The following is a 72,089-nucleotide window of genomic DNA, read 5'->3' as shown; positions in this document are numbered from 1 at the left end:
CTGTGCCTCTGGATGTATGTGTGTGTGTGTGTGTGTACATCTTAACTCACACTTGCTAACTCACTAACACTTGATGAAACACATGACACACTCCCCCAAGCACAAACCTCCCATGGAATGGTTCCCATCAGAGTTAGTGTGTGAGTGTGTGTGTCTATGTATGTGTACATTTGCGAGTCTGTACATGCACATGTGTGTCTATGTGAGTGTGTGTGTGTGTGTTTTGTTAGCATGATAAATGGGAGTTGGAGTGTTTGTTTGACCCAGGCAGTCTGGCAGTGATGGTACAGGAGCCTCCACCCTCTCTCCCTTGATCGCTGATGGCAGATCCAGATGTGAAGGCAGACTATGAGGAGACAGAAAGGGCAGGGGGTCTGAGAGGGAGAGACGGAGAGAGAGATGGTGAGAGAGAGAGAGAGAGAGAGAGAGAGAGAGAGAGAGAGAGAGAGAGAGAAAGCTAATCTCAGCATTCAGGAAACCACACACACACACACACACACACACACACACACACACACACACACACACACACACACACACACACACACAGTTTGAGAAGCCAACAGCTGATTTCTTTATACCCCATATCTTGAGAATCTATATATATTTGTAAAACAACTCTTTCAAGGTCAAATGAGCTATTTATTCATATCACTATGGTGACCATTGACCTGTACATAACGCTAAATACAACTTCCTCCCAACACACACACACATTATTACTCTAATACTGTGTGGTATTCTCACTCGTTTGTCTATTGGGGTTGGGAACATGATGTAATGTCACACCGCAATGAGTTGTGGTAATCCCTATTTATTTTAGGATATGTCACCAGGCATTAAAGCGTCACGGCTAGCTAACATTACGTAGCAAATTACGTCATGCTAGCAATCTAGTTGTCTTTTTGAAATGACCATGATCATCGTCATTGTCAAAAAAAAGACAGAAAGAGGCATTTTATATCCCTCCATCCATCCATCCATTTTCGATACCGCTTATCCTAGCCTATCCCAGGGAACTCGGGGCACTTGGTTGGGGACACCCTGGACAGGGTACCAACCCATCGCAGGGCACAATCGCACCCCCATTCACACACTACGGACAATTTGGAAAGGCCAATCAGCCTACAACACACGTCTTTGGGCTGGGGGGAGGAAACCGTAGTACCCAGAGGAAAGCCCCAAAGCACTGGGAGAACATGCAAACTCAATGCGCACAGGGCGGAGGCGGGATTCGAACCTCCAACCCCGGAGGTACGAGGCAAACATGCGAGGCAAACATGCTAACTGTGAACTAATGTATTCATAAATCGTATGCAAGAGCATTTACACAAGACATTGTGTATTCATGAGGATACAGTTAATATGGAAAAAAACAAGTTTCTATCCTATGGCACCTCCTGAGTGTGTGAACATTTACGTATGAGGAGACTCGCTGATGTAAACTGATCGATCAGCTTGGAATACACCACGTATAACTGGTGAGTTATCACAAATTTTTGATATGCATTATTTATCAAACTCAGCCATTTTAGATTACTGACTTGAAAAAAAATCCATAAATTAAGACATACAAGGCTGGCCATTCAATTAAGACAAATGAAACGGCGTTCAATGAAAGGAGGAAGATTTAGCATGTGTTTGTGGTAGCTGATGCACTGCAATTATTGATAGATTAGCACATACCATGCTTAGAAGGCACTCTTTCGCCGTTTAGTCAGCATTTTGCCGTTTTCAGCTGTCTGTGAAATCTGCCTTTTATGGAGTTTTGTGGCCGTCGCTAAATGTAAATCAGCTGTGCGGTGAACGTGCTTGGTAATTTACAGGTGATTGGCATTTATCAACGTATGTATGTGGTGAAAACGTGAAACTTTTGAAAATCCGGTAGGAATTTTTTTTACTACAGTTGGACTTTTGAAAACATTTACAGAACTTTATTAAAAGATTGATAAAAAAAATGTAATGCAAAGTGCTATGTACAGTACTACTATCATCATGGATTGGTGCTCTTAAAGAGCTACTGTACTGATCCAGGAGCACTGGGAGCAATGCTGGAATACGCGCACACACACACACACACACACACACACACACACACACACACACACACACACACAAAATTGTAGTGTAATCAGGGGTAATTTAGAGCATCCAATCCACGTATCCAGAATGTATATGGTAGGAGGAAGCTTGAGAATTTGGAAGAACCCCAGACAGACACCAGGAAAACATATGAAACACCACGCAGACAGTTGCCCATAGTGTGAGTGTGTGAGTGTGTGTGAGATGCCCTGTAATAACCCGCCTACTTTACATTACCACCTTGAGCAGTGTATTCCTAAAACCGGCTCCATATCCATCATGGCACAGACCAGGATAAGGCTCTTATTGAGGTTTTAAATCAAATGACTTTCCTCCTGGCGACGAGCCGTGTCCACACAATGTCAAAATTGTCATGTGAGCTAAATATATGCCCCCCTCCAGTGCAGGAAACATGCTCTTCTCACCCCACTGGTGCTGACTTTCCTAAAGGTCAAGAGTCGCTGAGTAATTCTTACTATCTCTCTATCTTAATGCCTCATCCGTCATCGTAAGCCAGTCCTCCTTTCTGTCTCCGTCTCTCCCTCGCTTCAAAGGGATCAGGGGGAGGGAATACGGGGACATATGGCTGTTGTAATTGCCCGCCGTGAAACGGGCCTCTATACATGGATGAGCAGATACAAGTTGCAGTCTAGCGTGGCTTGAGGGGTAGCGGGGTTCAGCTGATAAAGAAAGAGAGAGTTGTTTAAACCAGAGTGAGAAAAACTTACTCAACCACGGCAAGTATGACAGACCTCTATATGAATGAAGCAGGCACGCTGGGTATGAATTGCTTGTGAAATCACCCACATTTGTTTTTTTTTTGTTGTTGTTGTTGTTGTTTTTTTTTTTTACAGCATTCATTAGAAAATCGATTGCATAATCAGCTCCAAAACTAGTTAAAACATGGGTCAGTTCTTGAATTTAAGGTGAGCCCAGGAGGTGTTGGTGTTAAAAATGTGTAGGTGAATTTTACTCTTCTCTCCAGAATGCACGAGTGTATCTTAGTCAGGTCTTTCCCCCAGTTTTGTCTTTCTTTCTCTCTACTTGAATTCAATGGCTGCCTTAAATTTCTCACCTGGATCCTTACTGAGGCAAGATTATTTGTCACTAGCCATTTTCCCATCAAAATATGAGATTTAACATAAGCAACAAATCTAATATTCCCAAATCTACAATTGATTCTCCATCCTGTGTGTCATTACCTGGATGATCAACGACTGTTTTTATGTTTTCTGATCGTTGTTCATGAGCCCCTTGTTTGTCCTGAGCAGTTAAACTACCCACTGTTCTTCAGGTCCTGCACATTCTTTACTTTTCCAGCATCTTCTACATATTTGACCCCTTTCCAAGAGCGACTACATGATGCTGAGATCCATCTTTTCACACTGAGGACAACTGATGGACTCGTATGCGACTATTACAAAAGGTGCAAACGTTCACTGATGCTCAAGAAGGTAACACTCAACAAACTCCTAACCAGTTCAGGTATTTCATGTGTTCCAGCTGAAGCCCACCTTGATTAGAAGCCCTTGATTAGTTGCATCAGGTGTGCTTGAGACAAAACCTGTTTTGCATATTTGTGCTGTTGTGAGGGATTCTATTCAGGGGGGTGAATAATTTTGAGACTGGAGAAGTCATTATAAGTTCAGTTGAATTTGTGGAAACCACTTGAAGCATTCGTTGTGTTGAACGTTTTCAATTGCTTTTGTTTGATTTGTTGATTGCAAACAGTGGAAAGTCTGTACATTTTGACAATAAACCTGATTTGCATTGGGGGTCGAATCATTTTGATTGCAACCGTATCTTATGTAGCTTCTGAAAGGACAATTTACACCGATTGAAAAGGTTGAATAATCTTATATTTGGTTCATTGTAATCTAAAAATAAGAAAAACTAGATACATTTGACACGGATATTTTCAGTTGTCTTTTATTGCGGCGTAGCTGGATCATTCAGGAGCGTTCAAATCCAGTCGATCTGGATAAAAACATTTGTATCTGATCTGAGCTCCTGAGTTTGTATAAATTTACATGTAAGGAGATTCATTAATGTAAACTCAATCGATCAGCTCAAAATTGTGTAATTTGTGTGAGCTTTATATTTTACGTGCAGATTTTATATACAGACTACGCTGTCAAGTTGAAATCACTCACTTATTTCAATTACATCCAAGTACTATAACGATAATGTTTTTGTGGAAGTCAGTCATTTCCTATTATTGACTTGAAAGAAAGCAATCCAAAAAAAAACCATCCAGTAAGTTGGTGGAAAAATGATAAAATGATGAAAATCAGCGTTACTCAAACTTTTGTCATTCTGGACGCAAGTTTTTGTTTGGTTTGACGTATGAAAATATTTACACAGAACTTTACGAAATGGTAAAATGAGGCCCGTAGTGCAGAACAGGTTATTGAGTCAGTTCTTGTGTTTGCTTTGTGTTAGATAATAGCTATAGATGACAGCTAAACAACTATAGCCATTAAGCAATGGAACATGGAAATGTATTTGGAAAAAAGTTAAATAAAAAATGAATATCTTCGTTTACATTTTTGTATTCCAAAGTTGTGAATTGGTTTTTTACATTTTCTTGTATGACTATTAATGTACTGACTAAAAAACTGCATTCTTTCTAAATTCCTACTCCTTCAACATCTCTCTCTCTCTTTCTCTGACTTCGGGTCATTCCTTGAGTTCAGGGAAAAGCTCAGCTTGTTTGTTCTGACACGCTATGCTTCTTTTTTTAGCCCCCAAATGAATGGACGAGAGAGCTTGAGCCAAATGAACGAGTTCCAGAGCAAGAAGCGGCTCATTAATATCATTACTCTTAATGAAGAATTCACTCTCGCTCAGCCAACGTGACTGAGCTCCAGAAATAAACCTTTTCAAGGTGGCTGAGCCAAAAATGAACTAGATAGCGCAGCTTCAGCCTTGGATCTGACCCTGGATGCTCTCAGGCCTTCCCCTAAACAATCCCAGTTAACCCAGAACATTTGGATGTGGTTCGCTGGTGAGGAGTGTGTAAGCATGGCCAGCGAAACGCGCTTCTCTTCTACTGTCTATGAGATTTGATAGTGCTTAACCTTTTACTGATAAACCAGTAAAACACTGCTACACAAATAAAATCAGCAGGGACACGTGACAAGCTGACAGTCAGGCCTGACCTTCGACCTGTAACCCAGTCATGTGATGTGCCCCCGAGGATGTTTCGTTGAGTGTTCGCCCATGTATGAAATGAGAGCTTGGTGTGGTGATGGAAAGGAGGAGGAGGAGGTTGTGAACTGTATAGGATTGTATAGCTGCATTTCACACACACACACACACACACACACACACACACACACACACACACACACACACATCCCTGAGGCAGCAGTTTTCCAGACAACTCCAGACTTTCGGATACAAAGCTCCCTCTATAGAGACAGCTGAGAACTGCACGCACACACACACACACACACACACACACACACACACACACACACGAAAACACAAATATATGTCAAAAGGTCAAAATAACAATTCCACAAAATAAGGATTCAGCTGGTTAATTCAGATATAGCAATAGCTGTGTAGCATTTAGGAAAAAAAAAAAGATGGCACAGTGGAAGGAACTGTGTACTGAGACGCAATAATTGCAGATAAGTAATTACACACGGGGCAAGCGAATACTGCGATTATACCCATGTTCAACACTGCGCACATGTGCACTCACAGTCGAATACGTTTAACTAATCTGCCGAGGGCTTGAATAGGCAGCCATGTGGTAGTGGGAGACTTTTTTTTTTCAAGCTCCCAGCAGGGCAATTGACTCCGAGCTAGCGGGGCTGATGAGGGAAAGTGTAGGCTAACGTGTTAAGATAAGAACATCTGCTCTGATAATGGCAGTCAGCGGGATGTGCTCGAAGAATCAGCTCCCATAGAAGTCAGACAAAATAGCACAGGATTCTAGATGTCTAGAATTCAAATTCTACATTCTCAGGTTCCTCCTCGTCCTCCTGATGAACATTATAACACTGACATGCTAGAATATAAAATCAGTATATTATAAGATAATATCATACCACAGCACTGTTGAATGCTCGATCGATTCTGATTGGTCAGAAGGTGTTGAGTAATTGTCCACAACAGCAGCTCTGACTGTAGTTCCAGCTGTAATTTAAATCACAGGTTTATATTAATGTGCTAATTTTAATATGGTATCGTTGCTATAGTAACAGCTCATTTACAGTGATTTGTATGGCAGATAATCTACATAATCTACAATGAATAAAAAAAAAAGTATTTTAAAACCGGGTTGCTATTTAACAATGAAAATACAGTGAAGGGAAATGAAAAATGTATGTATAAGCAGAGATTTATTTAACTTTTACGGAAGGAGTCTCCAGTGTGAGCGCTTTATAACAGTCAATTGGAGCAGTTTCCAACATAGGAAAGTCTTCAGAACAGAGGACTTTCTGGTTTCTGGTTTCTCGGTAACATGACAAGCTGCATTTATTTTGTCTTAATAACTTCAAGGACAACTGTAAACGAGTGGTGAAAGAATGACTGTTTAAAGATGCTATAAACTGTAAGCGCTAATAGGAACAACCTTGTCTTGAGGATGTTCCACAATATTAAATGTGAAATTAAACTTGTGATCTTGACCCTTTCTTCTCATCACCTGGAAACAACTCGCTGTTGCTAAGGGTGGCCCCACATGTACCACCTGAAAATCATTGAGATTATTGAGGATGGTACCACTTAAAAACCATGAAGATGGCTTTGGACTGCAATTGATAAGAACAGTTACGATTGCTACGATGGCTTAGGATTACAATTACTATGATAGATTTAGGACTGAAATTGTTACGAATAGATTTGCACTCAAGTTTCCATCAGTGAACAGTGGATAACTTCAACAAAACAGACTTCATGTGAAAACTGTAATGAATTTCCTGGTTAAACAGTTGCACTTTTTGACCATGTAGTATAAAGATTATTTATAATCACAGTATCCGCTGTTACCCGGATGAGGATGGTTTCCCTTTTGAGTCTGGTTCCTCTCAAGGTTTCTTCCTCGTATCGTCTTAGGGAGTTTTTCCTTTCCACCGTCTCCTCTGGCTTGCTCATAATGGATAAATTTTACATTTATATCCTGAATTGATATATTTCTATAAAGGTGCTTTGGGACAATGTCCACTTTGAATTGAAATGCTTAAAAACCATGCAGAGTCAGACAATAATAAGTTTTTAAAAATGTAATTGTTGCCAAATTGCTGTGGTATAAAATGAACAAGACACCTTAGGATTTGTTGTTGTAGGAAAATAATGAATTTTGGGTGCTAACAGAAATGACGGAATGGTGCGATGCAGCCTGACATGAAGCAGAGTTACTGTTAAAACTCAGAAGATGAGTATTTTCCAATACCTGCACATCCTGGAGTGTTTTCTTCCTCTTATACCACAGCAATTTGCCAATGATTACAATATATATCTCTGAATGAAAGAATGGCACGTTGTAGGTTTTATCAGTTTACAGTTACATTTAATGTCGTGGAAGATCCGCAATACAAGTTAGCTGTTAGCACGTTTGCCTTGCGCCTCTGAGGATGGAGGTTCAAATCCCGCAGACGGTTTTAGCAGATGCTTTTATCCAAAGCGACTTACAAATGAGGAAATACAAGCAAAGTGATATATCAAGCGGAGAACAATACAAGTAGTGCTACCATACAAGATTTATAATTAATAGAGTTCTAGAAGAAGCAAAGTGCGCAAAGTAGATGTGTAAGAGCTGGAGTAATGATTATTTAAAAAAAAAAAAAAATGTGGGGTTGACATTATAGGGGTTAGTTACTTGCTCATGGAAGACGTGGGTCTTTAACTGTTTTTTGAATATAGTGACAGATTCTGCGGTCCGGATTGAGGTTGGAAGTTCATTCCACCAATGAGCTAGTTTGAAGGTTCTGGATAGGGACCTTGAGCCACGCTGAGTAGGCACTACTAAGCGTTGGTTGTGAATCGAAGCCAGATTGTGTGAGGGAATGTAAGCCTTTAGGAGAGAGTTGAGGTAGGGCGGTGCTGTTACAGACGAGGTCTTGTACGTGAGCATCGAGGCCTTGAATTTGATTCGGGTGGCTACAGGAAGCCAGTGGAGGGATATGAAGAGGGGTGTGACATGGGTTCTCTTGGGCTAGTTGAAGACGAGGTGTGCTGCTGCATTCTGAATCATCTGAAGGGGTTTGATGGAGCTGGCTGGGAGGCCCGAGAGTAGTGCGTTGCAGTAGTCCAGTTTTGAGATGACAAGAGCCTGGACTAGTATCTGTGTAGCCTGTTCGGTGAGATAAGGTCTGATTTTCTTGATGCATGTTCTCTCCCTGCTTCAGGGGTTTCCTCCGGGCACTCTGGTTTCTTCCCCCTATCCAAAAGACATGTGTTGTAGGCTGATTGGCATTTCCAAATTGTTTGTAGTGTGTGAATGTGTGTGAATGTGCACTGTGATGGGCTGGGACCCCTCCTTGTGCCCTGAGTTCATTAGGATAAACTCTAGGATCTCCTGTGACCCTGTGTAGGATAAGCGGTAATGAAAATGGATGGATGGAACACATTTTGCTGAAATGATCAAAAACACAACAAAAACAACTGCCTTGACTGAAGTAGTACAGTTTAAACTTTTGAAATGAATACATTTCTCTATAAAGCAATATCTGTAAAACTATATTACATTAACTTCTATTTATTATTATCAACTTTATGGCATTTATGCCTTTCATTTATATTTAAGATTTAGTGTAGGTGGGGGAATGCCGGGGAGCGTTCCTGCTTAAACTGGTAATGCGGTAGTCGCTGAAGTAATATTTTGCAATTTGAATATTGAAAAAAAGATCCTCCAGATCATGTGCCTTTGGGGTGGAGATTTTTTATTTTCAGATATTTCATCTTTAAGACTTATAAGTGGTTTAAATACTGCTAACAGGCAGAAAATAAACATGCAGAATGAATGGCCTGAGTGACAGAACTGACCACTCAGATGAGTGATTAACACTCCGCTTACTTCATAACTGCAGAGTAATATCCCATTGAAGGTATTGTTCAAGGTGAAGTGCATGGAAATAGAGCTGTGGCACAGAGAAAAGCAAGGAGAATTCAAATTTAAGTCTTATATGATTTGGTTTGAAAAGATGTATTAATGAGCAAGTCTTTGACCAAAGATAACCCCTCAACTTCCAGATTTACATAGCTCACTGAACTGCATACACCCAATACACTGTAGTTACTGAATAATTCATAGTAGTTACTAAATAATATACTTTAAGATAAATAAGTGAATAATAATATGAGCTCTGAAGGAGTTCAACCGAGCCAGTGTTTGCAGCAGAATACATTTAATTAATAAACAATAATGTAACAAACCAAATGTTACATTTAGCCAAAATAAAGAAGCTGAATCTGAGACATGCAATAGACTACTGCGCTACAGAATGCTACCGAACCAGATATATAGAACACTAAACATTAGTTTTAGCCCAGATTGCCTCTTTACTAACTCCCAAGTCTCCTTTTAAAGAACCTGATGTACATGATTTCCTGAAAATGCCTTCAGAAGCATTTGGGCTGACATGCACCTGTTAGTCATCTATATATAAAAAAACAACAACACATTAGGAGGATTATAGCCAAGTTAATGAAAAAAAGGCGACGATATAAAGAGATGTACACACACACACACACACACACACACACACACACACACACACTCGTCGAGTGTAACAGTGCTGAGCCTCATTCGCCTCCTCCCTTTCCCCCCTGCTAGGGGACCCACAGCTGCGCAAGCCAGGTGCGTTCCACCCCAACACACACACACACGCACACACACACACACTTCCACCCACCAACGGCCCCAGCAGGAAATGCCTAATACCCGTTTTAGAATGATGCCACTGTGCCAGCGTGACAGGGTGCCCGTCCCCGTGGGGACCAAGGCCTGGAGACTGTCGCCACGGAGACTATCACCAGGAGGCCAACGCCTGGTGACAGCAAGTACAGACACAGATAAAGTAGGACATCATATCAGAGTCTTTTTTACTCAAATTTAAATTATAGAAGGCCCACTCAGAACGTCTTTTAACAAAGCTGCAACATATTTATTTACATTCAATACTTATAAACGGAACATCACAGGGGCGTGGCCAAATGCTTCAGCAGTGCCACCTCAACTTTGACCTAAATTCACGTCTTGGAGAGGTTTGCTACTTCTATGTGATTTATTCATTCATTTAGTCATTCATCTGCATTAACTGTTTTTTAATCATCGGGGTGACGGTGGGTCCAGAGCCTATTGCGGGCATGCTCGGTGTGAGGTGGGAATATTCCTTGGATGGGACGTCAGTGTGATTAATTAGGCATAAATCTAAATCTATATTTACTATATATCCAGATACTGGTAAAGTTGCTTTGTGACAATTGATAAAAGTGCTATATAAATAAAATAGAATAGAACTGAATTCATGCCGAATAATATCCAGGTTTTGATTATTTAAATAACTTTATTGTTGTAGGAATTTCAACCAAACCCCTTTCAGGAACATAAAGCAACTATGACTCTAATACAGTAATGTCATTATGTAGCTAATCATGTTGCCCCAAAATACAAATCAGATATTCTGCAAATGCAATTTTATGCAATTTTTATGCATACAAATGTTTGTGGACACCTGACCATTACTCTCATATTTGAGTGTGCTAGTTGAGTATCGAGTGAGGAGGCCTGGGGTGCATTCGGCGTTCCAGTTCATCGCAAAGGTGTTCAGTTGGGTTGAGGTCAGAAACCCGAGTTCTTCTACTCCAACTTTGGCAAACCATGTCTTTATGGAGTTCACTTTGTACACAGGGGCATCATCATGCTGGGACATGTTTGGGTTTCTCAGTTCCACTGAAGGGAATTATAATACTACAGCATACAAGGACATTCTAGACAATCATGTGGCAACTTTGTGGCAACAGTTTAGGGAAGAACCACATATGGGTGTGATGGTCAGGTGTCCACAAACTTATGGCCATATCTTGTAGGTGCTACCACCCCTTACTGTGCATTGTAGGTATCACACAAGCTTAAAATTAGTCTGTGGTATATATAGTTTAGGTTCATACTATCCACTTATGCAGAAAAAACCCTGCTGAACTACTACACATGCATGTAAATAAAAAAAAAAAAAAAACGACCACCAACATCCAACCAGTCATGACAAAGAGACATAAGAGGTGTCTTTGTCCATTTGGAAAGCTCACCTTCCTGCAACATTTTAGCCTAGGCTGTGTATCTATGAAAGGAACACTATGAAGGAAGAAGAGGTTTGCATTTGTTTAACTTTGAAGTTTCAAAACCAAAATCATTGACTACACCTTTAATAAAGAGTAACTCTTACTTAAAAAGTAAATTAGTGTACTGAAAAACATCCGTAGTCTGTAAATATATCATCGACATGGCACTAGTAAATAAGTATATAGAACCCTTTAAGCAAGTAATAAAATAGCTTTGGAGTAGATGCTACTTTACTAATTCATGTGTTGTATGTGTTTAGAGAACCTCACATATTACTGTCTAGTACAACCTTCCTACCTTCTTCACACCTTCTATGATGAATAGGCGCCGATAGTCTACATCAAAACCGACGGAGTCAGACTTTTCAAAAAAGTGGATCAACCTGAACAGAACACTAGTTTAATACAGGGTGTTATACACACGCATTCATTTACATTTACGGCATTTGACAGTCGCCCTTATCCAGAGCAACTTACAGAAGTGCTTTGACGTCTCTATCAATAAATACATCCTGATACTGGTTCATTAGGTCATGGACTTATATCATCAGCTGGATGATGGACAAAGGTGATGGACCTTGAATGCCATGATTCACACAACTATTCACAACTAGGGGAAACTTAGCAGAGCTAAACCCAATCTGAACATCACGATAAGGAGGAATCCAGAGAAAACCCATGAGGACACTGGGAGAACTTGCAGAACTTCTCGCAGACACAAACCTGACCTCAGGACTCAATCGGGGATCCTGGAACTGTGAGGTGGCAACACTAGCAATGGGGGCGTGTCTGTCTGTATGTATTTCTTTCTTTCCCTCCATCCATCCATAAATCCATCCACCTGTGTATTGTTGGTATTAATAGGCGCTTGGTTGCATGTAGAATTTGCTAGATGTAATATTGAGGTATAATTTAAACAACAGTCTTGGATTTGTTGTTGTATCGTTATGTTGGGATGAATATTTAGTGATCAGTGATTCCAATAAAATCTTGGCTGAGTTCCATACCAGATTGTGAGATACCATGTGTTGACCATGTTAGATTATATGATGAAGATCCTCTAAGGATAGACCTGTGATTCAATAAAATTTCTGCGTTCTGCTTATACCATCAATAAAAAAATGGGCTTTTTAAAATATAATAAAAAAGCATTCTTCAGTGCAAGCTTAAGGTAATAGGGCTTTTCTGGCTGTTAGCATGTTTCGTTTACATTTCACCATTGCCACTATGGTATCTATAGCTGACCCAAGAGCTCTGTGTAATCCTATGGCAATTTCATATCGGTGGATTTTAGACAAACGTCGTAGCATTTGGTCACACGCTGAGATTTTGATTACAAAATTTCAGACACTACCAGACTGTTGTCGTGAGCTCTTTTTGGTCGCAGCGGCACTAAACCGACCGCCGCGAGCACATCGCAGTCGAAGGATTCTATTACAACGTGCAATATTTGTCTGCAAAATGAGGCTGAAATTCATAGTGTTAACATACAAACATTAACATAGTAGGATCCGGCTTTCAGTTCAATGTATGATTAGGGAAATTCGATTCATCATGAGAACATGTTCGGAAAGTGTGTATGATGAGGGGGTGTACTCATTCTACGCATTTAGTTTCAAACAACAGAATTTCCACCAACTCTCTCTAATTCTCACCCACATCAGACATGATAGCTGGGCCAGTACATGTGTGTGTGTGCACATGTGTACAAATGTACATCAGCTATTTCTGTCAGTGGCTTACCACAGAACTCACACTCTTGCTCATTTCTCATAGACCCAGCAGCCCAGTATACATACACACATTACCAAAAATACACCAGATGCTGAGTCTTTCCAAGTTCTTATATAGGTCTATCGGTTTGCAGGTGTACATACACTCAGTCATAACATACAAGGAGTAAAGAGAGAAAAAGCTGCCAGAATCAATACTTCCTGTGGGTAGATATTATGATAACGTGAGAAATGAATGTAGGCGTCTGTTCATGTAAACTGGTTTGTAAATAAAATACAAATTGGGAAAATAAGAAATTAGGCAATTGGTCATCAAGCAGGCAACTGGCCAATCAGATCGAAGCGATCACCTGCAAAGTAAAGCCTTTTGGCCAAATGTCGTTATGGCGTAATGGAAACTTAAGCGAAGCCGACCACAACAGAGAACGCAGAGGTGTGTGTTTGTGTGTGTGATGTGCTCTTCAAACTTTGCCACGTGCGGTCACACACTCACCTCTAACTTTTCCATTTGCAAGATGTCAGACCAGCAGATCTCACCGGATGTTTTTTGAGGTCAGGGGGAAAAAATAGCTTGGTACTAAAGGTTCTCCTTTATCTGATTCGTGCGTATTTCTCCATCTCTGTGTGAGGGCAGTGGTGAGCTGTGCTTCTGCTATAAACAGTTCAGACATGCAGCATCTGTAGATCAGACATCAGAGCGAGAGAGAGACAGAGAGAAAGTCATTCTGAGTTTTTACGCTTATTGGCAGTTAGCAGTGTGGTTTCAGATGTGATACACTTTCTGAGTCATGTCACTGATAACCACTAGCAAATGAACACTTGATGAATGAATGAATGAATGGATGGGAATTTTGCTCAGCTTTGTATACATATTCATATAGCTAATGTAGTTAGTGTGTACTCGGAGCTTCAAGATAACTTTTCCCAGCATCAGTGCTCATAAGTACTTTTCTAAACAGGTTGATGTAATGTTGGCCTAGCTGCACTAGTAAAAGTAAGGTTAAGCATGTCAACTTGACAAAATATTATCCATGTACATGTTGGTGATTTTTCTGCAGGGCATATCTTCTGCGTTTGCTAAACTGGCTCCTTAGCCAACATGATCTTAGCAGGAAGACAGGAAGGCAAGGTTAGAAAACAACTGAAATAGAAATCGGCAAATTACTGTATATTTATGTATTCTTAAAGTAGAGATATCAACGTATATTATAGAGAGACAAACTGTGACTTTTTCATACTGTTTTGTTTATTTCCACAATTTAGCCACAGTGACATTCAAAAGGTTTTCCCAGAGTGCCATGGATATACATGGCAGATTTAGCCATATGAGTGTGCCTTATACATTATCATGAAAAAAAAAACAAAAAAACAAAAACTCCACTAAGTAAACAGCTGTGGCATGGTGGTTGGTGACAAAATGATTGAATGGACTGAATATTTTTGTAACTGCTGATCTCCTGGGATTTCCACGAACAACTCTTGACTGTAGAGCAGTGGTCACCAATCGTGTTCCTGGAGATCTACCTTTCTGAAAACTTTAGCGCCAATCATAATCGTGCCAACCTGATCATCTAATCATTGCCTTAAGAAGCTCTTGATGAAGTAAAACAGGTGTGGTAGATTTTGGTTGGAGATGAAACCTGCAGGAAGGTAGATCTAAATAAGGGTTGGTGACCACTGTTCTAGATACAGAACGGTGCAGAAAAACTAAAAACTTCCATTACGCGGCAGTCCTGTGGGTGGGAACTCTTTGTTGATGAGAGCGTACAAAGGAGATTGACCGTACTGGTTTGCTGTGGTAGATTCCAAAAACGTTGCCTGGTGCTGGTAGTGGTGTAATGGTCTGATGACTAATATTATTACTAATCCATATCACAAGTAACAGTTCGTCTCAAACACGACAATGGTTTCAGTGCACTTCAATAATCTCACCAGTCACTAGATCTGAATCCAAAAGATCATTTTAACATGGACCTGAATCCCAAAGAAATGTTTCCAACAACTTGTGGAAAACATGGCATGAAGTATTGAGAGCTAAGAGAGGGGTCCTACTCAGTATTAGTACTGTTTCATAATAAAGGGGCTGGTGAGTGTTTAGAATATACAATATAAGAACACTATCAAGTAACCCAACGTCCAGTTTATTAATAAAACCTACCTATACATACACATACAGTGCTGTGAACATGTATTTGCCCCATCCCGATTTCTTCTGTTTTTGTGTATATCTAATACTAAAATGTTTCAGAAATTAAAACTAAATCTAAGATTAAACAAAGGCAACCTGAGTAAACACAAAGATTTACAGTTTGTAAATGATTATGTTATTTATTGAAGCAAAAATGTTATCCAATTCCAGAAAAGATGAGGAAGAAGGTGATTGAAATACATCAGTCTGGGAAGGGTTACAAAGCTATTTCAAAGGCTCTGGGACTCCAAAGAACCACAGTGAGAACCGTTATCTCCAAATGGAAAAACTCAGCACAGTAGTGACCCTTCCCAGAAGTTCCCGACCTTCCAAAATACCTCCAAGAGCACAGAAACTACTCATCCCAGGGCCGGTAAACCATTAGGCGTCATAAGAAGTATTATTGGCAGTAACAATCAAGATAGTTAGTTGAGTTGCAAACTGAAGTGACAAAAAACATTGGGGAGCTTATTACATTTTGTAATTGTAAGCTTATTACAATTTCTATATCATTTGTCAATTTTGTGGTGTAAATCTATTTAGATAATGGATTTACAATGCAGACCGGGATTGGTTGACTTCAGTTATTGCTGCCCAAGGAGGCACAACCAGATTTTAAGTTTAAGGGGCAATTAGTTTTTCACATTAGTGATAGGTGTTGGATCACTTTTTTACTTCAATAAAAAAAATGTAAACTGTATTGTGTGTTTACTCAGGTTGCCTTTGTTTTATGTTGTATTTTGTTAGAAGATCTAAAACTATTTAGTATGAGATATACACAAAAAACCAGAAGAAATCAGAAATACTTTTTCACAGCACTGTATATATACACCTATATACTATATATAGTGTACTTTGTACGTAGACCAAAAAAACAAAACAAAAAAACCCTACATTATTCAGATTAATAACATGTTTTAAGTCTTGTTTTGGTATTAATTTGAGTGTACGCTCCTGATTGTAAGCGTTTACACTGCTGTTTTATTAACCTAGTTATTTCCAAACACAGTTGGTCCATCTATAGAGCTCTTCAATGCATTTCCTTCCCTGAAACAAACTCAGCACATTCCCTCCGAGAGCCTGTGTGTATACGCCTATCATTGTGTTTTCTCTTTAAAGCTATTGTTACCTGCTGAGGTGATCCATGGTCTGCATTACTGTCGCTTATGGTGTATTGCTAGTATATTATTATAGACGTTATTGTTCTTCAGCCCATACGATTGTGTTGTAAGACTGCTTCATGACTCTTCCAACAATTTTCTTGCTCTTGTAACTTAGATTAGATATATACAGACTAAGATTAGAGACCGAGATGTAGGTGAGCATGTGAATATGTTTGAGGCTGCTCCTATACATTTATATACGTACCGTATGGGTTTTTTTTTTGTGCGTGTGTGTGTTCATTTGGAGGAAACCAAATTCAATGTCTCTCCCATGCAGCTGCTCCCAAACACCCACTCTCTTCCTGCTGGAGCGTGTGTGTATGAATGTGTGTATGCATGTATATGGATACACACATTATGCCTTAATGGCACAAACAAAATGCCTAACTTTAGAGTACACGGCCATTTCTGGACTGTTTTAGTGAGCATACAAATCCTTCAGGAAAAAAGAGGAAAACCACAAATGAAAGTAGAATTTTATATTAATTATCTATTATATTATACTGTATTATTATTATATCATAAGAACATTTTATATAATAATTTAATTCATACACAGTCACACAAAAAAATCTGTTTCCAAGAATGATAGTACTCCCTTTTTATTAAAAAACGAATACTATTAGGTTCAGTTATACATATTATATATATATATATATATATATATATATATATATATATATAATATTTTTGCATATTCATGATTTCTTCAGTCAAAGCTATTTGTAAAACAAACCATAATTTTGTATGATTCATGCTGTCAAAAATGCCCCCCCCCCCAAGAGAAAAGAATTTATTGTAAATAATAATAACAGTGTTAAACTCCTAAGAACAGCTTTGGCAATACGGAGCTTGGAAACTGACAAATGTAAAAAGTGTATTCTTTTTCTTTAGTATATTTAACAAATTCACATTCTTGCCATCTTTAAGAACATAGAATGAGAAATTTCAAGTTATAGTTGTGAGATTTAAAAAAAAATAAAAAAATCCTAACTACAAATCTTAAAAATACAGATTTTATGTAAATTAGGTCAAATATAAGTGTCCAGGATTCCCAAGTGAAAGTAGATGCTTTCAGAGTGGTTGAACTCAGTATTTAAGCAGCTGGAAGATGGAAGATGGAAAAAAGGGAAGATATGAACTGTACGTGCATCTGAAATTGTTATGTTCTACTGATATAGCTACAGTATATTCCTATTAACAATTACCAGCAAGCTTCCGATAGAGTAGCCTAATTAGCTATAACGTTAGCTAAACAGGTACACTGCGCACATACTGTACTAAACATCATGTATTAACATCACTGACAAAAACTAGCTATTGGAGTTGAACATAAAAACTTTATTTCTTTGACCTCTTAGAAAGCATTTAGTTTTCTCTGGGAATACTGACTGCTTCACTTCTGACCTAATTGTCCTAATAAAATCTGTATATTTGAGATTTTATTATTATTATTATTATTATTTTTAAATTTGTGTTTAGGGTTCAGATTTTTTTTTTTTAAATGTCAAAACTGTAACCTGTAATTGTGAATGATACGTTTTAAAAGCGACTCCTACCCCCAGCAAGTACAACACAAAGAAAAAAGAGTAGCAAAATGTACATTTATTTCAAAAGGGATATCATTGCAAACTATGAAATTCAATTAATATTCATATTCTTTTCTCAGCATCCAAGCTCCTTATAGTAAGACTTTCTCTCATGTCTGGGAAAGGACTTTCTAGGACCTTTTTTCCCTCTTCTGTTCGATTGTAATGGTAGTAGGTTCACAACTGAGAAAAAACCTTGAAAGTTTATTGTTTTATTAATAAGAATTCAACAACCGAATTAGAAACTTCCGTTATAAACCATTTTGGGTCGAAATGCCACGTAATGTTACAGATGCGATAGACAGAAATTAAGTTGAAAAATGTTGATATATATATATATATATATATATATATATATATATATATATATATATATATATATATATATATATATATATATATATATATATATATATATATATATACACACACACACACACAATACTCTCACTATACACACTATACTATCTCTCTCTCTCTGTATATATATATATATATATATATATATATATATATATATATATATATATATATATATATATATATATATATATAAAGAGTGAAAATGTGCACTAAATACAAAAAATACATAAAAAAATAAACGTAATGGTGTATGAATAATTTGATATAGTTCAGTTTCATATAAAAATTACTCAACAATTGAATAAAAAATGAAGTATTTTAACATAAATATTTACTAGCATGTGATAACTGATGAACTAAAACCACTCCTTGTCAGTGGACTTAGACTTCTGGACCAAAGATAGAGTCTCCACTAATCTGAGGGTGTGTGAGTACACTTTTTAGAGAGATGCACCTTGTGCACCCTGTACCCAACCGACCTGTCCCACACACACACACACACAAACACACATCCCACATGAACACAGATACACACTAATACACACACATACACACGTCCCACGCAGTGCAGTTCGCCCACGCACCTCTGCAGCCTGCACCATGCAGCCCGCTGCAAAGTCTGTGTGTTTTTCGTGAGATTTGCGACTCAATCTTGTGTAACCACACATCAAAACAACATCTCATTGTGCTGATATCTGGTTGTATTGTTCTCTAGGCAACAGGGTGTTCCACTTTGATATCGCTTAACAAAAAAATAGGGCAATGCTGCAGAGAGTAAACCATACTGAGGTATCGGCGAGGATTCACCAACAGTCCTCAAGTTCTCGAGAAGAATGTTTTGATTGAAAGCACACTTTCTGTACTTTCTATTTCAACTCATTTTGTGTCTAAAACTCCCTTACCCATGAGAAAATCCTGGGAAAACAAGCCCTCGAGTGGTTTATTGTTATTGCTTTTATTAAAAAGCAACAATATGCGACAAAAACAATATGATAAAATCCAGGGTTCAATAAATAATTGAATTTATTATTAATAATATTCTCATAAACAATTCTTTCTCCATGCAATGTAGTCTGTAACAGTAAGCTTTACTTGCTATAGGCAAAAGATTAAAGGTATAATCTGGGCAATGTCTCTAGTCAAGACTGGCAGCGTCAAGTCCAATACAAGACCAGTCTTAAGGGGGTCAAGTTCAAGTCACGAGACCAAATGAAAGTGAGAGCGAGTCAAGATTGAGACTGAAACCGATCAAAGCCAAGCCTTTAAACTAAAACTAAACTGGTTTGGTTTATTTGTGCATTGTGCCAATGATTAGGCTCTTTTCTAGAAGAACGAATTACTTTATTGAACTTTGTACTTGCGAAAAGAAAAGACATCACAAACTCTCAGACAAATCCAAGTGCAAATGACGGTAATAACTCAGAGACAAGTCCAAGTCAGTACAGAACATGTCTAGAGACTGGACTTGGATCCTACAGCGCTACTTACTTGCAGTCATTTTACTGGTTTAAAACCTGACACATGAACATCCAGTCACAGGTTTGCATACATTTTGCAAAGGTTTATAACATCGCTGAGTCAATCGGATTATCGAACCTAAACCACCCCTTTGTATAATATATTTTATATCACAGTGCTGTTGAATTATCAAATGAGAAAGTGCTGATGAATCTTCTATAACAGCAGCTCTGACAATAGTTCTAGATGTAATTCAAATCCCAGGTTTATGCTAATGTGCTCATACTAACATGTCATTGGTCATGTAGTAACAACTTGTACGGCAGGCGCGCCACATAATCTAATGCTGCGTTCGGTTCGAGGTCGCAACATGTCATTCCTAACCTCCAATCAGAAAAAGCCCCAATAAAAAAACCCCCGCCCCCTTAACTGGAAACTCCTACTCATTACCTTCTCGCCTATAAGGAGTGACGTCAAATCAACATGGCTGCCAACAGCATCAGCAGTAAACAAAGTAGAACATCTTACCTTTAAATGAGTTCAACTGTATATAGAAAGATTTGCTTTAGATCACTCAAAATGCATCTTTGCTTTTTAAATCTATGACATCGACTATACAGTACACCGTTTGAGGAGGAAAATGTACATCACGCATCACAGTTAGCTGGCAAGTTTGTTGCTAACAACACACAGAGGCGTCCATGTTTTTCCACTTTGTACGCGGAATGCACAGAAGTTGAAAATGACGTCATTCAGACCTGCGAATTACCATTTACGAAGCGAACACAAGTCTTTGATATGGTCAAGTTTTTTCGTAAAGGGATTAACATTTATGGAAGGTGTCTAAAGGGTCAGAGATATGTAATGGCTGGGTTTCTTTGGGTGTGTCTCAATAGCTCCCTAGGTGGTGAATCAGTATATCAGGTACACTAGGTCAGGCACTGGTTCACTACACATAGGGACACTGATGACTCAATTTCCAGCGACTTGACTATGTACTCTCGTTGTAAAATGTCACCACTGGAATTTATGAACTCGCGGCTGTGGATCAGGTGTTAGAGCGGGTTGTCCACTAACCGTAGGGTTGGCGGACCGATTCCCGGCCCACATGACTCCACATACGGAAGTGTCCTTGGGCGAGACACTGAACCCCAAGTTGCTCCCGTTGGCAAGCTAGCGCCTTGCATGGCAGCTCTGCTACCATTGGTGTGTGAGTGTATGAATGGGTTAATGAGACACAGTATAAAGCGCTTTGGAACCGCCAAGGTTAAAAAAGCACTATATAAGTGCAGACCAACAGGCAGGACTGATATCTTTCTGACATTATATGTCATGTAAATTTGTTAGCTTAATCACACGTTTGTGTCAGGGTAATTCAAGTTCGATCGTAGGCTAGCTAGTGGAATTTTAAAAACCATTAAACACTTAAAAATTGTTAGACTCAAACAAACCATACATACTGTAGAACGTCAAATAAAGTTACAAAACCGCTAACAGAAGTAATCATTTGAGAGCTACAACAATCGCACTGTGGGATTCCAAAATGGCCGACTCTCTGATCAGTAGGGACGGGTACCGAAACCTGGTATTAAACTGGCCGCGGTGCTAAATTATGAAAGACCGTAGCATAGATAAACTCTGACGCTACCGGTTCTGCTTTCGGTACTGGAGAAATGAAGAAAATATATTTCCTGCTTATTATTGCTAAATAAACATTATCTTGTACATTTTGTCTCGCCAACCATTTCTAATTTGCAATAATATTAAGACATTCGTCTGCATTGTCGTTATTCGCATGAGATCTCTCATGTGCGGAGGATGCCTGTCACACCCAACAGCGAGAGCGCGCACAACACGAAATACACAGAGTGGCGAGGGCGGAGAGAACCAAACGTTCAAACGTGTGGTTACACTTCACTAGAGTCGATGTAGATGACGATCGTTGCCACAAGTGCAACAAGATTTTTGTTTGTACGGGTGGAAACACACGATTAATCTGTCAAATCACCTTTCAAAAAGTGCAGACAGAGAAATGCAAAAAGTTTTCGACTGGCTCGCTAGCTCGTCTCTGGTTGCTCCATCTATGTCAGGTACGTATGCTAGCAGCCTTCCCAAATAACAATGACGTATAATCATCGCACAATCGAGGTCTCTTGCGGCATCGAAACGATGTTCATCTCCGACACTGACCCGATGTCATTTTGCTCATTAAAGGCATGTTGGGATCGACGTCGTTCGCGCCGTTTAAAATAAATGGAGTACCGCACTTATTGACTTGCTTACGTTATGCTGAAATGATGTTTATTTCATTTGGGAGAAAGGACATTACGCATTCAGCATATAATTACTTGTTTTTAAAATGCCAAATAAAGAAATAAATCAGTATGTAAACATTTAGGCAATTAAATGCACATCACTTTCAATTACTTTACAAATGGCCTACATATAAATCTTTAGAGTATTTGTTTCTGCAGTATATAAATCTTAAACACTTAAAAAATGCCTTCACACTGGTGCACTTACAAATAGATGTATAATAATAAACTTATTTTATATATATAAAAAATAAATAAAGCAATGTTCATTCTGTTCTCAATGTTTCTTTTTCTAAAAATTTTGATAAAAAAAACACAACTCAAAGTACCGATAAGAATACCGTTAAACTACCGGATCGATAAGCAGTATCAGTAAGATTAGTAATACCGTTAAAACTTTAACATTTCCCATCCCTACTGATCAGTACCCTGACTACTGAACTAGGCAGCTAATTGAAACACACCCTTTATCTTATTAGCATCAAGCGAGAGTAAAAAGAGAGGCTGATGACGGAATGATTGTTTATAGCTACTATAACTTAAGTAATACCATAAAGAGTATGATGTGTCGTTTTTTTAATAAATAAAAAATTGTTAGCGTTTGCAAATCGCTGTGGCGTGAGAGGAATACATCAACTTCGGGGTGGTGACTGTAACTCTGCTATATGTTGGGCTGCATCACATTTTTTCCCCTAGCTCAGCACACCCCAAGTGGTTTTCCCTTACATGTTATGTTTATATATATATATGTGTTTAGCATATCATGTGCTAAATAACTGTCAATATCATCTGTGTAAGATTCTGTTTTTTTTTTTTTTTCTTTTCAGGAATATTCTAGCCGTGATAATGAACCTTTTTCAGTTTGTCCCTCTGGCGGAAACCCTAAAGGTTCTATGCAGAACCATATAACAGACAGCTTCCCCGATAAGAGGGTTCCAAGTCGAACCCCTGTATCAAGCTGAGAGCCCTCGGCTATCCAAATGACCCTTTTGAGGAACGCTTTCGCATTGTGCTTTCACATGAGCTCACAAAATGGAAAAACTCCAAAATGGCGCATTTTTGGGAAAAATCGGAAAAAATTAAATAAATAAATAAATAAATCGGCCAACTATTCGATTACGAAAATAATCGTTAGTTGCAGCCCTAAATGATGGACTCGTGTACTATACCAGAGTGTGTATAGTTCTGGATTAGGTTCAGTAACCTTATCATGAAGTGGTACATTTTCCAGAAGAAAAGCACAGTGAGGAGGTGTGTGTGATGGCCAGATACGTCTGCCATTAAACAACTGAGGCAAATTACACTAGAAAACTAGATTTAAATGTGGGAAATAAATCACATGCATATTGTCATGATTCCTCGTGCTGGTGGTAAGAGAGCGTGCACACACACACACACACACACACACACACACACACACACACACAGCTTTCTCTGTATTGCCCACTGAAGCTACTGTTTTCTGGACAGCACATCTGCGAACTGTGGGCGGTGGGAAGCACCAGTTGGTCTCTCCACCTCCTTCTTCTCTGTCTCTCTTTCTCTTTTATAAGTGTTTCCTTTTAGGGCCATTTGACCTCCACTTTAATAGAGTCAGCACCACTCCTCCTCTCCTTAATCTTTCTCACACACACACACACATACACACACACACTCCTCTGCTTGGGTAAGCTGGAGTGTGTCATCGTGTCCGGTTGCACTGCATGCGTGTGACTCTCTCTCCCTCCCTCTCTCTCTCTCTCTCCTGCACCTGTGATAGAGAGACAGGAAACACAGAAATAACTGCTGACTGTCTTATCCCGTGCCACATGCGTCAGTGTGTGTGTGTGTGTGTGTGTGTGTGTGTGTATAGAGCAATGGGAGAGACACTTGCACCTGGACAGTTTGGCTCTGTCACACTCACTGCCTTCACACTGTGACACCCAGCCACCAGTACCATTAGAGAGTGAGAGCAATAGGGAGAGAGAGAGAGAGAGAGAGAGAGAGAGAGTGAAGAAAATAAAGAGAGCAGTAGGAAGAAGGAAGGAGGGCGACAGTGAAAGAAAGAGACAGACACAATGCAATCTATCTTTGCCCAGAAAAATCTGGCTTGATGAAACTCACGGAATCAGTGAATATCTGATTACTACTTTATGTTTTTTTTATTATTTTGCAAGACATCAGCTTAAATATTACAGTAGCAACAGTGAAGCCAAGCATCGCTAGATATTAGCTAGCTAACATTGGGTAACACACACAAAAGAAACACCGTGCTTTTCTTCTTTTTCACGACAGGGCCGTGATACAGATAGTCATGCTATCTGTACCTTTATCCTTGGAAATCTATATCCATTTCCCATTATGTGAAAGTAGGAAGAGTTTTCTGAAGGCTGTGGAGTGGTGACATTATTTACGATGCGATTAGAGTACCAATAATGAGTACCAAGAGTACCAACAATGAGTACCATGAGTACCAAGAGTACCAACGGTGAGTACCAAGAGTAACAAGAGTACCAATGATGAGTACCAAGAGTACCAATGATGAGTACCAAGAGTAACAAGAGTACCAATGATGAATACCAAGAGTAACAAGAGTACCAATGATGAGCACCAAGAGTAACAAGAGTACCAATGATGAATACCAAGAGTAACAACGATGAGTAACAAGAGTACCAACGATGAGTACCAGGAGTAACAAGAGTACCAACGATGAGTACCAAGAGTAACAAGAGTACCAATGATGAATACCAAGAGTAACAATGATGAGTAACAAGAGTACAAACGATGAGTACCAAGAGTAACAAGAGTACCAACAATGAGTACCAAAAATCCCAACAATGCATGAGTGTGAAATGTGTAAAATGGTTTTTATGCAGCAGACAATAGACCCTTCCAGATTTTCCATTCTACACTATGGCGATGTAAACAGGCACTATTACTGAAAATTGCTGTAATGCACTCTTGGGTAGATAACTGTTTCTAGGTTGCTAGCATTTCTGTCAATTGTTTTGACAATTCTGCGATAATCAATCAAATGTTGTGCGTTATTTCTAGCTGCACCCAAACACCCAGGTTGAAACACCTGCTACCTGGCGCCGTACGGGTTACATGACAACAACAACAGATTTAGCATAAACATTATAGTACACAGAATAGCTAAAATACAGTAACATCTTCCAGAAAATAGACCGGAGGTGGAAATGAGTCACAAGTTGATGTGATCTAGATCTAGAAACACTCCACACATTTCCACCAAAAACGCGTGGATTCTTGGCTAGCATTTTAACTTCAGCAGTGAAATACTAGTGTAGTACAGAGAAGGTCAGGGGTCGGGAGTGGTGTCATTGCATCATCATGACAACTGGAGCAACTCAGTATTTACTGCCATTAAAATACAATTTGAACGCTGATGTGGTTTTGAGCATTGATGTTAAAAAAAGAAAAGAAGCTACGTTAAATAGTGCTGTGGTCCATGGAAGAAATAAGCATCTTACTGGCGATTGCAACAAACTAACTAGCAGATCCACTGCTAATCCCAACCCTAACAGAGATTACACCGAACAACGACAAACTAAAAACAGCCCTGTGCGGTGTATAAATACTAACGGATCGGACTTTGCTCTTCAAGCCTGCAGTACAACATCCAAAAATGACAATTCTTTCTTTCTTTTGAACCTTTTCACTCAGAAACTGCCGTCTAATTACGTAATACAGAGATGCAGTAGAGATACAGCGCGCTACCACGTCAGTGGAAATGAGCTAAATATGAAAGACTGGCGGAAAATCTTTAATTTTCTTTCATCGTCTTCGAGCGGAAAGAAGTGTTTTGTTCAAAGCGTCCAACTAAAATATACAGCAGACTATAAAAAGATTCGACGCAAATGAGCTTTAATAACTACGCAAGGTGGAACATTTATTTATCCGTGATTGAGAAACAAACGTAAGCGCAAAGACGGCAAGAATATTATGAGATCAGACCTGAACTTATACAGTACATAGACATGCAAGTCAAGCATACACAGGCAAATGAGAAATGCGAGCTATCTGATATCTCAGTGATACAAAAATAACCTCAGAGAGAGAGAGAGAGACTGAGAGAGAGACTGAGAGAGAGAGAGCACCTGCAGTGTGGTCCACACCTACACACAGGTGTCAGGAAGAGACAGACACAAAGAAAAGAAAAGAGAAAAAATAGAGTCAGGGAAATCAGACTGCGGTCGACAGAAAAGCTTTTTCTAGATTTGACTCCACCTGTGTGTGTATGTGTATGTGTGTTTAGCCGTACAGTAACGTAATATGCAGTACTTGTGGGCCTAATGTATATATGTGTATTTGAACAAGTCTGTATAAAAGGAATGTAAACAGACACACACTTTCGGTGCTGTTGTGTGTTCATTTGTTCATGTAAGGAGGAACACATTCAGTGTTTTATTCATGATCCCGAGACACACAGCTTTCGAACACTGGACATTTCATGACATAAAAAGGCATGCATGAAAATGTGTTGAAACGTACAAAACTTATTTCTGTAGACAAGCCTAATTCTTCCCTAGGTGTGAGGTGCATACATCTCACGTGTGTGAGAGTGAGTAAACGTGTGGGCGTACGTATACACGCGCATGCTATTTCCCAGAAATCTGTCTGCTCTCGCAGGTGCTGTGTGAAATATGTAGTGTGTGCAAGTCTGTGTGTGTGTGTGAGATTATACAGACTCTGAGATGACAGATAACGTGATGACGTCATCATCTTGTTCAGTTCTTATTTTCCCTCTGTGTATCTGTAGGTCATGTTTTCAGAGTAGTCGAGAGGGGAAGAGGGAGAGGGAGAGGGAGAGGGACAGGGTAGGCGGTTGTGGCTCAGGTGGTAGAGCGGGTTGTCCACTAATCGTAGCGTTGGTGGTTTGATTCTCGCCCCACATGACTCCACATGCTGAAGTGTCCTTGGGCAAGACACTGAACCCCAAGTTGCTCCCGATGGCAAGCTAGCGCCTTGCATGGCAGCTCTGCTACCACTGGTGTGTGGGTGAATGGGTGAATGAGACACAGTGTAAAGCACTTTTGGTAAAAGCGCTATATAAGTTCACCATTTACGTGCGAAGCCCACCCATTCATTTCCCACCTCGACTGTTAGAGGTAGAGTCCGAGTAGTAGAGACTGTTAGAGGTAGAGTCCGAGTAGTAGAGACTGTTAGAGGTAGAGTCCGAGTAGTAGAGACTGTTGTTAGAGGTAGAGTCCGAGTAGTAGAGACTGTTAGAGGTAGAGTCCGAGTAGTAGAGACTGTTAGAGGTAGAGTCCGAGTAGTAGAGACTGTTAGAGGTAGAGTCCGAGTAGTAGAGACTGTTAGAGGTAGAGTCCGAGTAGTAGAGACTGTTGTTAGAGGTAGAGTCCGAGTAGTAGAGACTGTTAGAGGTAGAGTCCGAGTAGTAGAGACTGTTGTTAGAGGTAGAGTCCGAGTAGTAGAGACTGTTGTTAGAGGTAGAGTCCGAGTAGTAGAGACTGTTAGAGGTAGAGTCCGAGTAGTAGAGACTGTTGTTAGAGGTAGAGTCCGAGTAGTAGAGACTGTTAGAGGTAGAGTCCGAGTAGTAGAGACTGTTAGAGGTAGAGTCCGAGTAGTAGAGACTGTTAGAGGTAGAGTCCGAGTAGTAGAGACTGTTAGAGGTAGAGTCCGAGTAGTAGAGACTGTTGTTAGAGGTAGAGTCCGAGTAGTAGAGACTGTTAGAGGTAGAGTCCGAGTAGTAGAGACTGTTGTTAGAGTCCGAGTAGTAGAGACTGTTGTTAGAGGTAGAGTCCGAGTAGTAGAGACTGTTGTTAGAGGTAGAGTCCGAGTAGTAGAGACTGTTAGAGGTAGAGTCCGAGTAGTAGAGACTGTTGTTAGAGGTAGAGTCCGAGTAGTAGAGACTGTTGTTAGAGGTAGAGTCCGAGTAGTAGAGACTGTTAGAGGTAGAGTCCGAGTAGTAGAGACTGTTAGAGGTAGAGTCCGAGTAGTAGAGACTGTTAGAGGTAGAGTCCGAGTAGTAGAGACTGTTAGAGGTAGAGTCCGAGTAGTAGAGACTGTTAGAGGTAGAGTCCGAGTAGTAGAGACTGTTAGAGGTAGAGTCCGAGTAGTAGAGACTGTTAGAGGTAGAGTCCGAGTAGTAGAGACTGTTAGAGGTAGAGTCCGAGAAGTAGAGACTGTTAGAGGTAGAGTCCGAGTAGTAGAGACTGTTAGAGGTAGAGTCCGAGAAGTAGAGACTGTTAGAGGTAGAGTCCGAGTAGTAGAGAATGTTAGAGGTAGAGTGTGAGTAGTAGAGAATGTTAGAGGTAGAGTGTGAGTAGTAGAGACTGTTAGAGGTAGAGTCCGAGTAGTAGAGAATGTTAGAGGTAGAGTGTGAGTAGTAGAGAATGCTAGAGGTAGAGTGTGAGTAGTAGAGACTGTTAGAGGTAGAGTCCGAGTAGTAGAGACTGTTAGAGGTAGAGTCCGAGTAGTAGAGACTGTTAGAGGTAGAGTCCGAGTAGTAGAGACTGTTAGAGGTAGAGTCCGAGTAGTAGAGACTGTTAGAGGTAGAGTCCGAGTAGTAGAGACTGTTAGAGGTAGAGTCCGAGAAGTAGAGACTGTTAGAGGTAGAGTCCGAGTAGTAGAGAATGTTAGAGGTAGAGTGTGAGTAGTAGAGAATGTTAGAGGTAGAGTGTGAGTAGTAGAGAATGTTAGAGGTAGAGTGTGAGTAGTAGAGACTGTTAGAGGTAGAGTCCGAGTAGTAGAGACTGTTAGAGGTAGAGTCCGAGTAGTAGCGACTGTTAGAGGTAGAGTCCGAGTAGTAGCGACTGTTAGAGATAGCGTCCGAGTAGTAGAGACTGTTAGAGGTAGAGTGTGAGTAGTAGAGACTGTTAGAGGTAGAGTGTGAGTAGTAGAGACTGTTAGAGGTAGAGTGTGAGTAGTAGAGACTGTTAGAGGTAGAGTGTGAGTAGTAGAGACTGTTAGAGGTAGAGTCCGAGTAGTAGAGACTGTTAGAGGTAGAGTCCGAGTAGTAGAGAATGTTAGAGGTAGAGTCCGAGTAGTAGAGAATGTTAGAGGTAGAGTGTGAGTAGTAGAGACTGTTAGAGGTAGAGTCCGAGTAGTAGAGAATGTTAGAGGTAGAGTCCGAGTAGTAGAGAATGTTAGAGGTAGAGTCCGAGTAGTAGAGAATGTTAGAGGTAGAGTGTGAGTAGTAGAGACTGTTAGAGGTAGAGTCCGAGTAGTAGAGAATGTTAGAGGTAGAGTCCGAGTAGTAGAGAATGTTAGAGGTAGAGTCCGAGTAGTAGAGAATGTTAGAGGTAGAGTCCGAGTAGTAGAGAATGTTAGAGGTAGAGTCCGAGTAGTAGAGAATGTTAGAGGTAGAGTCCGAGTAGTAGAGACTGTTAGAGATAGCGTCTGAGTAGTAGAGACTGTTAGAGGTAGAGTGTGAGTAGTAGAGACTGTTAGAGGTAGAGTCCGAGTAGTAGAGACTGTTAGAGGTAGAGTGTGAGTAGTAGAGACTGTTAGAGGTAGAGTCCGAGTAGTAGAGACTGTTAGAGGTAGAGTCCGAGTAGTAGAGACTGTTAGAGGTAGAGTCCGAGTAGTAGAGAATGTTAGAGGTAGAGTCCGAGAAGTAGAGAATTTTAGAGGTAGAGTCCGAGTAGTAGCGACTGTTAGAGGTAGAGTCCAAGTAGTAGAGACTGTTAGAGATAGCGTCTGAGTAGTAGAGACTGTTAGAGGTAGAGTCCGAGCAGTAGCGACTGTTAGAGGTAGAGTCCGAGTAGTAGCGACTGTTAGAGATAGCGTCCGAGTAGTAGAGACTGTTAGAGGTAGAGTCCGAGTAGTAGCGACTGTTAGAGGTAGAGTCCAAGTAGTAGAGACTGTTAGAGATAGCGTCTGAGTAGTAGAGACTGTTAGAGGTACAGTCCGAGTAGAGTAGCGACTGTTAAAGCTATATGACTATACATTTAATCCATTTATATGCATATATTGGAAATGTTAACATGAAATGAACACTTAGACTGAAAATACGCAACATTTTATTTTTTTTGCATGTTTAAATAAAATTGGACTGGGTGTAAAAAGAAAAAGAGTGCAGCCAGCCACTAGAGGGCATCATACATAACCTTTCACTTTACAAACACCCATGTAAATATTTAGCCTTAACCCAAGTATCAGACATGATTTTCACATTCAACCCACTTGTTGAGTAAGTTTTATTCATGACAGTGTTTACATTTCTGCACTACTTTTTTTTTTTTGCTGCAATTATATGTATATATAAATACGTAAATATTCGACCTTGGCCCATTTGACATTTGTTGATAAATGCAGAGCACCAGCCAATAATTAAATTATTATTTAGCATAGATAATAATACATTTTAATATAAAGCAGCAGTCACTCAGTGGTCTGGGGCACAGGTTGGAAAAGAAGAAGAAATCCTAAATTAGAGTGGAAATCTTGCAATGCATGCAAATACGAACTAAGAATTGGCATATACTGCCATCTAGTGGTCAAGATAAAATATAACAAATAACACAAAAGAGAATTTTATCTTAAGAAGAATAAGCAGCCTTTATTTGTCACATAATCATTACAGCACAGTGAAATTCTTATCTTCGCATATCCCAGCTTGTTTATGTGATCATTTATTGAACGAATTTTAAATAAAACTTATAGACGATCCTATAGGCTGGCAGATATATTCTGCTTTTGAATGCTTAGACACCATTTTGAGGCTGCACATGCTTATTTTTCAAGGCAGAGTTGTTTCCCTGCATGCTAAAATCTTCACTGCACATATGAAGCGTACAATGTAAAATGCAGATGCATGTTGTTACTGCTTTAACAGACCCCAGTAAAGAGCTGATCAGTTTAAACACAGTAAAAATAAACACGGAGAACATCAGGTCTATTAATCTGCATAAAATACATTTTTTAAAAAGCAAGGAGAAAAATATTTAGGCAAATGTGAAGTTGTTATGAGTGTGTAATTTAATCAAATCTCACCACAATTTTCACTTTTGTGTATCACATTGCTTTTGAAATGATCATTAGCATGGCATACATAATTGAGATGAACTTAAAGACAATCCACTTCACTATAGAGCACACAGCCTCTTAATATTCGAACAGGAAATCAATTCCACTTACATCTCTGTTCAGCGTTAAAGAAATACTTCAATGTTTTCCAAACTAATCTCAATCTACTACATAAATGCTGTGAGAGTATTTGCCCCATCCTGATTTCATCTGTTTTTTTTTTTGTGTGTATATGTTATACGAAATTGTTTCAGAAATCAAAACAAAAAATAAGATAAAATAAAGGCCCTGAGTAAACACAAAATACCCAGTAACACACTATGGCAAAATTGAAAGAAATTCCAGAAATGATGAGGAAGAAGGTGATTGTAATACATCAGTCTGGGAAGGGTTACAAAGCTATTTCAAAGGCTCTGGGACTCCAAAGAACCACAGTGAGAGCCATTATCTCCAAATCTCACAGTAATGAACCTTCCCAGAAGTGGCCGACCTTCCAAAATTCCTCCAAGAGCACAGCAACTCCAGGAAATCACAAAAGAGCAAAGGACAACATCAAAGGACCTACAGGCCTCTCTTGAATCAATAAAGGTCACTGTTCATGACTCCATTATCAGAAAGACACTGGGGGAAAATGGCCTCCATGGAAGAGTGGCGAGGGGAAAACCACTGCTGACCCAGAAGAACATTAAGGCTCGTCTGAATTGTGCCAAAACACACCGTGATGATCCACAAACCTTTTGGGAGAATGTTCTGTGGACTGATGAGTTGAAAGTGGAACTGTTTGGAAGACAGGAGTCCCGTTACATCTGGCGTAAACCAAACACAGAATTCCACAAAAAGATCATCATACCCACGGTCAAGCATGGTGGTGGAAGTGTGATGGTGTGGGGATGCTTTGCTGCTTCAGGTTCTGGGCAACTTGCAGTAATTGAGGGAAACATGAATTCTGCTCTCTACCAGAAAATCCTAAAGGAGAATGTCCGGTCTTCAGTCCGTAAGGTGAAACTCAAGCGCAACTGGATTATGCAACAACACACTTATCTAAAGTATATGAGCAAGTCCTAGAAGTAAGTGAAAGACTGAGCTCCAGTTATCGGAAGCGTTTGGTTGCAGTTGTTGTTGTTGAAGCAGGCACAACCTGATTTTATGTTTAAGGGAGCAAATAGTTTTTCACATTAATAATAGGTGTTGGATAACCTTTTTTGCTTCAATAAAAAAAAGAAATAAATAAAAACTGTGTTGTGTGTTTACTCAGGTTGCCTTTGTTTTATATTATATTTCGTTTGAAGATCTAAAGCTATTTAGTACGAGACATACACAAAAACAGAAGAAATCATTATTTTATGACTTCTATATTATCGAGTCAGTACAAAAGCATTTTCGATTTCCAATCATTAGTTTTCCAGCAAAAAAATTAAATGTTACAGAAAAATGTTTGTATGTAATTAAAGAAGGCAGAATGTTATGTAAGAGACCCCCCCCCCCCTTTTTTTTTATTTTTTATTTTTTTAAAATAGAGTGAAAGACATAATGAAGGCTGCTGGGTTTTGCTGCAAAAATAAAAAGCAAGATGCTCAGTAAAACTTACCAACTCATTTCCTTATAAAACTGCACAAATTATACCTGGGACGACTAATGTGCATTTTTATTTTTTTTTAAAAGCGAAGGGTCGTTACATCAAATATTATTTCATTTATTACTGCTTACTGCTGTTTATAGTATTTTTTTTTTTTAAATGAAGAAACAATTAAATTCAATTCTTTTTGAGGGCATATTTGCTCTACAGCATTTCATTGCATGTGCCTAAGACTTTTACACAGTACTGTATATTGCTGGAATTCAACAACTGCCCTTAGACAACTATAACACGTGAATTTTGCATAAAACCTGCTGGACATTGATATGACTAACTTCTAGAAAACAGCCCCCCCCCCCAAAAAAAAAAAAAAATTGGGCTTTCATCAAAATATTTTTTTTCTGCCAATAATATAGTTTAACATATTTACCGCACATTATTTACCTGTTTGTATTTAGGTGGCTTTATAATCCTGTTGTGTAAGGAGCCAGTTGCAAGTGTGATTTCATCACAATCAAGATTTTGGATAGCTATGTGCCATAGTGGAATTACCCTGAGTACCGACAGAATGAATCAGTGATTATTTTTACACTGATGTTAGCAAGAAGTGATCAGGTGACTGAACAGATGCAAACTTCCGACCGCAGCTGTATATACATTTTACCAAAAAGTGTTAATTTCCTCTCTCTCAATATCAATATCTCTCTCTCTCTCTCTCTCTCTCTCTCACACACACATTATATTATAATATATATATATATATATAAAGACTGCAATGGGCTTTAACAGGAAACATGGTGAGCACATCACACACGACACTGCTGCCAAACTTAACAAATTCAAAAAGACAAAGTGTTGTGTTCTATGATAACCACACACCCATGTCTGAAGGAGAGAAGGAGAGAGAGAGAGAGAGAGAGAGAGAGAGAGATCAGCCTGAAAAACTTTTTTTTTTGACTTTCTTTGTTTAGCGCACATAACCGTGATTTCAAATGTACTGCATGTAAAATAGAATTATTCATATGCTAAATGTATCACATATGAATAATTATATTTTACACACCTGTATTGTAATATTATTGCGAATACTAATTGTAATACTAATAGCTATTTCACTCAATTATAAATCTTGCATGGTAGCACTACTTGTATTGTTCTCCACGTGATATATCACTTTGCTTGTATTTCCTCATTTGTAAGCGTTAAACACCTGAGTTAGAAAAAGAGACATGCTCCCTAGCGACCTCCGATTCAAAGTTCGTCCTTGTTGGAGCTGAAAGTGCAGGTGACCCCGGTGCCCTTTAACCCGCAGTACCCATTAGGCACCTTGTGCAGGTACTGCTGATGGTAATTCTCAGCATAATAGAAGACCTCGTCCTGTCTGATTTCTGTGGTGATCTCACCCTTACCTTTCTGCTTCAGAGCCTGAGAGAGCGAGAGAGAAAAAAGAAAGAGCGAGCAAGCAAGAGAGAGAGAGAGAGAGAGAGAGAGAGAGAGAGAGAGAGAGAAATGGAAGACAAAGTAAATAATGCAATAATAATACAGTAAGGCAACTACATATTTATCATTTTCAAATTTGTAGTAATACCCGATATAGACTGTACACGCTACATTATACACTAGTTGAATAGTAAAATACAGAGTAACATGTTTAAAAACGACTAGAGGTTTGTACGGCAGTACTTGGTGCTTCACGCAGTAATTATAATTACTCAGACCTTAAACTATGTAGTTAAAAGTAACACGATTCAGATTTTGCAATTTGGAAAATGTACGCACATGACAGCTAATGAAAAATATACTCCAGCACATAATGCTTCATTCTCAAGTCTTGACATAATTCTGACATGATTCTCAAAACAAGCGTACGTGAAGCACGGTCATGGCTCTGTGATGTTTTTAACAACATTATGATTTTTAATTTTTTTTTTTTTTATATAGCTAATTTCTTTAATTCCTGTAAACATTGGCAGGAATGTCTGAAAATGTAATTAAAATAAATGCCGCATGTGTATGGTGTGACAAAAAACGCCAGGAAGTTAACAGCTGTCACTTTCAGCTGGCGATTTTCATATCAGCGCATCACTAATCATCAGCACCCCTTTACTTTCAGCCGAATAATGATATAAAATTAACGCTTCACGCATTATTACACACCAACCACCTGTAATTACATACTATTTAGTTATATATGTGTCAATCATTTTAGCATGACTTATCTCTAGTTTGAATATAGAAACTAAAATAGAAAGTATGCACAGGATATTCCATGTAATTGCTATATTTATTAAATATTATTGGTGCACTGCTGTACAAACCTGGCAGCTTTCCCATGACTTACTTTATAGTCCAAAATGCAAAGTACGAGTAATTCCATGTAATTACCACCTACCTGTTAAAGATCCTGTACATTTGAATGCATTGTGAGATAAAGCACTACATGCATGTTTAATACTACTACTACTACTACTACTAATGTTATTAGTATGAGCTTTAATAGCGTGCTTGTGTCATGTTCATGTCATATAATTATTAGACATTTATTCTGTGCATCAACTTGCAAATGAGTTGGCAATTTTTAAGGTAAAGAAATAACTAATATCAATGAAGACAATTTTGAATTGGACAAAAAAACAAACAAACAAAAAAAACAACAAGAACCAGAAAACAAAAAGAGCAAGAAAGGGGAAAAGATTACAAAGAGAAGACAGCTCGATAAACAAAACAAACAGAAAAAAGTTTGACATCAATAGAAGAAATGTGACTTGGGGAGACATGTCGCTCTTAACTCGAAAGCTGAACAAGTTTCTACTCTCCGGGGTGTATGCGTGCGTGTCTTATTTGCTCAAAAGGTACATAGTGCAATCTGAACTAAAAAGCATAAAATGTGTAGAGCACTAGATCCCTCAAGGGGTCACATCAAACGATGTCCACTGGGAGTGCTTAGTCTGCAGAGGGAGTAACACCACGCCAGCTTCAAACACTCTGTGCAGCTTTGAAAACCCAACACACACACACACACACACACACACACACACACACACACACACACACACACACACACACACAAAAGAGAGCAGCTTTTAAAAGAGCAGTGCAGAAGTGCTTCTACAGTGGAAGGACTGACGGACGTTTTAAAGAAAACAAACAAAAAAAGATCTTAAAAATTTAACCAAGCACCCTGTAGTTCCACAAATCTCCACTAGGTGTCAGTGTGGACATCCATTGCTATTAGACAACAAAAGAGTCCAGAAGTCTGAATGCCATAAAAATAATAAATCTAGAGCATTATTCAGATATGTACATCAATTTTACAGAAGAGGGAAAAACAACTGGACTGTGGCTGTTAGATGAAAAGATTACGACTCGGTACTGAAATAAAAGCCATAGTTAAATACCATGAGCTGTAAATTTTAGTATACAGGACGTGACCGTAAACAAGCAAACCGCTGCAATGAAATGAAATTTTATTCTGGAAACTCTTAAAAACATTTCATTTCTATCCAAGCTCCTAGATGTCTAATATAAGGTCTCTGCAGGACTGGAGGAGACAAAGCACTGCACAGTTTACTGCTGATTCAACTCAAACCAAGCTGAATCGAATGCGTTCATGCACAGGGTGTGCTGGAGCAAGACAGGTTTTGATTTCTGGTTGAAAAGCGAGAGCAATGTGTGTTATGGTGTGTTATGTGTGCAGCGTTGAATATTTGTGATTTCCTGAACAGCAAGACTCGACAAAATGATTCAGTTAGCAAGACCTCTGCGCATAAATATTGGACTATATGATTCAATTAGTAGTGACTCTCTGTATATATAGTGAGCTAAATGATTCAGCTAGTGGTGAGTGTGCTGAGTGCATATATAAGATCTAGAGCAATAAGCCATGGCTATTTGCATATGAATATTAGAACAAATAATTCAACTATCGCTGACTCTGTATATGAAAACTAAATAATCTGTAGAGCAGCAACTGATTATTTGTATATTAGACTACAACGATCCAGTTAGTTATAATTCTTTGAACACGTAGACTGAATTTCCCCTATATCTAAATACTGCAATGAATGATTCATATTCCATATGAATACTGGACTAAATGATTCAGTTAACAGTGAATCTATATATAGGGACTAGGCTAAAAGATTCATTAATAAGTACTCAGTATAAAAATGTGGACAAAATGAATCAATTAGTAGTGACTCGTATACTATACGAAGACCAGTCGGTTAGCAAGGACTCTTAGTTTAGGAAGACTGGACTGAATTATTTGGTTAGTGGTAATTTTCTTTATATCAATATTGGACACGCACAGATGCTGGAACTGATCATGGCTCCCCCTTTTCAAGCCAAACACCCCCACCACACACACCAGATTGTTTTGAGCGTCATTCTTATCAGCACACAAACACACGCACATATGCATGAAACCATCCCCCCCACTCCCCCACCGCACCTCAGCCCGACAGACACACAAACTCAGGTGTACATCCAAGCACCCACACACATAGAAGCACATAAGCACACGCTTGTACACACACACACACACACACACACACACACACACACACAGCTGGCCTTCTTTTTTTTTTTAAAAAAACATAGCCTTAAAAAAAATCATGCGCTCTACTCTGCTCTTTCCCCCACCCTATTAACATAAAGCATTTATTAAATATGCCTCACCACACAAATTTCCACATGCATTAAAGCCATAAAACAAGTTCAAACCTCCAAAATCTCTACTCTAAGAAACTGGTGCAGTCCAACCCTCCAGCCCAGCCCACCCCACCCCACAAAGCAAAAAAAAAAAGGAAATTAATTGGAGGTCAAACCTCCATCTCCAATGAGTCACCACCTCGACAAGTAGAGCGTCGCTGCGGAAAACCGATCTCGTGATCTTTCTCGTCTGCTCCTTCTCTCTCCCTGTCTCTCACTTCTGAATAAAAACCCTTTGATGTTTTGCAAATTTCTACATTTCATTAGTCCTCTTCTCGCTGGCCTTTAAATCAGCTTTCCTGCCCTTTACTCTCCTTCGCTCGCTCACTCTGCCTTTTAAATGATAAAGTTTGGAGCTCGTTACGGGTTAATAATTTATTTATCTAAAACTAAATGTGTGTGTGTGTGTGCGTGTGTTTTTTTAAGGGCATTATCAAGCTCAAGGCTGTCTGAGGAACATCAGCTCTAAAGATCTAAAAGTACCAGATCATCCTCTTTCACCACCATGAATACATTTCCCTGTTCCTGTCTGTCTGCGAGTGTCATGTCTACTCATTCAGCACAAGTGTCCCTCCAACCCACAATGATGCACTTGTGATGCTGACCAAAAAAGAGGAGGGCAAGGGGGTGCGTGGTAGGGTGGAGTGGGGTGGGCAAGAGAGGAAACAAGAGAAACCGGACAGATGAATGTGAAGTGTGCAGATGACAGCTTGTCACTGCTTAGCTGATGGGAAAATGGAAAACTGGTGCCACGGTTTGGAAATGAAAATGAAAATGGTGTGAAATTTGTGCATTTCAGAGGAGTTCTGTCTGGGTTGTGCTGAAAACGTGCCCACAAAACAAACTTTTCACAAAGGTTTTAAATTTACATTACATATAAACAAAAAAAACAAAAAACAAAGGATGTGTGCTAAAAGTGATAACGCATGTCAGTTTCACAAATAGTCAATAGTATCACAAAGAGATTTCTTATGGGCATATAGTGCCCGTCCATCCATCCATCCATCCTTTTTCTGTACGGTTTATCCTACACATGGTCGCAGGGAGCCTGGAGTCTATCTCAGGGAACTCGAGGCACAAGGTGGTGGACACCCTGGACGGGGTGCCAATCCATTGCAGGGCACAATCACACACACACATTATGGACAATTTTGAAATGGCAATCAACCTACAACGCATGTCTTTGGACTAGAGGAGGAAACCGAAGCACAGGGAGAAAACGCGAACTCCATGCACACAGGGTGGAGACGGGAATAGAACCCCCAACCCTGGAGGCACAGCACAAACATGCTAACCACTAAGCCACCGTGCCTATCATTATTATTATTATTATTATTATTATTATTATTATTATTATTCCCTATGTAGTGAGCATACTTTATAAAGTGAATATGAAGCCATTAGAGATCCAGCTGCTGGTGAAGATGACACATTTTGTTAGATGGACCTCAGGAAATAAGAATAAGAAATGGAAAGAAATCTAGTTTTCATAAAAATAATAGAGCATTACTGTCCATAAACAAAGAAGAATCTGAATTAAATCTTTGTTGCCTCTTTGTGACTTTGCTTAAGTAAGTGCCATTGACTTTGATTTAAGTGACAAGTGACATTGATTTACGTGACTTAAAGCGTAGTGCTGTTATCTTCTCAAATCTGATCGGATAAATTTTCTAGGAAAAGCTCTGTTGACTGGTTTTCTAGAACAGTAGTTCAGTCTGCAAATGGCAGGTTTTTATTAATGTCTCAGCTCTAATAATAGATTATCATTTCTATAGTAACGGGTCTAATAATAATAATAATAATAATAATAATAATAATAATAGACTCGTTACAATAAAAAAAAAAGGTGTAATAATAAAATAGACATGCATTTTCTTTAACAAAGAGAAACGTATAATTGTTGATATGGTGAAGTCTTCCGTAATATGTTTATTTAACATTTATGGAAGGAGTCTCCAGTGTCAGCGCTATGTAACAGTGTTTAGGAATTTCCAGTTTTGATAACATGGTGTATTTGAAAAGAGAGAGAGAAGAGAGAGAGAATATGAGAAGTCTGTTTATAAATATAAATATAAATATAAATATATATATATATATATATATATATATATATAATATATATATATATATATATATATATATATATATATATATATATATATATATATATATATATATATATATATATTCCCCCCACCACAGTTCCAACTGTCCAATATTTTATACTGATATTGGCCACGTTCCTCTCCCTCCTTCACTTTCACCTTTCCTCCCTCCTTCCTCTTTTCATTCCCTATTTCTCTCTCTTTCATTTAGTGGCAAGGACACCAACTGTGTGACACTAAATTTGAGTCACATGATTTGTGTGTGTGTGTGTGTGACCGTTGATAGCAGTCGTAAGATTCGGTCCCTGATCTGATTGCGTACGTGAAACTGCAGCTGCCTCCCTCCCTCGAGCACGACCTCTGACCTTTGCTCCACCCAAGGCCAAGGCCACGAAGCATGCTCGTTGCTGTGGCAACTTCCCCCCATCATCTGAAGTATTTACGTTTAAGTCTTACTGAGCGTGACCTCGTGAGTGGCAGGTCACTGCGGCAATCAGAAAAAAAAAAAAGTATCGTATCGTATCCCCACACCTCCAAAGAAAGGGACGGGTGATCGTCGGTGTGTGTCGGTGTGTGTCGGTTAGCGCGTCGGTTAAAGGTCACATTACAAATTTATCATTCGGATAAAGTTAAATTAGTCCGATTGGAATTTCTCTTTCTCGTGGTTGGCTTACTCTGACTTGAAAAAAGGCAATTTAAGTGTAAAGAAAATTACTCTATAATTGAGAAAGGGATTAAGATTAATGGAGAGAGAGAGAGCGCATCGGTAGTGATCTAACCAACACCGAGCTCACACACTGCACACATCTCTTTCATGTGTTTTGACAGTATACACACACACACACACACACAGGTACGAGTCAACTACCAAGAGCTGTTCAACAACAACAACAACAAAATCTAAACTAACCTGCCTCCATGAGCCTTTTGGATCAAATCCCATCATTTTCTTGCCCATACATCCTGGTTCTCTCTAACGTTACATTAAACAAAGTAAAAATGCATTATTATTTCCATTCCACGTCATCTTTAATAGTGAGGAATCGAGCAGGGGATGAAATATGACTAACTGCCCATCAATTTAGAGCCAATAATCTGCAAGCTGGGCTCCACGAAGGAATTTGTTTTTATCTCAGTAACAAAAACCGCATTTCTTTTTGTCTTATTAACTTCAAAAGGAGGACAGAAAAAAAGATGGTGGTGACGAGACGACTGTTTATAACTGCTATAACTTAAATGATAACAGGAACTAACATGTTCTGTGGATGTTCCACAATTTTAAATGCAAATATATATCGATAGAAAGTTTGACGTAATAAAAATGCAGTTTAAGTGGAGTAAAACACTTCAGTATGTCCTGTTCTGGGAAAAGCAACTCCGCGGTGCTAACAGTGACTCTGCTTCATCTCAAGCCACATCACAACAACTTCTTTGTTTATTCATTTCACATAACAGGAAATTTCCTATAACAGGATGCCCCAGGTCTTTCATTTATACACAGTGAATTATTAGACTTATAAGGGTCTATTTGACTGGGTCACATGGATACACTGGGTTTAATTAGAGCTAAATAAATAAATAAATACTATAATTATAATAATAATAATAATGAAAATGTTCTAAATATTCTCCTTGTTTTAACACTGACTTTATGCAAATCTATAATGTATATGAGAACTGTGTAGAAACTTCACTGCGTAATCAGGCAGCTAAAGGGTGTGTGTGTACCTGCTGGTAGGTCTCTTTAGTCCTCATGGCTTGTTCCTGCTGTTCTGGACTGTATGTGTAGATTGCAGAGCGATACTGTGTACCTTTATCATTCCCCTGAGCCATACCTGCACACACACACACACACACACACACACACACACACACACACACAATGATCAGATGTTGTATAGAACAGAGTGCGCTTTCCCTCCATAAACTGTTCTGACTGACCTTCAATAATGATTGTACAACAACAACAGGATTTTATTGTCACTTCATTTTCACTCTGTCCTCGTGCACTCTTTCCTCTCCTCTTCTACCTCTCTTTCTTTCTCTCCCCTTTTCTCTTTCAGTGCTGGATGGTGGCCATGCTGCCTCCAGGTCCTTCTGGAGCTCTGCTCGTCAGAAGCCACAACGCTGTGCTCTGATTGGCTGATTCTGTGTTTGACCCTGAGGGATTGTCACTGACCTTCCCATCCGACCCTAAGTTCATTGAGCGCGACACGCCGACCGAATGCAACACGCTAACCAGCTTATAAAACACACACACACACACACACGCATAATTACTTCGCGTTCACTTGAAAAACATTTTTATGTGTATAGCGCTTTTAACAAGAGGCACTAACACAGAGCAGCTTTACAGATATCAGGATGTAGAGGCGACACGAAGATGAAAAATCTACAAATGAAAGGTTGAAAATGAAAACCAGAATGAATGAATAAATAAATAAATAAATAAATAAATAAATAAATAAATAAATAAATGTGCCCTGATTTTTCAGCCTCTTCCGTCTCACAATAACTGGCAAATGGCAGTCTTGCACTCAATGACCAGATTCTTACCTTCCTTCATTTATTTATTCATTTATTTAACAACCAGGAGAAGGAAAGAATGATACAAAGAAAAAAAAGCATCACAACAAAAAAGGGAACGCATATTCTGAGATCAGTACGGTATATACTTGGAGTACGTTTATAAAAAAAACAATAATAATAAAAAAAAACAAAAAACCACCCAGATTTTAGTAAATCATGTCCACAATGTTTTGGTTTTTCTCTTCAGTGCAAAACACTGGAATTATATTACACTAATTTTATAGATCTATCGAAAATAAAATGGCAATTTCAACCTTCTGAACAGTAGTGCACGGGTTTCCTAACAGCTGCAAGCAAAAGCGTAGCGTTGCATTAAAACGTCGGGTTTTACCGACGGGTGCAGTTAAAAGGTTTTATTCATGAAACTGGTAAATAATACCAAAACGTCAGACAAGATCATGGTCCGAAAACAGGTAGCGGGTCAGGCGATAAATAAACAGGCAAAACTAGACAAAAAAACAGATTAATGAGCGTGGGTCAAAAACCAGAATATCCTGAACAGAGATAAAGCCTTGGTATGTCAGGTAAGAATACACTGAGTGATACTATGTGTTTGGTAAAAGTCCAGAGTCTGTATTTATAGGGTGTGTGTGTGTGTGTGTGTGATTAAAGCCAGGTGGACGTGAAAGCGATGATTCGCCTGCTTACACTATATACTAAACATGTCGAATATTTTTGTGAAGAAAAATGCATAATTTTGAGCAAAAGCGTGCGCACGTATTAGGACATACTAACACGTCATGTAACGGAAGAGAACGCTGTTGCCTAGTTACGCACACCGTCAGCGTAAACAAATCCCTCGTTGCAGTTCACCTTTTCTTCATTTCATTATTCCTTAGTATATCATTTTATACGATATAATTTAGTCGACCATTCCCTTGATTTATTTGACTTTTTATTTTATTTTATTTCATTCACACAATTCTCAAAAATACATCCCTGAACTCGGCGACGCTAACGTCACAAAACTCCTCCTCCATCGCTCGTGCGAGGAGTTGTGGGCGATATTAGCAGTGTCGGAACTCAAGTCTGTCTCCGAGTCCGATTCGGGCATGACGTCAGATAAAACCTATATATCTTGGCTTGTTTACAAGAAAAAACTGGAAAATTCTACCCTCAAATCAACTGCTTCTAAAAATGTACGTATAAATAAATAAATAAATAAATATGCACAATATCTCAGAAACGTGTACTGTGGCACAATTTATTCTATTTTGCCCAAATAGCACTAGTGTATACAGTCAATATGAACCATCTACTGTATATCAGCATCACTTGGGCTTCCTCAAAACTGTCCGGTTTCGTTGCTCGTCGTTCCACAATTAACATAAAAGTACAGTATAATACGGACAGTATAGAATCATTGTGCTACAATACACGTTTCTGAGATATTGTGCATATTTTGAAATTGAAAAAGATTTCTTTTTATACTTCTGATTGCATTAGCAGCAGATTTGATGGTAGAATTTTTTTTCTGAATGTTTAAAATCCATTTTTGTAAACAAGCCAAAATATTCAGGATTTATCTAACCTCATGTCCAAGTCGGAACCGAAGCCGGACTCGATTTCCTACACTGCTCAACTGGCCACCTCAACTACGATCCGCAGCACACACGCTCGTGCCGCGTCCCAATCCGCCTGCGATCCGTCCTAATAGTATTAGAATTAGTGTGTCCCGCACCGTAGTATGTTGAGATGAGTATCCCAAAGGTAGCAGGATGGTCTACTATTTTACAGTAGAGCTTAAAATTGGACGGCTGATAATATTAAAATATCTATAAGCTATGATATTAATTACAAAGCGTATTGTGAAACAGTAGCATAATTGGTGGAAGAGGAGAACAGCTTCAGACTCTCTGAAGCAATGTTAACACTGAGCAGACGTGCAATTTGAGAGTGTTTGGTGAATCTGAGGAAAGAAAAACCATGTTTGAACGGGCTCGGAGTCTTTCAGTTCAAGGACATATTATAATACTAATAATATATATATATATATGCAGCGCCAGCATCCAAACAATAAGGAAAATGTGGCCTGATCGGTTATATTTCTATTAAATTCAGAAAGTTCTTCCTATTGCATTAGCTTCTGTTTCTGTTGTGTCTCCCCCTAGTGGTGGCCTGATATGGAAATCAGAAAGCCTGTAAAATGACTAGAACTGTTCATTTCAATGCAATTTTTGGCACATCAGTGCAACAAGCATGCATCTACAAGAAATATGCTGACTGATGACTGACATGGAGATGTTTCATGACATGACCAGTCTCTTTCACCAACACATTCTCTTCACGTTCACACAGGGCTTTTTTTTTTTCCTCTCCAAGCCTCCATCAAAGATTTCAGTTATTATATATGAGAGCTGCCCTGTACAGACTGAATAATTCACACAACTCATTTCTCAACACACACACACACACCGAGTGTGTGAGAGTGCACATGAACACTCTGTTAATAAATGATACTTTATTAATATCACCCACTCCTAAAAACTTAAAACACACACACACACACACACACACACACACACACACACACACACACACAACATATACACTTGCATCATTATAATTCTGAAAACTAACCCATTATGTAAATTCTAGTACAATTAAATATCTCTGAATCTAAATCAAAGCCTAACACCACTCACACACACACAGCCTGCTTCTCTTCTGTGGAGCGATGGTGGTGTATCTGCAGGTCTGTGTATGAAACAGATGTACATACAATTTAATTCCCATCTGAGTGGCAGTAATTACAAGGTCAGAGGTGAGCAGATATGTGCAGAGTAGAGAAGCGTCCAAATATTAAAAATCTACTAGAGAGGTTTTGTAAATAATTATATCATGCCTAATGACTATCTGCATCTCAGCTTGTGCCATTTAGTTTCCTGTCTCCCTTTGTGACATCCATCTAACTATCCATTCAACTATATATCTATTTGTGTGTGTGTGTGTGTGTGTGTGTGTGTGTGTGTTGTGAAGCACAAGTTCATGCCGGTGTGATCTGATCCTTTTCAAATCTTGTGTGTGTATTTTAATATATTGCTGATGTGCTTATACAATTGTGTCTGTTCATTGCATGTGTGTTTTAAATTCAGATCTGTGTGTGTGTGTGTGCGTGTGTGTGTGTGTCCCGCAGGTGCAGTGATGCAGTGTGCGTGCGTGCAAGAGCGTGAAGCTAAGAGGGAGCACTGCAGAATGGAAGCTATTTTTATTCCTCTTACATAACACACACACACACACACACACACACACACACACACACACACACACACACACACACACACCCTCTCTCTCACTCACACACACACACACACACACAGTCCATCACACTTCAAGACATGGACAAAAGTGCTGATGGCACTGCATATACATCACTCGCTTCAACCAAAAGTTGGAGAGAGAGAGAGAGAGAGAGGGCGAGAGAGAGAGAGAGGGCGAGAGAGAGAGGAGAGAGAGGAGAGAGAGAGAGGGTGAGAGAAAGAGAGAGAGAGGAGAGAGAGGAGTGAGAGAGAGAGGGTGAGAGAGAGAGAGGAGAGAGGGCAAGAGAGGGCAAGAGAGAGAAAGAGAGGGTGAGAGAGAGAGAGAGCGAGAGGAGAGAGAGAGGAGAGAGGGCAAGAGAGAGAGAGAGAGGAGAGAAGGTGAGAGAGAGAGAGAGAGAGGGCAAGAGAGAGAGAGAGAGAGGAGAGAGGGTGAGAGAGAGAGGGTGAGAGAGAGAGGGTGAGAGAAAGAGAGAGAGAGAGGAGTGAGAGAGAGAGGGTGAGAGAGAGAGAGGAGAGAGGGCAAGAGAGGGCAAGAGAGAGAAAGAGAGGGTGAGAGAGAGAGAGAGAGAGAGAGGAGAGAGGGCAAGAGAGAGAGAGAGAGGAGAGAAGGTGAGAGAGAGAGAGAGAGAGAGAGGGCAAGAGAGAGAGAGAGAGGAGAGAAGGTGAGAGAGAGAGAGAGAGAGAGAGAGAGGGCAAGAGAGAGAGAGAGAGGAGAGAGGGTGAGAGAGAGAGAGAGAGAGAGAGAGAGAGAGAGAGGGCAAGAGAGAGAGAGAGAGGAGAGAAGGTGAGAGAGAGAGAGAGAGAGAGAGAGAGAGAGAGAGGGCAAGAGAGAGAGAGAGAGGAGAGAAGGTGAGAGAGAGAGAGAGAGAGAGAGAGAGAGAGAGAGAGAGAGAGAGAGAGAGAGGGCAAGAGAGAGAGAGAGAGGAGAGAGGGTGAGAGAGAGAGAGAGAGAGAGAGAGAGAGAGAGAGAGAGAGAGAGAGGAGAGAGGGTGAGAGAGAGAGAGAGAGAGTCTTTCTTTAGACTAAATCTCTGTCACTGGTTTTATTTAACAGTGTGACATGGTAACACACTCTGATTAGACTCCAATAACACACGGTATATATATATATATATATATATATATATATATATATGCCTTCCTTTTCTGTCTGTCTCTCATTGTCATTCGCCCCAAACCAATGTTTAGAATGATTTAAATACTTACTGCATAATAATTTCTCAAATAATGTATTAAGTTATTAAATATTGTATCTTTAATAATAATAATTAATAATAATTAACATTAAAATCTAGATTTGTATTAGCGTGATCAGTATAGCATTTTACATAAAAGCCAAGTCCTTACAAGACCAGACAGCAAAGTAGCATTCGTAAATATATCTGTTCATTTATTGTACAAGTCTCCGCAACATCTGTACGATTAGAATGAAACATTTCTGGTGGTTTTTAAATTCATAAAATGTGATTTAACAGGTGTGTAAACTCATATAGCTAAAAGAATGCCTTATATAACTTTTATAAAAATTTCAATATTATATAAGGTACACTTTTTTTTATATAAGTTATACAGTTGAAATTGTGCCTTATATATAATTTTTTAAGTTTTATAAAGTTTACCTTTCAGGACAACACTGCACATAAAACACCTAACATCCAGTATTCACATCCATACTGTATACACACACACACACACACAGTATACATGAACACATCCATCTGTCTACATTTTACATATACATATATATACACAGATGCATTTATATAGGTATGTTTATATATTATTAGATGGCACGATAACGCTGTTTCTTTTCCGATATCGATACTGAAATCATGAGCATCAGTCTATATCGATATCCATCGATATTTTTCCTTTACAAAGTTATTAAGCTTTAAAATGATTTTTTTTTTTTTTTTTAACTGAAGCACTTAAAATAAAGGAAAAAAATAAAAAAATAAATGAAAATAAATAAATGACTTGGAAAAAACCAACACTTTCACACATCACTTACATTGCAAATATAATAACGTATAAATATAGTCTATACTTTATTATTATGTTTTTATATATACATATTATATATACACACACACACACAAATACACACACAAACTTAATAAATAATAAGTATATGTGTGTATATATATATATATATATATATATATATATATATATATATATATATATATAAAATATAATATATATATATATATATATATATATATATATATATATATATATATAATACATATTACACTTATTATTTATTACTTATTATATTATATTTATTCAGTATATTATGTATAATATATATTATATTATAAAGTATTTTTTAAAAATCTTTTCCAAATCCTATTCCATTTGTTACAGGATTGGATCATATCGGCCTGATACTGATCCTCCTTACTGGATTGGTGCCATTTCTAGTGTATAAACATATATATAGTAATCCATGATATTTAAGTGCATTAGTTTTATTTATATCTGTCTCTCTAGTCACCTCATGACCTTCAGTGTGAGAAACACAGAACTAACAGCAACTATCATACATTTCTCATACAGTTCCTACAACACACTTATAGTTGTTGATTCAGCTACCACAGCACCCTTCCTTCCTCCTCCACCCTCATTCCCTCGGACTTCCTCCATCTTTGGCTGAAAGGGTTGCTCTATTACTTCATCACTTCCGCCCTCTCTCTCTTTGTCTCGCTCCTTGATTGAATGCATTACTTTGCCACTTAAACACACGCTCTCTTTCTCCATATCCAATCTCCATAAATTAGCTCTGACTGCCTCTCTGAGCTTGAGTGATTGACGCGCCGTAATAACTCCGCCTTCTTCAGCCCCGCTGTAGGGGGAGGGACGAAGGTCGAGGGTCACCCCTCATGAGGCACGTGCCGACTGCAAGCTGCACCCTGCCAAATTGAAGGTGGGGGGTTCTTATTTTAGAAACAGGGCGTCCCTTTTTTGTTGTCTTACTCGACGGGGGGTTGCGCTGATAGACAGTATGATGCACCCGAACTCAGTGCACTGAAATGAAAACCGACTTCCAGATAAAAACCAGCGAGATTTAGAGATTTAAAATTAAAACTGATTCCGATCTTGGCTAAGCTGCTCCAAAATCATGGCACATATCCTTAAAAAAAAAAACCAACCCGAAACATTAAGCCATGGACTATAGCTGCATGCATTATAAATGCATGATATAACGTCGGGATTATACTGCCACATGCTTAGACTGCACATTGCAGGCAATATATTAATAACACAGTCATATACTTAATATGACACGGTTAAAGGTTAAATTGTGACCCAAAATAAACTGCAATATGTATTTCAACATACATCTGTTAATGATTTAGGATCAAGATCAGCCTTTGCTGTACTAATACTGCAGCCGTCTCTAACATGCAAATGAGCTCCTAAAATAGCACATTTTAATTATTTTTGTGGGTGTCTGATAAGCCACGGCACTGTTGTGATTAAGAAAAAAAGGACTAATTAAACACGCTACAACGTTTGTTTTCATATTTTGCAAGACATATTGCAATATCAATGCATCTCTGCTGTGAGTCTTTAAGTCTTCTTTAGAAGACATTTCACATAATAGGCATTATATATATATACATATATACACACACACACACACACACACACACACACACACACACACACACACACACACACACACCCTTTTGAAAGAATATCACAATTAGAATAAGCTAATGCATTTATAAAGAAGAGAAATGCTGTCCTAGATTAACACAATCAGACCTCGCTGATTTTAAGGTCACTGAAAACCTATAACTGTAACTGCAGATTGCAGGACGGTAATATCCGATGCTGATATCAATACGCACAGTACTGAATGCGGCTGGTCAGTAGTAATTATTCATTTGATATGAATGCTATATTAAACAAAGCTCACATCAGATCAGGGGGCTCTAATAATATTCACAGTTTGACGGAGAGTAAAGCTCTGTTCGGATTGGACTCATGGGGTCTCATGTTTTACGTGGGGACGTGGAGTAATGGAAGCGATCCTGGGTATCTGAATCGCCGGGAGTTTAATCCCGTCCGAATCAGTCATGCTGGTGCAGATCCTGTTGTATCTTCTTGGAATCGAGGATTGTAGCAAGGAATAAAAACAAGTATTGTTTGAGTTCGAAACACAGAACAATAAAATATAGATGACGTTTAAAAAGACGTGTTAGAGAAGTGACGATTCTGGGGGAGTTCAGGTAGGTTTTTAGCTCCTATTGAGCACAGATAAAAGCCTACACACATGTTATGGTCATGTGATCTACTAACGATCAAGTGCAACTTGTGTTGTGACTAGTATACGTGCCATTTTTAAGACACTCCCATCCCTTAACAGACATCCATCCATCCATCTTCTGTACTGCTTATCCTACACAGGGTCGCAGAGGAGTCTGGAGCTTACCAAATGGGGTGCCAACCCTTCACAGGGCACAATCGCACACACATTCACACACTGCGGACAATCCACAAATGCCAATCAGCCTACAACGCATGTCTTTGGACCAGGGGAGGAAATCGGAGTACAACGAGGAAACCCCCAAAGTACAGGGAGAACATGCAAACTCCGTGCACACAGGGCAGGTGTGCGATTCAAAAACCTAATTTGAAACACCGAATTATGATTTCAGGTGAACTTTATGTTTAACCCTTTAAATAAACTAGGATGTGTGCAGATTAAAATTAATCATCATTCCTGAAATGACTCTTCAGTATACACTTTTCCTATTATCTTCAGAGACAAGACGTTAAAGGATTAAAGCTTCAAGTACAACTGACTCCAGATCAGCCGTTATGGAGCTCTAATAACAAGCACGTTTCTAAGAGAGTTATTATAATGCTTTCATATTAAAGCTCTTATGAACACGGTTGACTCCAGATCAGCAGGTAGAAATTAGTGATATTTCCTTTTTAATGAATAAATCTGACTTGAGATCAGCAGTTATGGAGCTCTGAGATACACTGATTCCAGGTCAGTAGTTGTTTGCTTTGAAATTAAACCTGCTTAAACCTGATTAAGCTGCCTCCAGATCAGCAGAAGCGCCTGTGTGTGTGTGTGTGTGTGATTGGAACATACAAATCTGACAACAGCTCAGCAGTTTATGATTATCAGTATCACATTTTTGCTGAACATAGCTGTCTCCAGATCAGCAGTTGGATTCAGAGATAAATAAGCACACCATGCACTCCGTTTTCTTCTCCACAATCCGAACCAACACTCAAGCCCCCTCTCTCTCGCTCTCTCTCTCCCCCTCTCTCACTCTCTCTCATATGACCTAAAAAGAAGAGATGCAAAGAAAGCTAAGTATTGGAGAAGGAAAAAACAGAACACAGAAGCAAGAAGGAGCCCATCACGGTGTCTTTTTTTGACTGAAGCTGAAAGAACGACGGAGAGGGGGAGGGAAGAAGAGATGCACAGAGTGACTAAGTGATAAAAGGGGAGTGCGGGGATGAGCAGGCCGCCTCGGGGATCGGACAATCCTGGAACGACAGAACTGCTGTGGCAGTGGCTGGGGAGGGGTAGTGAGGAGAGCGAAGAAAAACGGGATGAGAGGGGGAGAGACAAGAAGAGAGGAGAACGATAAGATGTTCTTATCTTAGTCCGACCAAGTGCCAGACTTTTGGGGTCCAGTGGGAGCGGGGGGCTGGGGGTAGTTCCCTTCTAAGTAGATAAGTAATAATCTGCTGAAGCAGTCATGCGAGTGTGTGTTGCTTGTGTGTGCAGTTTTGCACTTATCCATATTTTGCTATGGGCATCAAAAATGCTACACCTTCTCTTTCTCTCTCTCTCTCTCTCTCTCCAAAAAGTCTTTTAGTTTCCTGTACTATTTGTCATGTAGCCACAGTCCATGACATGAGAGTCCATGCATGTCCGAAACATATGGCAGCTACATGTGTGCCTGTGTCATGCATGGCCTAGAGCCACTGCCAGAGCAAGTGTTGCTGGGTATGAGATTGGGGTTACGAAGGAGACTGTGCTGGGAGCGTATGATTGGCTGGCAATGTTGCTATCCGAGCCATGATTGGCTGCTTCGCAAGTCACGCCGCTGAGAGCAGAACCCTTTGAACTGGGAGACAGTGGCTGAATACTCGGGTCTCGTAAGGCAAAGAGAAGAAACACACACTCATACATACACATACACATACTAACAGACTCGTGCATGCGTAGACACAGTAGACACACACACACACCCCCGTGAGCCTTTTCCATTTCAAAACAGGTTAAATGCAATGTAGTGACTAATGCATCACATGTAAGAGGAACACGAACACACACACACACACACACACACACACACACACACACACACGCACACACACACGTTCTAGCGCAATGATGCGAGTGTATGCAGACAGATGAAGCTTGAGTTATGCATGCATGGCGAAGCAGCCTACAGAGATGTTTCCACATCCCTGCACTAAAATCGGCCAATCACAAAACAGCACCTATGAGGCTCTTGGTCAGTTTCTAATGAAGGTGCTCAGATTACCAGTGAAACATCTTCAATACAACCTACATCAATATTAGCAGATATTTAATGACCTGGATGACCTTCAGAGCCAGGAAGTACATCTCTTCTAATGAGTCACATCTCAGAAGCCTGATTAGGCAGAATTTTCTGCAGGCTCCGATTTTCAAACAGCGCAGAAGCACACCTCCAGGAGCTGAACTTCAAGCAACTTTCTGCAGGCTATATTTCCCCCCTAGGATATGCCGGGATAATGAATAATTAATAAGCGTGGGTGGTTTTATCTAATCAAAGAACACCAAGTGCCTGCGACTTGAGTAGATATTATGCTGTGCTATAGTACTGCGTCATGTTTAGAACTGCCTAGCATGTTTTAATGCCCTTGCAGAACTTACATTAAGTCTTTGCTGAGTTCTAGCCAGGGAAATATCTGCAGCCACTCTGTGCTAACACTGGGTCCCATGTGTAAGATTCAAAAGGTTCAAAGGCTGATGGTCCTTGCCACTGTTGCAGTTTTGTTCCCTCCACTCTGTTGGTACCCATTTCCTTCACACCTAAAATAAAGAACTGACTAGAGAACTGACGTGGAACTGACACGGCTTGTTTGAATCAAAAGTAAGAAAACAGCAAGGACAAAGTCTGATGTGATGGCTACTTTGTCTTTTTCTTTCCAAACAAAGAGACCACAGTCCTGCCTTCTTGTTTTCAGTTGGCTCACAAGAAAGAGGATTGCAAATTCACAGGACAAAGGTCACAGAAAAGAAGCCAGCATGACATGTAACCAGTAACCCTGTCTTTCACATCCCACGTCTTTACCTAATGTCAGGACATCTGTTCGTGAACTGAATCTGAAGAGAAAGTGGGGCATGCAGAAAGACACCGACCCTAAGCATACAAGTCGTTCTACCAAATAATAGTTAAAGAATAAAGTTAATGTTTCGGAATGGCCAATTCAAAGTCCTGAGCTTAAACCAATAGAAATGTTTGGAAGGACCTAAAGCAAGCAGCTCATGTGAGGAAACCCACCAACATCCCAGAGTTGAAGCTGTTCTGTACTGAGGAACGGGCTGAAATTCCTCCAAGCCGATGTGCAGGACTGATCAACAGTTACCGGAAACGTTTAGTAGCAGTTATTGCTGAACAAGGGACTCGCACCAGATAAAAAATCTGAAAAAAGCTACAGTGAGGGAAAAAAGTATTTGATCCCCTGCTGATTTTGTACGTTTGCACACTGACAAAGAAATTATCAGTCTATAATTTTAATGGTAGATTTATTTGAACAGTAAGAGACAGAATAACAACAAGAAAATCCAGAAAAATGCATGTCAAAAATGTTATAAATTGATTTGCATTTTAATGAGGGAAATAAGTATTTGACCCCCTCTCAATCAGAAAGATTTCTGGCTCCCAGGTGTCTTTTATACAGGTAACGAGCTGAGATTAGGAGCACACTCTTAAAGGGAGTGCTCCTAATCTCAGTTTGTTACCTGTATAAAAGACACCTGTCCACAGAAGCAATCAATCAATCAGATTCCAAACTCTCCACCATGGCCAAGACCAAAGTGCTCTCCAAGGATGTCAGGGACAAGATTGTAGACCTACACAAGTCTGGAATGGGCTACAAGACCATTGCCAAGCAGCTTGGTGAGAAGGGGACAACAGTTGGTGCGATTATTCGCAAATGGAAGAAACACAAAAGAACTGTCAATCTCCCTCGGCCTGGGGCTCCATGCAAGATCTCACCTCGTGGAGTTGCAATGATCATGAGAACAGTGAGGAATCAGCCCAGAACTACACGGGAGGATCTTGTCAATGATCTCAAGGCAGCTGGGACCATAGTCACCAAGAAAACAATCGGTAACACACTACGCCGTGAAGGACTGAAATTCTGCAGCACGCGCAAGGTCCCCCTGCTCAAGAAAGCACATATACATGCCTGTCTGAAGTTTGCCAATGAACATCTGCATGATTCAGAGGACAACTGGGAGAAAGTGTTGAGGTCAGATGAGACCAAAATGGAGCTCTGTGGCATCAACTCAACTCGCCGTGTTTGGAGGAGGAGGAATGCTGCCTATGACCCCTGGAACACCATCCCCACCGTCAAACATGGAGGTGGAAACATTATGCTTTGGGGGTGTTTTTCTGCTAAGGGGACAGGACAACTCGACCGCATCGAAGGGATGATGGACGGGGCCATGTACCGCCAAATCTTGGGTGAGAACCTCCTTCCCTCAGACAGGGCATTGAAAATGGGTCGTGGATGGATAGTCCAGCATGACAATGACCCAAAACACACGGCCAAGGCAACAAAGGAGTGGCTCAAGAAGAAGCACATTAAGGTCCTGGAGTGGCCTAGCCAGTCTCCAGACCTTAATCCCATAGAAAATCTGTGGAGGGAGCTGAAGGTTCGAGTTGCTAAACGTCAGCGTCGAAACCTTAATGACTTGAAGAAAATCTGCAAAGAGGCGTAGGACAAAATCCCTCCTGAGATGTGTGCAAACCTGGTGGCCAACTACAAGAAACGTCTGACCTCTGTGATTGCCAACAGGGGTTTTGCCACCAAGTACCAAGTCATGTTTTGCAGAGGGGTCAAATACTTATTTCCCTCATTAAAATGCAAATCAATTTATAACATTTTTGACATGCGTTTTTCTGGATTTTCTTGTTGTTATTCTGTCTCTCACTGTTCAAATAAATCTACCATTAAAATTATAGACTGATCATTTCTTTGTCAGTGGGCAAACGTACAAAATCAGCAGGGGATCAAATACTTTTTTCCCCTCACTGTAAGGTTCACATACTTTTTCCCCCTCACAGATATGTAATATTGGATCATTTTCGTCAATAAATAAACAAACAACGAAGTATAGTATCCCCCCCCCCCATTTGTTTAATTATTATCTCTTTATCTACTTTTAGGACTTTTGTGAAAATTTTAGGTCATATGCAGAAATATAGAAAATTCTAAAGAGTTCACAAAATTTCAAGCACCACTGTAGGTGCTAGTGTGTGATATTTGATACAATGCGATTAAAATACTTGAGCCCTGGCAAGTGGTTAACTGAAACTGGAGATTATAGTGGAATATTACTGTACATAATAATTTCAGTGGGAAGACACAATGGACAGATCTCTGGAGACTAATAAGCTTGTAACAGTGTGCGGACACTGACATTTATGACTCGGGCAAGTGATAGTGGCTTAGTGGAAAGCTTTTCGACTCTGCAGCTTGAAAACTGCACGTTTGAAGTCTTCTGTTCATCTGCAATCCATCCATTTTCTGTACCTCTAATCCTACACAGGGTCGCAGGGGAGCCCGGAGCCTATCCGAGGGAACTCTGTGCACGAGGCAGGGCACACACTGGATGGAGGGCCAGCCCATCACAGAGCACAACTGCACACATTCACACACTATGGACGATTTGGAAATCCCAATCAGCCTACAATGCAGGTCTTTGGACTGGCGGGGGAAACTGGAGTACCATGAGAAAACCCATGAAGCACTGGGAGAACATGCAGTGCTGGTGGGATTCGAACCCCCAAACCAAGAGATAAAGGCAAACGTGCTAACCACTAAACCACTGTGCCCTTGGGTTATTTTTTTTTTATTTAAAAATAAAATACTTTATTTTTTCCAAATAGCAGAGGTGGGAAGAAACAGACTGTCAGTCTGGTAAAAACCAGTACAGATTCACTTCACTTGAAATTTTCTTTTCACTGAATATTTTTACTTACTGCAAAAACCACTTTCTACTCATTAAGCTTCAATTATTTTCATTTGTAAAGTCAGGTGCGCCCTTTTTAGCCTCATATATTCAAGGAGACCATTTACTTCCTAATATATCTACATTTTAACTGATGCGTCACCAAGAATGAGACCTGATGAGACAGAGGCAGATGTTTTTCTCATTTGTGAACCTTTTTTTGTAGATGTACTTTCATACTTGAAGCAACTTTAAGAGTTTACACTCTTCTACTTTAACTTCAGTGAAGAATTTTCAAGCTGTACTTGAACCTTTACCAGAAGCTTTAATGAAATGAGAAACTGAACTTTTACTTGAGCAAATAATTTGGGTACTTTTATCGCCTCGGCCAAACTGGGACCCGACGTGTGATGGGTTCGACAGCAGAGAAGTGGAGAGGTGACGCAGCAGCACAGCGAGATTAATACAGAGAAGGCGTGAGATAAAGTGTGAGATCGAGACAGAAAGTTATAAGGTTTTGTCCTGAGGGTCTGGAACATCCAGAAATCTCCTGACTGAGAACTACACTGATCCTAGTTTGTGTTTCGATTGCACCGTGACTGTGAAAAACACCACATAAGACATTTCATTACTTGGCCGAGGAGGTCGAGATTGAATTTGTTATTTCACATTGCCTCTGCTTTGCTGGGGGAATATGATATTAACAAGAATGTAGTTTTTTAAACCAGCTGCACTCGCAATTTCACACTTCGAGCTTTTCCTTACCGTTGCTGCGAGCAGCATGGCGTTCCGACAGAAGCACAAACAAAATGCACTCCTGTGACGTTTTTTTGACACGCCAAACAATCTTTGGTATACAATAAGCTTTGGAAATCACTTGTTTGATAAGCGTTGGTCTTTAAAAGGTGGGTAGGAGTCTGTGAACCTTGTGTTAGACCGAACATTGACTGTGAGTAATACAATTTATCTTGGAACTTCAGCCAAGGAACTAAACTTGGCCGAGATTTCACAGAAGGTCCTGCAAGGGAGACTCACTGGTATTTTACTAACGTTTCACTGAACCCAGACGTGTTAACATAAACATAGCAAAAACATGTTTTTACCACAAAAGACATGTCACTAAATGAATATTTGCTATATTTTAATTGAAATATATAATTTAATTTCTGCCTCACAAAATGGCTGCGTTAATCTGACTGATGCAGAAATGTTTTCAGTGTATCCCTGTAGCAAGTGGTCAAAAATAATAAATGCGACATGCTAAACCGTTTATATTGGCACCTCTGCTGAACCTTTTTCCATTTTCATTTATCCTCTCTCCTTTCTCGATATCCTGTCTCCGTGTGTTTCTGGGTGATGACTAACAGAATGCTATATTCCTCCTGTCACATGACAATGACAACAACAACAACAACAACAAAGCAAACAAGGAACGAGCAGGAGTGATGGAGTGAAAGTCATGGGTGTAAAAGAAAGAAGGTGGAAGAGAGTATGTGGGTACGTGATATTATGTGTACGAGTGTGTGTATGGTTTTGATGCTGTAGATGAAGAACTGAAAAACACAGATTCGATTTTATGACTTCTGTGATGCAGAGCGTTTTCGTTTGAAAGTGGCAGTTTTTGAGGGCTTCTTTGCTTATCGTTCTTCATCTCTTATTGGGTCTCAGCTGCAAGATGCGTTAACACACACACAAACACACACACATACACTCACTGCAGATGGAAGATGCTAAATGTACCCAGTGGGCATGAATACCCATGATAATGCATACCCATAGTGTATTTCATATCTCCAAACTCAGACACATAAACACAATCTGTTGTCTGCTTCTACCTCCTGAGACCCTTCCCAAAGCACACATACCTCTCTCATGAGACACATGTGCGTACACGTTCTATCCAGGGGACATGTTTAGGTGAGTACACGTGTGTGTGTGTGTCTGTATGTATGTAATATATATATATATATATATATATATATATATATATATATATATATATATATATATATATATATATATCTTTGTGTGTGTGTGTGTGTGTGTGTATTACCTTGAGTGGGGTCATGGCTCTCCCAGAACACCTTCAGCAGTTTCTCCAGGCTCACATCTTTAGGAGGGTAGACCACACGCACCACCTCCGTGTGACCCGTTAGACCTGCAGACCGGGTCATATATGACTTTTCTCACGTTTTCCGTATTCATAGGAAACATTTTTCATCCTAATACCGCTCTACAACATCTGTAGCGTATGTGATGACACACTGCAAAAGCAGACAGAAGACATGCAGTCTCTCGCTCACACACAAACACACACACACACACACACAAACACACACAAACACACACACAGTATCTGCCTGCAACTAGGTCATGGGGTAGAATGGAAAAAGTGGGGGGTTCACTGCAGAAAGCTGCTAGGATTATATGAGAGAGACAAGAACAAAGACAGAGAAAATGCCATGAATAAGCATCTCATATGTCTCGCACCCCGGTTTCTCAGCCTGCATGTACAGTGCGTTGCGAAAGTATTCGCTCCCCCCTTGGTGTTTTTCCTGTTTTCATGCAGTACAAACTGGAATTAAAATGGATTTTCTGGGAGTTTGTATCATTTGATTTACACAACATGCCTGCCTCTTTGAGGTGCAAAATATATATTTTTTGTGACACAAACAATAATTAAGCCAAAAACAAACAAGAAAAAAAAAAGAGTAAAAAAAAAGAAATCTTGAGCGTGCATTCATTAAGTATTTGTCAAATCTCTGGAAGACTGGAACAGATTTTCCTCTGTATTTCGTTCCATCCATCTTTCCTTCAATCCTGACCACTGTTCCAGTCCTTGCCGATAAAAAGCATCCCCACAGCATGATGCTGCCGCCACCATGCTTCACTGAGGGAATGGTGCTCTCGAAATGTTGGGTTTGCACCACACATAGCGTTCACCATGAGTGCCAAAAAGTTACATTTTAATCTCATCTGACCAGAGAACCTTCTTCCATGTGTTTGCGGAGTCTGCACATGCTGTTCGGCAAATTCCAAATGTGTTTTTGTTATTTTTTTGTTTAAGCAATGGCTTTTTTTGGCCACTCTTCCATAAAGCCCCACTCTGTGGAGTCTACGGCTTAAAATGGTCCTAGGGACAAATACTCCCATCTCCATGGTAGATCTTTGCAGCTCCTACAGTGTTATCTTTGGTGTCTTTGTTGAATCTCTGATTAATGCCCTCTTTATCCGTTCTGTGAGTTTTGGTGGGCGGTTCTCTCTTGTCAGGTTTGTAGTGCTGCCAAATTCTTACCATTTTGCTATAATGGATTTAATGGTGCTCCATGGGATGTTCAAAGTTCGGGATATTTTATTTTATTTTTTTAGAATCCTGCCTTGATCTATAATTCTTTACAACTTTGTCTCTGACCTGTTTGGAGAGCTCATTGTTCTTCATGCTGCTTGTTTAGTGGTGTTGCAGACTCAGGGGCCTTTCAGAACAGGTGTATTTATACTGACATCAATGTGACAGATTATGTGACACTTTGACTGCACACAGGTGGACCTTAATCAACTAATTATGTGACTTCTGATAATAATTGATTAGACCAGATCTTATTTAGGGTTTCATAGCAAAGGGGGTGAATTTATATATGCACTCACAACTTTTTTTTTTTTTTAAAAACAAGGTATTTTTTTCCCAATCCACTTCAACAACTTGGACTATTTTGTTACATAAAATGCAAATAAAAATAAATTTTGATTCCAGGTTGTATTGCAATAAAACAGGAAAAACAACAAGGCCCCTGCCCCTTGGTGTTTTTCCTGTTTTATTGCAATACAACTATTTTGGATTATTTTGTTACATAAAATGCAAATAAAAATAAATTTTGATTCCAGGTTGTATTGCAATAAAACAGGAAAAACACCAAGGGGTGGGGGGCTGAATACTTTCGCTAGGCACTGTATGTAGGGGTGTGTGGGTGTGTGTGTTAAGTGGTTGTGGTCATCTTACCTGAACACACCTCCTTGTAGGTTGGGTTGGGGGTGAATCCACCTGCATATCCCACTTGAGTAGAGAACACACCAGGAAGAGTCCAGAAGCGTCTCTCTGCACCCCAAAAACAGCCCATACCTGTGAGCATATAGGAAATATATTTACTGAACAAAATGTTGACGCGTCCAAAACTTATTTCCCCTCCACTGTATTTTATAATACATAGAGTTTTAATGAATTACTGAATAACAATAGACAATCAACTAATTTATTTATAGTTGAGTACATATTCATACGATTACTTAATTCATAGTCTATATTTATTCCGTAGAATTAAAACTTTGGACATGAATTCTAGTTAATATACATCAATCAATAAATAAAAGAGCATAAATGTTAACTATGAACTGGATATATATGTAATAATCTAGTGCCAAGGAAGCGAAAATGTCTTTTTGTATTATAGGCGAGTTTCAACATGGATTATGTGCAGTGTGTAGTAGTGTGATGTTGCAACACACCAAACATGATCATCTCTGTCCCGTCAGGAAATGGCTCGACTGTGGGCTTCCCTGTGACTGCATGCTTCGCTAGAGAGATACAGATAGAGAGATGTTAAGGAGCATCGAGTTCGGTTTGGTTCCAACACCCCAAAATACTGCTGATCTGAAACCAATAACCAGCGACCTCAGGAGCTTGTGCATGGTGTCATTTCGTTACCATGACAACACTGGAGAAATTCGGTTTAGACTTTGACAGTATAAGGAATTCTAAGATCATCAAAGTTCATTGTTTAACAATTACAGTATTGAACTTAAGCGCAAACAAAAACGAGACTTTTCCATCTCCAGCAAGCACTTCATCCTGGTGCAGGTTGCAGTGGATTTGGAGCCTAACCTCGGGAATACCGAGCACGAGACGGGAATACATCCTGCATGAGACGCCAGTCTGTTGCAGGGCATCACATATAAACCCATTCACACACTCATCCACTTGACTGGCATGTTGTTTGGGAGGTGAGAGGAAACCAGAGAAACTGGAGGAGACTCCATGGATACAGAGAGAACGTGGACAATTCCACATAGACATTAACCCGAAATCAGGATCGAATCAGTGACCCTGTAGCTACCTGCTGCACCACAAGTGGTTATTATATTTACACAACTGATTACCAAAGTCACTTGTCTGACTGTGTAACAGCTCGGCTCTTTAAGCAGTACAAATGTGGGCCGGGTCATAAGAAGGTCTGTAGGTTCCCTGAACAAGTATCGACAGAGGAAGTTGGGTCAACCCGTTTTTTTGCTTTTTTTTTTTTGTGTGTGTGTGTGTGTGTGTGTGTGTGTGTGTGTGTGTGTGTGTGTGTGTGTGTGTGTGTGTGTGTGTGTGTGTGTGTGTGTGTGTGTGTGTGTGTGTGTGTGTGTGTGTAAGGGATAGCACTGGGAGGATTAGTGCAGATTTGCTCAGTCTGGTCAAGCTAAGCAGGATCAAAGCTTGGGCCTCCACACTGAGAGACACTTAACAGATTACAATAAAAAATACACACACAGGCTACAGTTCCAATTTTAGAGTAACTTCATTCATTACATTCACTGCAACAACACCGCCCCCCACCCCCCAAAGAGGCATCCAACTATGAAAGCCAGAACCTGACTTCCCTACAGAGTGAACATAAGTGCACTTAGAAATTCGGAGGTTTAAACAAAATATTTACAGGGTAGTTGGGTTGTCTTTGCCAACTGTGCCATGCTGGAACTACAATAAAAATGGCACAGATGTGGCACGGATTAAGGCAAAGGAGACTGAAGTGATTTGCAGCCTAAAGCTACAGTCTGCTTACTGGCTTACACATTCCACAATACTATGAACACATGGATAAACCCCCCCCTTCAGCCCCCCCACCCCCCACCCCCCACCCCCCCACACACAAGTGTCCACTCCCTAGTGTCCAAAAAGCCCTTTCTCAAGCAATACGGATCGAAACGGAGCATATCTTTATTCGCAAGCGGAATACACACACATTCAACATCAGACTATATCACACACTAGAGCTGCATGACATGGACAATATCACTGCTATCATGTCGTCAGTAACTATAATAATTGAAAACAAACTGATGAATCTGTGATAAATTACAGTTACAAGTCTGTCTGGATTTATTTGCCCAATATTAATGAACATTTCTTTAAAACATGCCACTTGCCATGATTTATCAACACGCCTTATATTTTTGAAGACATTTTGCTATTCTATTCCTATTGAATGTGTATTTTCTTATCTGTTGTGTGTAATTGAGCTGCTGTAACAAGGGGATTTTGCCAGTATGGAATAAATAAAGTTTTTATCTTATCGTATGTTACCTAATTGGCAAAATTGTCAAAATATTTTAGTTTCTCTGTTACACGACAAGCTGTTTTTGTCTTAGTAATTTAAAGAGATAGAGTAAGAAAGAGAGGCTGGTGAGGGAACGGCTGTTTATGGTGATAACACTGACTACGTTTACATGGACAGCAGTAATATAATTATTGACCTTATTCTGAATAAGACAATATTATGATTAAGGTGCTTACACAAGTCGCTTTTAGAATATTCCTTTCATGTTCCTGTTTTACGTGTTATAGAACATAGAGCGATTAACGGCACACGTCATTACGTCCCCACGCCACGCCGTCCGACGTCCCTCCAGAATTTCACGTATCGATGTACAGTTGGTCTTCGTTATGCAACCGTATACAGTTTTGGGTGTTTCATTTTTAATTTTACGAACGCTTCAAGTGCGGTTAATTATTTGTCGTGCTGTACGTGCAAATAGACGACTGCTTGAAGCTGTGGGCTGCGTCACAAACCGCGTACTTACCGTCTAAATAGTAGCCGAGATACATGTATTTCACCTACTATATACTGTAGCAGGTAAGTACACGGTTTGGGACGCAGCCGTGCTCTCTTGTTTGCAGTAAAACGGGTGAGCGCTGCCGTGTGTGTACGTGTCCTGTCGCAAAATGTGGTGAAAACTCCCACACGACGTTAATAGTGTGATTAAGGTGTGTACATGTCTGTAATATACTTCAATAATGCGACTAAAACAGGAATACTCAACACGTCTTAATTCCATTTGCGTTTACTTCGAGTATGACTTTAGTCGGATTAAGGTCATCAATAATCGCTGATTACATGCTAGTTTCTTAATCAGAGTTAATATCGGATTATAGTTTTCCATGTAAACGCAATGACTGAAGACAGGAACTTGTTTCGCAGATGTCCCACAACATAAAATCTAACTGTAAATGGTTCAAATATATGATGCGTCATTCACAAATACAAAAACTGTAATTGCAAATTGCCAGATTGCAGTGGTATAAGAGGAACAAAACACTTCGGGACTTGTTGTAATTGGAAAATAATAATAAATTTCTTTTTGGTGGTACCAGTAACGCTATTTCATACTTCCACTCTATTCAAAATAAAAGCCGAAAATAAAATATTTAATACTTTTAATTTATCAAGGACAGACATGGTTTTTTAAGGCAACTCCTATTTTATTACTGACATACCGACAACCAGTAATCTAAATCTCGTCCTCAAAATGTTTATGCATCCCGTTTAAATTCATGTAAATAAATAAAAAGAGCATCTAATACCAGAATTTGAATTTCAGCAGATTGAACCTTGTTACAATTCCTTTGCTTTCCCATAATGCCTTTTGTCTTACGCTTTATTTATCTCGCAAGCATTCTCGCTCGCTCTCATACAAACATTTCTCACTAAACCTCCTCCTCCCTTCACATTCCCATAATGCCCCTCTCCTTCTCTCTCGCGTGCGCTCTCTCTCTCTACACACACGTTGTCTTCCATACTGGGTTTTGTTTTCCTCTCATGGAGTTTTGGCGGCAGTCCAGGCGAAGCCATTCGGTCTCCTTTCACCATGAGCTTAGAGTCGGTGCCAACGCCTTTACCCAGACCACAACACCTCCCCACCAAACACTGCCAATGCCCAGAGAGAAAGAGAGAAAGAAAACAGGGACAGGGTGGGAGAGCCTGACAAAAGAATACTGCAAGAGGGGACGGCGCAATTTGAAAATGGGAGTTCTCTTTTTTCCGGACAAACTTCAGAAAACAACAGATGAAATCGACCCACGTTATTTTATTTTTTTTTATTTCGGAGAGGAAACTACGCTGGAACAAATCGGGATTGGAGTAATTTTCCTCAGACAATATGTACTAATTTTAGGGACTCAAAAAGGACTCCACCTTTTTTTTTTTAACCACCTACCAAGGACTTACGAAGACAGAATGGTCATTAAAATACAGAGGACAATACATTCTGTTGGACTACCATTACGCATGGCTATCTTTTCGCCTGGCGTCCACCACGTTGGCGTTGAACACGTGCCATGCTGTCAATCTACAGTCAGTGAGAAATGCCAACAAACTGCGGACTAACAGCACTATAAGGTGGGCATATGGCTGCGCTCTGATTGGCTAGGTTGCTACCGCAGGTGGAAATTTGGCTACGTTCACATTGTCCAGATCCTGCACAGCGCCGTGTGTCCGTTGGAATCTTCCGGAACATTCTGGCACTGCTGGGTTTTGGGAAGAGATGGATTAAAATAGCTGAGGATAGTGATATTGGTGAGGAACTTGTGAATTTGGGTAAACACAACCACCAAATCTCAAAAGAGAAACTGTAGCAATCATGGGGTAGGAGAAAAGTACAACAAACCCCTCAATCTTCACTCGGAATATTAACCAGGCTCAACCAACAACTAGCGAGTCCACATATACTTGGACTGCTTTTTTGCCTCTCGCCCACCGCTTTTAACCGCTTCAATGTTATATTGTCAATGTACATAACACACTGCTGACTACAACTATAAGCTGAGCATATGGCAGCGCTCTGATTGGTTGGCATCCTTAAAATCTGCAACCAACAGCCAACAACACACACAAGCCAATCCCAATTAAATTCACCAACGTTACAGATTCAGCATTCATTACAGAAATAGCACATATAACTGTTTCCAATAACTTTCATTAAGTGAAAATCTTCTTCCCAAGATTTGCACCACAGGTTTGGTCTAAATAATTTGCATGTCTACGTAATGCACTTGATAAAATGATGTACTGTGCAAAACTAGCCACCTTCATTCAAGTGCTGGTCTAGATAATTACAGAATGTGTCTATATGGCTACGTCAGCCCTGAGCTTCCTGAGATTCATCATACCATCACATGCTAAATGTTGGCTCAAATGCAAATTCAAACACTTGATTTTATCCACCAGGATTTGATAGGCTTATAAAACGTGGGCTCTCGACACATCTATGATGATTGGCTTTAATTTTTTTTAGTCCACCATCGAGTGTTATGATGAAAACAAGGAACAAACAGCAGCCAGCCTGCCACTACCACAAGACACTTCTGTAAGCCTGAACTAATTTTCTTCTGATTAACTGATGCCATTTTTCCTAAATTTTGTGCCCCCACACAAGACGGACAAGCAGTGATCTACATGCTCACATACAGCAGCCCAGGACGCTGCAGTTACTCACATCTACTTCACCATGAAGCAAGCCTTCTCAGTCCACACACCACATGTTCTGTTCACACCCGTATCCAGGCAACCCTTTCCGGTTGCCATGGAGAGAGCCCCCTCCCTCTCCAATCACCCCACCCCGCCAACACAAACATCCTCAGCTACTGCTGGCAAGATGGAGGCATGCAGGTCTGGAGGAACTGCAGCAGAATTCTGATGGGCCTGAGACGTACACTCACCCATCCGCATAACACACACAGCTTCACGAACGAAGAACACAGAAAGGATGTGGCCTTATATTGTGTTGCTTGACTATAGTATGACACAGAGACAATTTTTAATAACTCCACCATCAGACGCAGAGCCTTTCTTATTTACAGGTGCAAGCTAAAACCTTATAGGACTAGCAACAGTGATACAGTCTAGGTTAAATTATAAATGTAAGTGCGTGTTGAGAATAGCAAAACATCTGGAGTCTTTTGCTAGAATTTATGTCTGGCGGCCTGAAAAATCCTTCACATGGTACATGTTGTACTATATATAGTTCTATTAACCGTTCGGACAGCCTTTATCTGATTAACTGATTAAGCTTGTATCTGTTTGATTATGGCACACAGCTATCTAACAACTTGATGAAACTTTGACATTCACTGTGTGAAGATATCACACTTAGCTAGCAACATTTTAGACATCTTTAGGCAGACTGACTGCTTTTACTGCTGTGTTTGTGAAACTGCCTCCTTATACATGATCAGAAAAATAAAGAAAGAAATAAAAACATTTCCATATTGTTTTGGGGAAATATGTGTTCGGTTTCGTAGAGTTAAGGTGTCAAAGTATGCAATATGCAGGCAAACCAAATTTTGGCCAAAACGCGATCTTTTATGGCGACTGATGGATTTTCCCAGACTGACACTCAAACCTGTGCCTCCATTTCTTCATTTAAAACAGCAAAGAAACTGACATTTAGTGCAAGATTGCTTGTTACTGGCAGGTCAGCATTGTAGCGAGTATTGAGTGCTGCCTTGACAACCTGGTTAATAACAGAAATTGCAAGTGGAAAGAAGGGGTCTCGATGGCGAGTAGTTTTTGTTATCAGGGAGCGGAATCGTTTTTCTGATGGTAGTTTTTGAAATAGGTAATTAGCAGCGTGGGACGTGTCACTGATGATTATTCCTGCTCGCCTCTTTGTCCTGGCGATGTACAGGTCTTCAAGTGACAGACTGCAGTAGTGTGTTGCAGCTTCCGCTGTTCTCTGAAGGCAGCTGCAGCAAAGCAGATAATGATGGCAGAGGTAAGGATGCTTTCTATAGTTGTAGCATAGAACTGCATCAGTATAGCCTGTGGTAGATGGAAACTTGCCAAGTGCGGTAAGAAATTCACCCTTTGCCGAAATCTTTGTGGTTTTCGGAGGGTTGAGCTCAAGGTTGTTCTGGCTACACCAGGAGGCTAGTTGTTGAACCTCCTGGTGGTACTTTGACTTGGTGATGAGACCAATCACAGTAATGTCATCTGCAAATTTGAGCAACTTCACAGATGCAACACTGAAAACACAGTCATTTGAGTAGAGCGAATATAAAAGGGGTGGGTGAGAGGACAACTTTACAGTGCTCCAGTGCGGGTTCAGAATGATCGGGGTTCAGAAATGTTCTAACCGATTCTTACAAACTACTTTCTGTCGGAAAGGGAGTTTGTGATGCACATACTGATGAATCCAGGTACTTGCACAATGAGGAGTTTCTCTTGTAGAAGCTGAGGGACGATGGTATATAGGGCTGCGCAGCTGCAGACCGGTCAGAGTGCCCAAGCTGACCCCTGTCCACCTCCAAAACACCTACAATGGGCATGTGAGCATCAGAACTGAACCATGGTGCAATGGAAAATGGTGGCCTAGTCTGATGAATCATGATTTCTTTTACATCATGTGGATGGTGTGTGTGCGTGCAGGGGAAGAGATGGCACCAGGGTGCATTATGGGAAGAAGGCAAGCCAGCAAAAGAAGTGTGATGCTCTGGGCAATGCTCTACAGGGAAACCTTGTGTCCAGACATTCATGTGGATGTTACTTTGACACGTACAACCTACCTAAATATGCTGCAGACCAAGTACACCCCTCCATGGCAACGGTTTTCCCTAATGGCAGTGACCTCTTTCAGCAGGATAATGCACCCTGACGCACTGCAAAAATTGTTCAGGAACATGACAAAGAGTTCAAGGTGTTGAATTCCCCAGATCTCAATCTGATTGAGCATCCCTCGGACGTGTTGGACAAACAAATCTGATCCATAGAGGCCTCACCTCGCAACTTACAGGACTTAAAGATTCTGTTGATAACGTCTTGGTGCCAGATTCCACAGCACGCCTTCAGAGGTCATGTGGAGCCCATGCCTCAACGACTCAGAGCTGTTTTAAAGGCACAAGGGGGACCGACACAATATTAGGAAGGCGGTTTTATTGTGATGGCTGATCAGTGTAAGTTACTATATTCCATGGGATTGTCGCCTTTGTCGGTCATGGAAGCTTGGCATCCATTCAACTCACTACCACCTAGACTCATGGTTGTCAAAGCAGGGCCTTTGAAGTATACCCAGGAGGTTACAGCAGTAGAAACCACAACTCACCTTTATTATGAGTCACCAAAAATGCGCAGAGGCAGCTTCATTTTCTGATAATTGGTATTATAGCATTTCTACAGTTAGTCTGCGGTTATGGTCTACACCATTGTTTGCTAGAGCAGCATCAAGGCAAACGACACAGACAGACTCAATAAGATTGTCAGAAAGGCTGGTGCACTTTTAAAGCTCAGCCTTGAGACTCTGAAGACAGTAATGGAGAGAAGATTGCAGACCAAGCTCTTAGACATCATGGGCAATTCCGCCTAGCCGCTCCATGAGACAATCGATGTCCAGCGGAGCATGCTCTGCATCAAACTGCTCCTGCAGTACAGAGAGCTTTCACAGGTCAGACTGTTCAGCTGTGCATCCATTTGCTTAGGAGTAGATGGCAATGGAGTCACTGGAATGTAGAGACGTGACATATATATACAGTGTTGTATAGTCTATGTGTAGAATTAATCTGCACTGCTAGGGTCTTTCATTTGAAAGGTTTTTGAAGCTGGATGGATCCCGGAAATCTGGGGTGGGATTTTGACTTTTTGCTTATTGAAGGCTTACTGAAGCCCTATCCTGTTCAATCTCTATTACATTTCTGCATATATGGTAATGGGGGGACGTTCTTTTCAGCCACCAGTATTCCTCTGATAGGTTGCCAGAGAAAGAATTTTTGATCACACAGCTTTACCATGGCTCAAACCTTTTGCTATATCCTGCTAGGGATCAACCAAGCATTCTCAAAAAAAAAAACACAAAAAAAACAAAACAAAACAAAACAAAACAAAACAAAAAAGCTCTGAATATGGGCGCGCATCTCAGCACCACCACATAAAAGGGTCTCTAAGAATGACATGGTCAGCACACTGACCTTTTTGTTTTTTCCCGGGGCACACCCTGGAGCCCATTGCAGGGCACAATCATGTACACATTCACACATTATTTAAAATTTGGAAGTGCCAATAAGCCTCTGGACTGAGGGAGGAAACCGGAGTACCCGGAGAAAGCCCCTGAAGCACAGGTATAAAAGAATATAAAATAGTATTGTTGGATGAGTGAAGTTAAAACACACAAACACACACACAGGTGATCTCACTAGCCGGACACCTGTGAATGAAAAAACTGATAGCCAGGGTTATCCTGGAGGCCCAGGACAAGCAGGAGGGATTTGTCCTTCCATGATGCTACATTGAGATTTCATTTCACTGCAGTTTTGGTGCACATAATACTGAAGAAAGAAAATTAAGACAACTAAAAACTGATATTCATCCTTCACCATTATTGTACATTGGGAAACACCATGTCGAGGGTTTAAGCTATGACAAGCCACTAGAGCAGGTGCAAAACATAAAATCTTGGGATCAGGTCAGCATGCACAACCTCAGGTAGGATGATATTATGTGGCACTTTGTTTAAAGACCTTGACCACTGCGAACAAATCTGCACTACTGTTCTGGAGCTTTAAACCCACTAAGCATATGGGTTCTCCAGAATCTCACTGTAATAACTAGCCATAAAAAGAACAGCAGGTACTGCCTGCATCAGACCCCAGAGCTCCTGCCACATACACCACACCCCCCGCCACCCCACCACACCCCCCCACACCCATGGGAGGTGGAGGCCCGGAAACTTCCGCCATGCTGTGACAATGAGCTGCTTCGACAGACGGAGCAGGAATTTACGACGTGGGTGGAGCTTTCATGCGCAAAATGCACAGATGGTCCTCTAATAGTGCCATGGTACTAAAAATCCCACAATGCATTGCTCAGCTCTAAAACAATGTGGAAGGATGCAAAAAAAAAAAGAAAAAAAAATGTTCCTTTTAAATAAAACAGTAGCAATGATCATGAACAACACATGGAGAAGCTTCCTAACTTAGTCATAAGCAGGTGTTAGCTTTTAAAAAGCTGCCACATATATAGTTAACCAAACAGGCCGTATATCGTCATAACATAAAGTAGTTAAACCGTTAGGAATAAATATCAACCCTATATTAAAATTTATTCTTTTTTCTTTTCTAAAGTAAAATATACACAGCCCACTTAGTGTTTTCAGACTGTAGTGCATGTGACGTGTGCCAATCCGTCTTTGAAAATGACTCTCGGTGATCTCTGTGGAAAGCAGCTTTTATGACTTTTATGTGAAGCAGACTTGTGAGTAAACAAGGTAATTATAGATGTTTTTTTGTGTGGCTTTTTTCAAAATTTGCAATGAAATTTGCATAGTTTTTTTGCTTTTTGTTTTGCGGAAAACTACGTGAATTGACGAATTTGCAATTGCACGAAAAATGTCTCTCAGTGATGTTTGTTGGTAAATTATACCTTTTTAGCTGTACTCATGTTCGACGCATGTGAATCGAAGAGGGCTTTGGCTGAATGCACATCGTGATGATGTCACATGAGGCCCAAATCTGCGGAACATCTGCTGTAATTTTGAAAAATTGCAAGCTCCTCAGAATATTGCAGTGTTCGCTTGGGACTACAGTTGACTGTCAGACATGTCTGTCAAATTGCCTCTTCATGTGAAAGTAGAAGGTATATATACAGTATACTAACTCGCAAATCAGCAAAGTTAAAGACCTCTGCTCTTGGGTGAGTCCCTGGCACTATCTTCATGTTCAAACTGGGTGGCAGGGACTCACCCAAGTGCAAAGGGGAGGACAAAGTACAACTTCACAAGACGATTGAAATGCAGAGAAGCTGAATCCTAACGTTTCCTACTAGAGCGGAAACTCTGAACTAACTTACTCAATAACGTTAACCACAAAAACCCAAATTTGAGAAACATTTTGTATCGTGTCAACAGCCGTGTTCTTGTTTTATTAAAGCTTCAGTTATATTCAAGTTGACACTGTTCATACTTGTGTATGTTATTAGTCATTAAGGTTTAGATTTAACCCATTTAATTCAAGCGACTAATCAATTAGGCTTTTCATTTAACAACTGAAATGGACTGGCATCTTAGCCCGGGTGTATTCTCGCCTTGTGCCCAACGTTCCCTTGATAGGATCCCGATCCAACACAATCCTGAACAGGATAAAGTTCTTACTGGACAATGAATTAATGAACTTACACAATAGTTAACCTTCATCTATACAAATGTAAAAAAAAATTCTTAACTATTTTGATAACTTTGACATTACTCTTACTGGAAGCATCTCCTGCAAAAAGAAATATGTATATATACACATTAACCTCATAACTCCAGTGCAAAAGTGAAATGAAAACGTGTCAGATATTAAATCATGATTTAAGATAAGTAGGATTTTGTGCACATTTGATCCCCCCCCCCGTATTATGCATTAATCTTGTTACACAATAAAGCATAATGTATGTAATGCATTTACAGTTAACATATTGTGAAAGCATCCTGTGAAGAAATTTTAACTTTAAAAAAAAAAGAAGAAGTAGTAGTTGGGGGGGTGGGGCGGGGGGGGTAACTTTTTTTTTCTTTTTTTTTTTTTTACAAAATACATTATTCAATAAATAGTAGGAGTTAAAAAAAGAATAAATCTGGATATGCATATAATTAATTTAAGCATGAAAGGTTTAATAAATGAACATTTTCAACATATTAACATGTAACAGTTAGAAGAGAGTGACATTAACACATTGCAGCATATATGGTTTTAAATGTTTTAAGAATTGCTGGTTAAAAATCAGAAAGTGTGTTTTTAACTTGATATACAATGTAATGAGCTGTTTTTTAAATTTTATTTTTATTTTTTGTTTAAAGCTACATCATGTAATGAGCTGTTTTTATTGTGGCATCAGAATAATTTACCTGCCACGACCATTTTCGTCTCTCTGCCTTTAAGAGCTCGGTCTTTTGTGGGTAAAACCGACTTGCTTGCCATGCTTAAGTTCGCCAAAGAGATCCTCAGGATAAAAATCGTAGAAAGACACTTGTTTGCACGTTTCCCGAGATAAACAAACATGTCTTCCGGGTTATCTAAGTGACTCTATGGCTGCGTCTCGAATGACGTCACACTGCCTGCGCGAGAGCACTACATCAGCTGTAAGCTCCTTGAGCACGCGCCCTATCTAGTGCACTCTGGGTCTCATCATGGACATATTCATAGTTCTACTTCAAAGTTGTCACGCGTGGCATTATGGGAAGAGTGAACTGCCAAAGATGAATATTCATAGCGTGGAGAGAGACGCTGCGAGCTGCATATTAAACAGGCAGAGGTTAATGCGACTTTGACACAAAAAGCCTCCCGTGCAGTATGCGCGGCTATGAAATTAAATTAAAATAAATAGCCACATTAAGAAAGCCGTTCAGAATGCAAATTAACTTGCAGCAGACCACCACCACCCCCTCCAAAAAAAAAAA

The 72,089-nt window shown here is 39.8% G+C and overlaps 1 protein-coding gene across 1 annotated transcript; it reads right to left on the bottom strand.

Annotated features, from left to right (window-relative positions):
• Positions 1 to 30,688: 30,688 nt before the first annotated feature.
• On the bottom strand, positions 30,689 to 71,717 carry msrab (methionine sulfoxide reductase Ab). Its single transcript, XM_017476917.2, has 6 exons — positions 71,538 to 71,717; positions 60,138 to 60,206; positions 59,635 to 59,754; positions 57,691 to 57,795; positions 41,305 to 41,411; positions 30,689 to 34,183 (listed from the first exon to the last, which is right to left on the bottom strand). Exons 1-6 carry the CDS (start codon positions 71,689 to 71,691, stop codon positions 34,010 to 34,012), a joined length of 729 nt encoding a protein of 242 aa, XP_017332406.1. The 5' UTR covers positions 71,692 to 71,717; the 3' UTR covers positions 30,689 to 34,009.
• Positions 71,718 to 72,089: the final 372 nt, after the last annotated feature.

This window comes from Ictalurus punctatus, chromosome 9 (assembly GCF_001660625.3).
Source record: "Ictalurus punctatus breed USDA103 chromosome 9, Coco_2.0, whole genome shotgun sequence".
In the NCBI taxonomy this organism is placed as follows: Eukaryota; Metazoa; Chordata; class Actinopteri; order Siluriformes; family Ictaluridae; genus Ictalurus; species Ictalurus punctatus.
This window is presented reverse-complemented; position numbering and strand designations above follow the sequence as displayed.

Coding starts and splice junctions, on each gene's coding strand:
- msrab (XM_017476917.2), bottom strand. CDS start 71,691: ATGTTTGTTTATCTCGGGAAACGTGCAAACAAGTGTCTTTCTACGATT. Junction 59,755..60,137: donor GACAGAGATGATCATGTTTG/GTGTGTTGCAAC, acceptor ATATGCTCACAG/GTATGGGCTGTTTTTGGGGT. Junction 57,796..59,634: donor CTACAAGGAGGTGTGTTCAG/GTAAGATGACCA, acceptor CCCGGTCTGCAG/GTCTAACGGGTCACACGGAG.